Below are 65,276 nucleotides of genomic sequence, written 5' to 3'. Positions count from 1 at the left end.
GGATATCCATACCTGTGTGCAATATGTGATGATCAGATCAGGGCACAATGTAATCATTTTGTGTGACCCTTTACCAACTTCTAACCTCTCTCCGCCTTTCCCACCTCTAGTGGACTCAGTTCTGTTCTCTCCTTTTGAAAGTTCAATGATTATTGTGGTTATTATATCTTTCTTTCCTCCTTTTGTGTTTTATTTTTATTTTTATTTTTTAGTTCCCACTTATGAGTGAGAATGTGTCGTATTTCTCTTTCTGTGCCTGGCTTATTTCACTCAACATAATTTTCTCTATTTTCATACATTTTGCTGTGAATGGCAGAATTTCTTCTTTTCTTTTTAAATGGCAGAGTAGTATTCCATCGTGTATATATACCACATTTTCCTTACCCAGTCATCCATGGATAGATTTTAGGTTGGTTCCATATCTTGGCTGTTGTAAATAGAGCTGTGATAAACATGGGAGTGCAGGTAGCCCTTCCTCATGATGATTTCCATTCCTTTGAGTATATACCCACCAGTGGGATTGCTGGATCATATGGTAGTTCTCTCTGTAGATGTTTGAGGAACCTCCATACTGTTTTTCATAATTTACAGTCTCACCACCAGTATAACAGGGTTCACCTTTCTCTGCATCTTTGCCACCATTTGTTATTCTCTGTCTTTTTGATAATGGCCAGTCTAACTGGGGTGAGATGATATCTCAATGTGGTTTTTATTTGCATTTCTCTGATGCTTAGTGATATTGAGCAGTTTTTCATGTCTGTTGGTCATTTGTGTATCTTCTTTTGCCCATTTTTTAATCGGGTTACTTGTATTTTTTAATGTTAAGTTGTCTGAGTTCCTTATACTTTCTAGATATTAATCTTTGGTCAGATGCATAGCTTGTAAATATTTTCTCACATTTGGTACATTGTCTTTTTACTCTGCTAATTGTTTCTTTTGCTGTGCAGATTTTTTTAGTTTCATATAATCCCATTTGTTTATTTTGTTGTTGTTGCCTGGGCTTTTGGGATTTTATTCATAAAGTCTTTGCTCAGTCCTACTTTCTGAAGTGCTTCCATTTAGAAGGGACACAGTATTTTTACTCCCCTCTTTCTTCATATCCCCCGACCTTCTTAATTTGCTTGCTAAATATAAAAGTAAGACCACTGAAAAGGTAAGCAGTACCTTACAAAACTAACAGTTCTTCTTTGAGGCTTGTAGAATTCTGAGAACTGATCAAGGCCAAATGTCTGGATGCTGACCCTCGGTACAAGCAAAGCCAGCCAGAGCCCTGGAAAGCTACACAAACACTCTGCAAAGAAGCTGACTCTACCCCAAAGCAAATCAAAATCCTGCAGGACCCTAAGATAAAATTAAGGACGAGAACAGAAACCAGATGGAGCCTTGGCAATACTTTGCATCTGTCTCCTTGCAAGAACCCCCATAGCTCAAATCCCCTTCTCTCTTGCTTTTCACTTCCCCCATTCCTTTCCCTCAGTCCCCTCCTTAAAAACCTCTCAGTAAAACTGAGCTTTGAGGAAACTCCTTCAGGTCTCCTATCCTGAATAAAACTTACTACCCTTATCATCAACATTTGCATTTTGAGTCTTTTGTTTGTTTGGGTGGCAGGTAGCTTAGGTAATAGTATCAATAGTATCACAATAATAATAGATCAAGTAGAGAGAAAATCAGTAGGAAAGTAGAAGACTATCCAAGACTATTAACAAAATTGAACTAATGGGCCTTAATAGAATACTCCTCCCAGTAGATTTTTTTTCAGGAGAGAGGGGTGATATACAAGGCTTCTGGTTAAGTACATCACTGTAATATGAGTACTAGGAGAGCAGGAGTTTTTATTTTGTTCATTGTGAATTCCTACTGCTCAGAACAATGCCTGGTATATAGTAGGTATTCAATAAATACATGTTGAATGAATAAAACTTTCTTCTAAGGAATATTTCTTCTAGAAAAATTGTAAAGAAAACAGAGTAAGTTAAATAAAAATAATCTTCAAAAGCTATAGTACACAGAACTTGTTACTCTCAAATTTTAAGACCACTATTTTCAAAATTTCAAAGTACTGATAAAAAGTATTTAAACTGAGTATCAAAATATTTGAGATGATTGAAAAGCCAAAGATATTCCTAGGAAACTATTCTCTGTAGGTTCTCATGCTTGTTAGGTTGAATGAAGATTCCTTGAAGCTCAGAATAGTTCGAGGGAAATCAAGATGCAATTTTCTCAATTAAAAAAGCAAATTATTTTATTGTGTTGCGAGGTTGCTTGCACAGAGAAATCCAAGACCAATGTTGGTATTACAGCTCTTTATTAGTTAACAGCTCCTTTTGGTGTTACAGTGCTTTATTGCTTGCAAGCAAGGAAAGCATAAGCATCAGGCTCGTGTCTCCTGGAATGAAGGAAAGGGGAGCCTTATATAGCCAAAACTTCTCACTCAAGTTCTCATTTAGGTCCTCTTATGCAAATAAGGGATGCAAGTCTGTTAGTTCGGATTGGTTGGCTATAGATCAGTTCTGGAGCCAAATTGCATTCAGCCCTTAGGGCAGTGCAAAACTGCGAAGCAAGCTAGGTTACAGAAGCTAAAGTTCGCAATTAAGACAGCCAAGAATAAAATTTCTAAAACAGTTTCTCCAGCTGAAGGGGGCAGGTTTAACAATCAGAAAATTCTCAGAGTTTCCTGCTTCAATTGACTTTTGCTCCCATTCGCTCACTAATATTTCACAAGATTGAGCTGAGGGAAACTGCCTTGTTTTGCTTTTCAAGCTGGTGAATTTCTGAGGAGAAGCCCTCATTCCTTCCTCTCACATCAGATTCCAGAAAACTTTCACCAGGACACTGATTCCTTTCATTAAATGAAAAGATATATGTCTTTGGACCAATGATCTGCTCTTCCATCTAATGGATCTATAGCTGTCTGGTTAGAGCATGGTGTTGATAACACCAAGGTCCAAGGTCCAGGCACAACATAAATAAATAAATAATAACAAATAAATAAATGAATGAATGAATGAACAAATAAATAAATAAATAGGGTCTACAGCCCAATTCCACTAAGCAGCCCAAATCAACTTGGCTGCAAATGTACTGTATGACACTTAGGGTAATGAACCCATCAAACTGTTAATTTATTCACAGCTTTGCTCTTCCTGCCTTCATGGGGCATTTGCTGTGCACCTACTATGTAGCATACACTGTGGGAAGATACTAGTGGAGGAAAAAGACTAGGTCAAAATATTATATATGCTCAGAGCTGAAATAGCCAGTCCCATCGAGGCAGCCAAAAAGATAACCAACCACTGAACCAGGTATATTAGCGTTAAGAATGGTAAACTCCCCTTGGGGTCTCGTGAGCACTCACTCTTAGAGCACAGGGATCTGAGTCAGATTGGTAGCCTTTACAGAAACTATGCCTTGCTCGGCCCCAGGCTGAAACTTTCTGCACACTGGGGTAACCCAGCATGCAACTGTGCAGCAGAGGACACAACCCAAGTTTGTGCTCTGTGTGATGGCAGTACAGCTACATGTCCCAACACTTCAGAAGGGTGCTAGTGACACAGACCAGGTCTTTAGAGACCTGCTGGCGTACTGGCCCCAAAGATTCAAACTTCCTCCAAATTAATATTTTGGGGCTGCTAAGGAGGCCAATCACCAATCTGGAAGCCTCCTGCACTCCCAGCCTGTTTCCAGGGCCCTAGCTCCACTCATGACTTCTGCTAAGCTGAGGACCCTGGGGCTTTAGGGTTTGGAGCCTTCTGGACTTTCTTTCCTACTTCACTCCCTTCTTCCATGCACCCCCACACTCTGTCCCAGAGCCTTGTGGAGAATGTTACTGCCCAAAGCTGCTGGGGAAGAGGAGTGTAGATGGCAGAGTCCTCACCCAGGCAGGCAATGCCTCCCAACCTCACCTTCTACTGGGCAGCCCTCTCCCAGGTGGGAATCAAGGACAGGTGATGCAGGAGGTGCTCAATTTCCCTGGGCTCAGGTTTCAGGACATGCCTCTCGTTTCCAGCCACTCTCTGAGGTCTTGGCTTCCCTCCTCTGAGCTCTCCCCGGGAGGAAGGTTATTGTTGCCAGTTAGGTCTATTTTTAGCACCAACACCCACTGAGAAAATGAGACCATAGGGGGCTGGTTTACACAATCCAGTGGCTGGGCATGCTCAATAGAGAGCACAGAACATTCTAGTGCATCTAACTGGGAACCACCCCCTTAACTGAATATTTGTTAGCAAAACTGTAAAAGCCAAATCCCAGGCAAAGGAAGGGTTGTTGCTCTCTTTCTGGAGGTGACTAGGACTTTGAAGGTTGAAGTGTGTATATTTTACTTTGTATCTAACTTAATTTCAGCAAGCAGTTGCTCATTCTTTTGTCAGCCTCCACTTTGTACTGAACTTTAAGCATGTTTTTCTTGCTTTTGTGTTAAACTTGGTGTGGGCCCTGCTCAGTCTGTGGAGCTATGGCTCACTCTCTCTGTGGAACCTGTATTTCTTATCTATTTTATTAAACTTGTTCTGTCCACTGTGACTTTGCCCTTGAATTCTTTCCTGTGGTGGAGTCAAGAACCTGGTAAGAGGACTGGGCAGGAACCTGGTAAGAGGCTGACGATTGCTCCCCCCATCCTCCACCTCTGACATCAGAGGGGTGCAGAAGTCTCCTCTAGTTTTTGAATGGCTTTGGGCAGAAGGGCCCCCGTGTTAGTTTATTTCTGTTGCTTATAACAGAGTACCTGAAACCGGGTAATTTATAAAAAAAATAAAGTTTATTCACTATAGTTTTGGAGTCTGGGAAGTCCAAAGTCCAGAAAACACGTCTCGTGAGGGCCTTGTTGGTGGTGGCTCTACAGTGATGTAGGGTGTCACATGGTGAGATGGCTAAGCAAGAGAGAGACAGAGCTAAGCTTCTCACTCTGTCTCCTTATGAAGGCAGCATAACCTCACACATGACGACCATTAAATCATCAATGGATTAATCCAATCACTAGGGTGTGGTCCTCACAATCTAATCACCTTTTAGAGGACGCATCTTACATTCACCATGATAGGATTTCCCACCTTCTTAACACTGTCACAGGGGGGATTAAGTTTCAATGAGCTGTGGGGGGACTTTGTATCCACAGCAGCTAATAAAGTAAAGGCTGCCTTCGTGTCCCTCTTTGCATCCCAAAGTGAGCCCAACAATATCTGGGCAGAGAGACCTTCCTATTATACAGAACTCCTCCAAGAGCAGTGGTTCCTGCTGTAGGATTTCAAAGGTCCTTGGCTTCCCATCCACCACAGCCTGAAGCCCGAGTTCTAGGTATGGCGCTGTCTTCATGGGGGCCTAGGCCACGGTGGATCATCCTGCCTCTGTGCCCAGGGGTTGCAGGCCAGGCAGGAACTGCCCCAGTGGGACCTTCGGATTCTGTGGGGGTGTTGCCTGGAGTTTCAATTGTTCAAGAGCTGGAGGTCAATACACCCCCACTCCACCAGCTCGGTCCTACCATAAAAGTATGACCTAGAGGGCCTAGACAGATATTTCCTGAGCTCCCTTCTGACTCGCAGAAACAGTGAGCACGAGCCGTGGGGATTCTGCGAACCTCTGGTTTCGCCGCCTGCCTGGCACCCTCAGGCGAAGCTTCCCGAAAGCCCTCAGGGGCGCCATTTAGGGTACAGCCGCCAAGCAGCGCAGGGCGAGCCTGAGGGCCCAGGGGGTGTGTGGGGCGGGAGTGTGAGTTTCGCTCCTTCTCTTCCTCTTCACCGTCCTACCCCCAGCCCTCCCAGCCCCCACTCTGGAGTAATTGAGAGCGAGCAGCGCTGACTGAGGCTTTCCTTAGGAAAAGAGGGAGGGAGCGGCTGAGTTCGTGTGCGTGGACGTGCGTGTTTAGGGACAGTGTATAGCCCTGAGTGTACAGAACCTGCCTATTTCCAAAGCAGAAATATGCGGGGTAGCTCGGGTATCCGGGCGAGAGTGGCTTGGATTCGTGCGCGCCTTCCCTTTTGCTAGCTGCGGGCGCGGGCGCACGTGTCGGAGCGAGTGCTGGCTGTCTGCAGGAGCGTCTGTGTGAATGCGAAAGGACAGCGTGTGACCGGGATCCGAGCATCCGACTGCGCAGTGCATGCACCTGCCTGTCTGTAGAAGTGGGGCGGAGGGGACCGCTCGCAGGCCGCCTCCTGGACTGCGGCACAGGCTTCTGTCCGTCCGCGGGTGGGCGCTGGACTCCGGCGCGTTCAGCTCTCAGGTGCTTCAGGGAAGTGGGGCGGGGTTATGGGGCCAGAGGGATTGAGACTCTGGCCCAGACGTCCTGGCCGGGCAGCCCGGCAGACGGAGGCCAGAGGCGCAGAGCATCTGTGTAAACCAACTGTGGCAAAGCAGTAGAGGGTCTTGGTTACGGTGGGGGATGCAGAACCCATAGTGGAAGATTCCGAGGTACGGGGCGGGAGGAGGGGCAAGAGGATGCCACACCCTCTGTGCTGTTGGTGCCAATTTAGCCCCCTCCGCCATCCTCTCTTCCCTCCCTAACAGTGCCAGAGGAGTGAGGTGGAGGAGGCTAGGCTGCCAAACTGGAAGCAAGACAGCCTTCTTTGGGGGCCAGGGCGCTAGAGAATGGAGGGGTGGGGCGGTGTAGTGGCTATTCCGAGGGTACTCCAGATTATAAAAGAGATCACTCTTTCAAGGCCCCTCCATCTCTCCCGCCGCTGGCTAATTCATCTGAGGTCCCTTTAGAACCCAGAACTACTGCTCAACCCCCCCGCTCCCCGGGGGTCTAGGTGGCCAGGCTCCAGTATCCCACTGGTGTGGCAGGAAGCGGTGCAAGGCAGGAGTTTAGGGGCAAGGAGGTGAGAGAAGCTCTAGCCCCTCACTGTAGGTAACCCCAAACTTTCCTCCACTTGCCCTCACTTTCTGGATGTCCCCCAGGCTGTAGATCCCCAACCAAGCAAAGACCTCAATGCAAATGACCTGCACCCAACGGATTTTTGCAAAAATGGCCAAAGTTGGAGTACTAACAAAACTCACAACAGTGTGGTATTAAGGTAAATATAGATAATACAGATAACAAGATAAAAATTAGTATAAAGATAAACAAATAAAGACGGGAGCAGGTGCTGCAGTCCAAGAGACGGTTTACGAGCTTTCACACTACGCCCCACTGTTTTAAATGGTGCAGAATAAATAAATGGTACAGAAATAAATAGACCCATACTTATGGACAACTGATTTTTGACAAGGGTGCAGAGGCAATTCAATGGAAAAAGGGTTGATTTTCAACAAATGGTGCTGGATCAGCTGGATATCCATATGCAAAAAAAAAAAAAGAAGAGAGAGAGAGAGAGGACTTCAATATATATCAATGTATCATACACAAAATTAACTCAAAATGGATTATGGACCTCAATGTAAAACCTAAAACCATAAAACTTCTTGAAAAAAAAAATTGTAATATTGGGCTAAACAAAACCCTGTTTCTTTCCTGATAAAACTCAAAACTCATGATGAATAAAATGGCAAAGTGATAAAATGAACTTTATCACAATTAAAAACATCTTCCCGTCATGGATATGTAAATACAAGAAAAAAGAAAGAAAAAAATCTATCTTCCCTTCTAAACACACTGTCAAAAGAATGAAAAAGCCGAGGAATTTTGAAATCATCTATCATATAGAGGATTTGAATATGACGAATGCTCAAAACTCAATAAGAAAATGAACAATCCAAGAAAACACTGTTAAGAGATTTGAACAAACATTTCACCAGAAAAGATATATGGATAGCAAATAAGTACTGAAAAGATGCTCAAGAATATTAATTATTAATCACTAGGGAAATATAAATTAAAACAACAATGAACTATCACTTTAGACCTATTAAAATAGCTAAATTTAAAAATACTGCTTTATAAATGATAGTGAGAATGCAAAGAAACTGAAACATTCATATACTGCTGGTGAAAATATTAAATGGTATAGCCACTTTGTCAGTTTCTTAAAAAGTAAACCTATATCTACTACATGACCTAGTCATTCAACTAGTAGGTATTTACTCAAGAGAAATGAAAGCATATCTTTATAGAAACATTTGTACAGAAATGTTCATAGTTTTATTAAAAACAACCTGAATTGACTTGTGGATCTGGAGGCAGAAATTTGAGAAAACTATTTTAGCATCTATTATTCAGAAAAAAACATTAGATAATACTTACTGAGCATCTGTCACTCTATCTGTAGTGTGACATATAGGAGTGAAGGGGAGACTGATTAGATTAGTAATAATAGGATTTTATGATATTCAACCAATATTCAATCAAATAATCCACCATATTCCAAACAGCTACCTCATGCTCAGCCTCACACAGAAGGGTGGAGATGGACAGATGCCTAGAGAACTTTCATCTCTGCTCTGGGGCCACTCACCGTCTACTGAGGGCCATGGATACCACAGCATACACTTCAGTGGGTGATCACTGAATTAGAGGAATTCTTACCTGTAGAGGAGGAATCTTTCTCACTGAGGAAAGGAGTAGAGATTGGGGTGGTGGTAACACAGTCACTCTTCTATGGGAGGAGGAAAGGTCATAAAAACTTCTTTTGTAGGGTGGGGTTTTTCATACTCAAAAACATTGAACTGCCCTATCCCCACCTAAATGCCTAAGCAAGGCTTTTTAGAAATTCTTGGTTAACCTAAACTATTCCCTGTTGAAAGAAGTCACACTGGGATATCTTGGCTCATATGTTAAGACTAAGAGAGAAATTGATTGTCCAAAGTCACACAAGCAGAAGTTGCAGAAACTGACAAGTACTCAGGGTTCCTGACGATGGTGACAGTGAGGGGTGGTCAGAATAGAGATGAAAAGTCACCACCCCCTTCATCCATCCCTACGAATCCATTGTTGACACATCCAGAGGGTAATAAAATCAAATTAATTTTTATCCTTGGGATCTTCCCTTTTCTCTGCAGATTCTTTGCCATCCAGATGGGAACCAGTGCTCTGTAAAACTTCGCTGAGCCCAGCTCTGATAACAAGGCACCAGCTCTGCTCTAGGCTCTCCTACTCAGAGATTTCAGAACATGATCGGAGGGGTCCTGAAAGAGCCCCAGTGCCATGAAGTGACTGCACCTTCATACTACAAACATCTAGAAAAGGATGCAGGAAAAAAAAAAAAAAAAGAGGATGGTTTTAGCACCTGGGTCATCTGACTCACATATCTGATTTCCTCATTTCTAGGTATGGCTTATTAACAAGTAGACTGTGTTATCAGTTCCAGGGCCACCTACACAAAGAAATTCCCAATTGGGACATGACCAGCCTCCCCACTGCCCAGCCCCAAGAGAAATAAATAAACAGATTTTAGTCTCTGCCATAGCAAAGCTTTCTTCTTTATCCTTTCTAAGAATGTTCTATTTTTCAGAGATGATCAGAGTATAAATTTGTCCAGTGTTTTCTAAAAATGGTTTATTACAGAGAAGGGCCATTTTGTTGTTATTGCTGGTGTCATGTGCATGGATGTGTTTATTTGTGTGTTTTTAGCTAATTGAAGGTTTCAAGAGTGAAAGCTAATTCCTTTGACTCCTGACTTCAGAATCAGATTGTCCACTGCATGAGATCACACTTAATACTAGCCCAAAAGGACAATGAGGAAATGAAATCTTCCCTATGGGCAGAAATATGGGTACTATATCGGCTGATCGATCATCTTTGTACAGAAAGAAAGAGTGAAGTATGGAGTTGCACTGATTTATGGCAGCAGCTAACAAATTGGTTGCTTTTTCACAGGTTTACATAGAAAAAGATTGTATGTTTGAGGATAAGGCATTCTGGAGAAGAAGGATGTGGGTAGACATTTCTGATTTGGTACAAAATATATCTGAGTACTATGTATACGCCAACAAAAACGCATCTGTGGAAAAAGTAGGCTCTCAATATTCAGGAATACAAGATGACTTATACTATGGAAATCTGTCAGAATCTTCCACTTCCAACCCAGCCCCATACTCGATCAAATGGAACATCCCAAGGTAACAGAGACAGAGGTTAGACATAGGCTTAAGGATTTGAATTTTCCCTTATTAAGGCTGATCCTGCTTCTGTCAGTGCTGAATAACCACCTAACAACAGCAGGCTATTGAACTGAGTTCGCCAGATCACTACTTTGAACCCTACCATAGTGGACGAGCCAATGATGTATGTTCAGAGGAATAGGTTTGTATACTGGCTATACATTGGCCTTACCTGCCAGAATTGCTTCTGCCAAAACCACAATCCATGGACTTAGAAATCATTTCCTATTTCTAAACTTTCTTAATTAGTGCATTCAAGTTGCTATTACAAAATACCATAAACTGGTGGCTTTTAAACAGGAGAAATATATTTCTCAGAGCTCTCTAGTCAAAATCAAGGTGCCAGTGGGTTTAGGTGTCTGGTGAGGGCCCACTTCCTGATACATAGAAGGATGTCTTTCTGCTGCATCCTCAAATGGTAGAAAGGAAGAACTCTGGTCGCATCACCTCATAAGGGCACCATTCCCATTCATGAGGGCTCATGACTTAATCACCTCCCAAAGTCCCCACCTCCTAATATCATCCCATAGGGGATTAGGTTTCAACACACGAATTTGGGGGGGGGCACAATCATAGAGAAAATATCATTTATTAATTGCAACGATAGCCCACACAACATTGTTTCTAAATAAAAATATTACTTATGATGATAGATTGTGGAAGTATGCTTGCACTTATGTAATTTACTGGTTTTGTCAAATATAATATTGCTGCCTTGATAAAATGAAAGTGAACAACCTTGTAAAGCTAGAAACTCTACCTTAACAACTTCTGTACCTATTCCATATAATTTGCATACCAACACAACTAAAGGATCTACTGTTCCCTAGTTTTTCTGTAAAACTGAAGCATTAATTGCTTAGGATGTTGCAATTTTGTTCTTATAAACTGGTGTCATAATGTGAATTTGACTGGCCCTTCATTTGCCATCAGCTTTAGTTCCGATGTCCATGATTACCACTCACAGCATCCAAAATCTATTAGTGTTCTTTGAATTTTTACCCCAACTTCTACTAATAAGTAAATTAATTAATTTTGTTTCTACTTTTGTGTCTACTATGTGCAACACTGATTACAGTGCACAAGCAAAAGATGGATAACATAAAATTCCTGTGGTCTGAAATTACTGCATGATAAAATATACAAATATACAAAAAAGCAAATATAAAAAGATAAAGGCTCTGTCTTAATATAAAGACACACAGAATACTTCTGGAGTAGCTTATCTGCAGCATGTCACTGAAACCCATGTCATTTTCATCATCCTTACCATTTGGGGGGGAAATGCCACCTAAGATAATCATTGCTTAATATGAGATGCACTGTAAATAATGATTTTTTTTTAACCATCTAATGCACTGTTTCATTTTACATCTTCCGACCTACTAATAGATTTAAGTGTTTCTCCTTGTTTCATGGCTCCTTTTACTTCCTATTTTATAAGTAACCTCTTGATCCCTTGGGCTATATATTATGGGATAATTTGTACTTGTGTTGTTTAGTGGTAGGATTAATACATATATCTTTTTGTGTTTTATAAAATAACCCAAAAGGATGAAGTACATTTTGACAATTCCACAAAAATATTTTCTGGAAAAGAGGGAGTTTTGTGCAATAGAATTTTAGTTGTATTTTTTACTTACCTTGTAGATATATGCATTAGGCTTCATGCCACTACATTTTATAAGTATAATTTAAATCAGCTAGATTCCTTCTAACTAATTTATTATATAGATATAGCTAGAAAGAGAATGCACCTGATATTTATTTCACAATTAGTTGTATCAATCATCAACCATTCATCATTGCTAATTAAAAATGGCATTATGAACACATATTACCCACTGTGAGCCTGAGTGACTTATTTTACATATGTTTTTATGTTATCTCAAAGGCAGTTTCATTTTCACATGTTTGATTATCTTCCCACTATAAGAATATGAGAGAAAAAAGAAAAAAACTATTACTGCACAGAGGATATCAGGAAATTTGTTCTTTATCAGTATATTGTATACAGATCTCGTTCATGTTTATGGGGGATGTAACAGAATACACAGTATTTTGTTAAATTATTTCATTATTACTAATTATTTATTCCCTTGTGTTCTGTTGAAAATATTGCTGCAATAAACATCCTTTTACATAAATCCTTGTGCACTTTTATGGGAATTTGTATATGAATGATATTATAGGTTTAAAATATATGTATACTTAAATAACAATAGGTACCTCCAAATATTTATCTCAAATACAGTAGTTCATTTTATGAGAGTAAGTAACGTTCACTAGCCAGCCAACAAGTATCTCTAAAATTCTGAGGTGATTGCATTTATTAGAGTGGATATATGGATTAGGATTAGGGTGGACCTTAATGAGAGAATTCTGGGGCATTGGTTGTTTATTAGCACATAGATCTATTCGGGGAGTGCCTAATACGTTTGGAGGTCACACCCTTGATACAGTAAAAACCAGTCCCAGTAATTTCTTCAAATGCCAATGTAAATGTCGCTTTACTGTGACTTTTCTCTGCTATTTCTGCTCCATACCAAACACCTAAGCCATTTTGTCTTGGTATCTGTAGTTTTTATTTTGTTTGTTTATCTCTCTGGCGTGCCAGCTCTCATGCTCTCTCTCCCTTCATACCTCCCTCCCCCCACTCCAGCCTCTCTCTATTCCTTTCTGAATGACAGATTGTTCTTTGCAGTTTCAGCTTTTAGGTAGAGCCCTGTATTATTATATACACAATTTTCACCTGGGATGTAAGACTTGGTTCAATATTATCTTTCACAAATTCACAATAAGTACCACTGTTTTCTATGAAAAAGTTTCTGTTTCTCCAGCTACTTTCATCACTGGCCCTGCCATCCAAGCTTGCTCTGCACGAATATGGTAAAGCTAAATTCTCTGATCTATTTTTCGATCCAATGAAGACACCAGAACTTTTGGAAGACATGACCCCAGGAATCCAGTGACCACAAAACTGAGGGACCGCTGATGCACACACATCCTCTATAAGGCTTCACAGTCAAGGAGAAGCATAAAGTACATGCATGGTCTCTCTACGGTTTTACAGTTCCTGCACCTGTGCTCTTCTTGGACATCTGCCTCATTCCCTGCGCAACAACTCTGTTTGACTATATAGCCTTTGTTACCACCTGCCATATGATACCCTGCTTCTCTGTAGAGTCATCACCACCCAGAAGGCCAGCATCAGATGTGCTCACTGGACTTAGGACTTCCTAGCCTCCAAAACTATAAGAAATAAATTTTATTTCATTATAAATTACCCAGGTTCAGGTCATCTGTTATAAGCAACAGAAATGGACTAATACACCAGTTTAGGATCCTAGTTCCTGGACTGACCCTACATAGAAGGCTCTATCTTTCTTCCCCACAACATTCATAAATGTCTCTTCTTCTGCTTGCATATGGCATCACTCTCTGATGGGTCTCCTTCCTGCCACCCACTCCTTTTTTAACAGGACATCTTTGACTAGTATGCAATAAAGACAGTTTTATATGATAAACAAAATAGACATTCTCTTATGACAATGAACTAGAGGGAAGAGGACAGGTTCCAATGCCTCAGGGTTTTTCAGAGGTTTCCTGAGGTCTTGGAGTGGGGAGAGAGAAGTACTGTGAAGTGTAGGAGCCCCAGGTCTCCAGAGCTGCAGAGTCAGTCAGAGGACTCTGCTATGCCTTGAAATGAGGGGTGATGTCCAGTCTCATTCTTTCATCCACTCTCCGTACTTCTAGAGAGGTCAGAAGTTGGAAAGTGTTATGGGACAAAATGCATAAGAGACCTCATACAACAGAGACAGGATTGAGGGTGTTCTTTTCACTGGCGAAACTGTACCCAATCAGGCAGGGCTGTAGGATTCTAAGTGCGTCAGAGAAGACAGAAGTTCAGGCAGAGGGTTAGGATAATGCTTGGGGCCCCTGGGAGAGGGGTCAGGAAACAGAACTCCATGGTTTCTACTCAAAAGCCTAATAAGTACATCTCCTCCTGGCCCAGGGTTCTAGTTCACAGCCCCTTGTTTTATGAACCCAAGGATCTGGGAGGGAGCACTGGAGTGCTATGGCCAAAGCTGTCCAGAGGTAGTTGGGGTAGAATCTTTTCCCAAATTTGTTCTTAGGCAAAAAGGAAAGGAGATGCCTTAAATGTGGCATTTAAGGACACCCACATTTGGGAAACCTGAAGCTCTGCAGTCACCCAGGGCAATGTGGTCTTGGAGGGCAACTGTTAATTGCACTTCCCAACTCTCCCTGAGACACTCCACTGCCAGAGACACCAGAATCTTATTGAGAATTGTGCAGAAATTACACTACCCCATCTTACAATTATTTATATATCTTTTTAAAATGTTTCTTCTTTGTACCTTCTGAAGTCACCCCTAGGAAATGTACAAAGTCATCCTTTGTGATCATCTTTGACATAGGTTGTATTCTCAGAAAGGAAAGCCTCCTAAGAAAGCTTTGGTGGGGCAGAAAAGGGACACCTCAGTTTTCTTGGCCTCCTGCTCTTGGGCCTGGGTGAAGGGAACCAAGAGGTCTGATTGTCTGCTACTGTTTGGTAGGGATTAAAATGGGACTTACTTTTACAAAGCTCAGAACTTGTGGTCAAGCAACACTAAGAGATGAAAAGACTAGACTTGAGTCAGATGGCTGGTTTGTGGACACTGTCGGTTTGTCTTTCCCTTTGCTTTCTCTGAATCCTTTTCAAGAGGAGCCCAGCATCTTCCTGCTGTAATCCTGTGTTTACTGGGAAGGCCACTGCACTAGGGTCTGATAAGACCCTAAGACTCTAGCAGATCTTGCCAGAGCCAGTCCTTCTTAGACAGCTGTGGATCTGTGATTAATACTTAATATTTTTTAATGTTTATGTAAAGGCAGTAACTTTTTATTTCATATTTTTCACTTCTCTGATTACCAATGAATGTAAGCATTTTTTACATATATGTTAGCACTTTCTTTTTTTGGCAGCTGGCTGTTACAAGGAACCGAACCCTTGATCTTGATGTTGTAACACCATGTTCTAACCAACTGAGCTAACCTAATTTCGGTACTTTTTTGCGTAAACTAATTGCTCTGGCTTTTGTACTTTTGGTAAATTGGTGAAGGGGTGTGTATATATGTGCCTTATGGAATTTCTGTCATTTCTTATATATTTGGGACACTTTTTTTTTTCAGGTTTAGGTATCACAGTATTTTTCCCAGAATTTGTATTCAATTATGGTGTCTTTTAATAAAAGAAATCATTATTTTTTGTAGCCAAACTGACCATTATTTTCCTTATTTACCTTTTGCTTATTTTTTTTAATTAAGAAATCACTTTCTAATACAGAGCCAAAAGGATATTTTCCTAATATTAATTTTTTAAATGATGAATTTGCCTTTCACACATCTTAATGCATCTAAAATTGTTTTTGTGGATGATATTAAATAAATACCAGAACATATTGAGAAATTTGTTCTTTTGACATACATTTGCAATGCCTGCCTCCTCAGTCATAAATTAGCATTTATGCATCATGTGGGTCTGGGCCTTGCTATTTGGTTTCTGGGGACTTTCTTCTGCATGGCTACACCAATGGCACATGGCTTAATTGCTATAGTGTCCTCACACCATATCATCAGCCATAGATATCTCAGAATACATATTTTAAATAATACAAAAATAACAAAACTGCATATTTGATTGCAATGTTTTTTCTCACTAACATACAAGAAGGTAAGTTGAACTCATTAATTTTTGACCTACTTATATCTGGATTATTTTTTTGCCTATTGTCTAGTTCCTGAATTTTCTAAATGGAAGAAAGGAGATGTTTTCTCAATTGTAGCACAGAAATGACTCAAAAAATAAAAGACTGTGGGTATGTTCCATGAAAACAAAATGTTATTCAAAATGATCGTCTTATTTTCTGAACCCCCAACATTCTGTTTAAAATGTTAATCTCTCACATTATTTTTCTTCACTAAGAAATACATACTTAATTCTATGGAATCAAAACGAGTTTAATCATACTTTTGTTCTCAGGTAAAGAAATGTACTCAGCCTTTGCATCTGTAAATCAGCTTAATTAGTATTTCTCAAACTTTAGCATTCATCAGAATCACCTGTAAGACTTGGTTGAACCAGATTGCAGGCACGTGGACACGGATTTTCATTCAGTAGGTTTTGAGTGTGACCCCAAAATTTGCATTTTTAACAAGTTCCAGAAGATACTGATTCTGCTGAAGCTGGAACAGAACTTTAAACACTGCTAGGCTTCAATCATTTATTTATTCTATATTGTCCTTAACATTTCTTATCCAGTTGATTTACTTATATTTTAGAAGTCTTTTTAATGTTTAATAGCATTTCATTTTATTACTGTTCACTAATATTAGTTGGAAACCTTTTGAACCATATCGTTTCAGAAATAACTCTCTTCCTTTCAGAAATACAATTCAGTGAAGATTATGGAGCAATACCCTGTAAATTAACATTAAAAATAAAGGTAGTAATCTCCCACATTTATTTATTCATCAAATATTTGTGTAGGGAAAATATGGGAAAATTGTCAGGGCCCCTCAGATGTTCAGAATTTTGCCAAGCATTTGATGTAAATAGCCACGTATGCCCAGGTGTTTCTTGGTTATTATCTAATGTAATTGTTATGGGCACCCAGTTGTCCTGGGTTATGGACTTAAGCAGAAAGGACTAACGGTTCTGATACGTGATGCCGCCGCCCCCTTGGAACGCTCCTGGAGGCCCCTAGGGCGTCTGCTTGTACCTCTAAATAAAGCCTATTAATTTTTTACCCAGGCTATAGGTTTTTTCCTATTACCTAGCTCGTGGACCTGTGTGTGAGGGGTTTGTGACCCAGTCTGTACAACGGGCTTGAAGGGTTTGTGAACCCTAAGCCCTAGCTTGACATTTGTTAAGTGCCCATTACGTCCTAGATGTTGTGTTACCTGCTGGGAATATAACCTGACTATGAGATACTTCCAATATTTTTTGTAATTTATACTGTTATGAAAGAACCAGCTATTTGGAATTTATATAAAGAAAGGCCTCTTCTGATCTTGAAGATAAGTGAAGATTAAATACATATTTTTCTTCTCCCTAAGGGTGAATACAATTTACTATATCAGCAGGATAGAGATCTCAGACTGGCATCGGCATTATAGGAAACCAGGTGTGTCCGTGATGTGCAAGCTGTGTTCCTGCATCAGACCATTAAATTGGAATCACACAGCCTTATATTTTCAGAACTCCAGCAAGCTCACAAAGCAGGTGAGCAAGCACAGTATATATTTTAGGTATGGAACACAGGAGATGTTTTTAATTCAAAGAAAATTGAGCAATACAATTTTGCATTTCACACTATCTTTATACGAGTATTTAATAACAATAAAGTGTGGCTACATTAAAATAGAAAAAACTTAAAAGACAGTCAAGTATTGATTTGCTTCAACTGAGAAAGAATCTCTCATATGTAGAATTCCCAGGCATAAAGCCAGGTTTGCGACTATCTCTAATCATGTGTGGCCTGTATGAAAGAAAGGCCTCACAGGGAAATTGAAAGAGCCAGTGGGATATTTCCATATGAGGGAACTTCTGGCAACATTCAAAAAACTCACACTTCCACTCTCAAAATCAAGGAACACACCGACCCTGCCCACAGGTTTCTCCATATAGTGAGAAAGCATGGGAGAGGTGGTCAAGAGAGTGTAATGATTACCCTCATTCACACATAAAAGAAGAAATATGTCATCAGATTCAATCAGTGTGCCATTCTTCCTTATCCAGGAATCCTTACAGACTCCTAGAGCCCAGTCCCAGGAATCGTCCACATCCAGCTCCCAGTAATGTTTCCCAGAGGCGAAGCTCTGGGCTCCCCATGCAGCAAGATAGTTTGATCTATCAGAATTCAAAGAGGCATCCTGATAGTCACATCTAGAACTCAAACTTTTCACATCGTCAAACAGCCTGATGTTGTGATTGGTCATTTCATTATTGAAGAAAATTTTCACTGTGGGAAGAAGAGAATATTCTAGTCAAAATCAGTTTTTATCCCTGTGAGATGAGAGGATGTACATAGAGTCTTACTGGAAACAAAAATAGACCAAGATTAGAAACACAGTTCTCGCTAGAAAAATATTAAATTCAAGAGGTATGTAAAACTATAGAAGAAACAAATACCTAAACACAATGAAAAAATGTTCTAAAAATTTATAGATTATAAAGGTTACTTCTGGAGGGTTACTTTTCATGACACCTGAAAATCTGGAGACCTGTGCATTGTGGCAAGTCCATAGCAATATAACTAACCCCCACCAGCCCTTCTCACAGAAAAAAAAAAAAAAAGAAAAAAAATACATCTTAGACCTAAATAAATGGTCATTACTTTATCAGGGATTATCATAATATTCCAGTAAAGCAAGCAAATTTACATTTAAGAAGAAAATCTAAATATACCTTCTTAGAAATGCTTTACCGCTAAGAATTTTCTGCCTTTTATATCTGGTTCCATCTGATCCCTTAGTCTTCCTTCCTCTTTCTGCTAAACTAACCCTCAAGGTCATGTCTACCATAGAGTTCTCTATACTGCCTGAACTGACAATTTGCTTTATCTGTGTTGTTCATAAATTGTTTTCTGCATTTAGTTATTTTATGTTTAGTCAAGTATTTTTTTTCTTATTATATCAATTGTAATGCACATTACAAGTTCAATTACTAAGAAACATTACAGAAAAATATTTTTAAAATATAAAATCAATAGCCCAATTGCCATAATTAACTTCACTTAAAATTGCAATATCTTGATTTAATACTCATTAGTATGATTCAGTGAACAATTGACATTGTACGTAATAACACTTCCGGGGCTCAGAGAGCCCTTTTTTGGGTTTTCCTATTCCTTATTATGTAAGTATTATAAGACAGTTGAATCACATTTACCATTACACCAGCTATCATGTATTTTTCTAAATATTATCATAGGGGCTATGTAACTAAATATGACTATAAATGCCTGTATACAAGCTGTCCTTCTCTACTAGATAAGATATCAATAAAAAGAGAAAGATTTCCTATAGAAAATCATTATTAAATGGCACTGTGTGGTCCCTCCAATAGACCAACACTCACCTCGGAAGTGGTTGAGTCTGTTTATTAGTCCAGGGATAGGTTGAGGAGTGAGCTCTAAGTTCACAGGCTGGGGCATATGCAGCTGCACAGACTCACTCCTATAAGGAGGAAAATGCAATTAATCTTTCTGATACCAAAGACTTAATCACGGAATTTAAGAAAAGATGTAATAATTCAATAGAAAATTCTTCATCAAAACCCTTTACTGGTATTGTAGGATACCTCCACAATCATAGATAGGATTGTGCCACTTTTACGGAATCTTCCTTACTTTTTTTCTTTGCCTAATTCTCTCACCTACAACCTAAGAAAAACTAATCCATGCACCTCAGTGTTAATGACCTGCAATCTAACATCATAGATAGCTGTCTTCTAGAAACTTCTGTATTGATCCCAGACACAAATACATCCATCAGCCATGGGTCGGGGCGGAGAGGAGAAGGCTAACTCTTGATAAATAACAACAGAAATTCATATTTAATAAAATGTACACAAACACATGCATATGCAAACAATTGACAGTAACCTATATAATAGTTTGTCTTCACTTTTGAAACAAACAGCTTGATCTTCTTCATTCCTCTGATGATACCCCAGTTTGCAATGAAGACAGACTTACCTTGTTAATATATCTCCCAAATCCTGTAAAAAAAAAAAAAAGAAAGAAAAAAAGAAAGAAATGATTACACTTCTTCAAAAACAAACTATTCTGCCCACCCAGCATTTGGGTTTGGGAAAGTACCACCTTTAAACCTTTTGGTCAATTTTCCTTGTCCTCTCTAAAGGTAATTCCAGTGTAACGTATTGACAGAATCTAAGTTCTTGGTGAATTCAGAACTCTTGAAAGTGAATAAAGAAAGCAGAGAATGGGTACTGACTGCACATTGCTGAAACCATCAAGTGTCTGCAAAGTGTCTTCCTCAGGGCTTGTCCCCAAAGTGCAATATGCTACAAATTAAGGGCAATTAGAACTTAGAACATTCAAAAAGGAAATAAGTGTTCACTTTCCCCAAATTTCTCTACATTGCACGATTGGAGACAAAAATTAAATGGCCATGAATAAGTTTTTCTTTTCTGGTTTTTTTGATAAGCAAGCTACAAGAAGAATTTTAGAAATGAATATTTCCTGAGGAATCTACTGTCATAATTCCACAAAGCTTGCTTATTCATTGTCAGGATAGGAGTTGTAATTTGACTGTATTATTTCTAATTGGGAAAGATCCCTGCCATAGATGCATGAGATTAGTAAGTATATCTTTAGTACTAAATAAATAGTGTGGCCAAAGGTGTGGACTTCAAATAATATAAAAGATTTTCAGGCATGTCCTCAGTTCTTACCTGGAGCAGATCCACATCGGGTTTATGGCACATTTTCATCAGCTCCTTAAACATTTCTCTTAGGTCTTTCTTCTTTTGAACCATTTTGGCTTTATTTTTCTTGAGTTGCTGTAAAATCCATTTGCCTTCCATTATGAGTCTGTTTAAATGCTGTTTTTCTTCCTGGTGAAGAACAAGATGCATCTTCTTATACTCAGCGGCAGTCATCTCTGCCAGTACATACACATAGCTCTGCAAGAAGATGGATTTCCTACATTACATACCCAGGCTGACTTTGTTCTCCTCCTGAACCTCACCTATTTCTGACTCATGTCTTCTACCAATATGCTACATAAATTCATGTCCTCCTACTTCTCAGAAACCATAAATCCATTCTTCTCTTTCCTTCATTTATTAACTATATGGAGAGCCAAACCGTTCTTCTCTCAAACCAATTTCATCCACTTCATGAATTTTTGAAACATTAGGCCGTTTATGTTGCTTATAACAAAATACCTGAAACTGGGTGATTTAAAAAGAAAAATGAAATTTATTGCTTACAGTCCAAAGTCCATCTGGTGGTGGCGACAGTGACCGAGGGGTCTCATATTACAAGATGGTGGGAGGAGAGAAAGGGAGAGAGAGAGAGAAAGAGAGAGAGGAGAGTGAGTGAGAGTGAGAGAGAGAGAGAGAGAGAGAGAGAGACTCTCCTCTTCTTTTAAAGCCCTCAGAACTGTGCCCCTGACCACCATTTTTAATCTATTCACTACTGCAGGGTCCTACAATCCAATCACCTCTTCAAGGCTCCACCTTTCAATTACCATAATAGGATTTCCCACCTTCTTAACAGTCACAGTGGGGGCTAAGTTTCTAATACATAAAACTTGAGATCGACAATTCAAGCCTCAGTGAGTTTTGGGGGGAAATAATTCAATCCACTACACTTTCCATTGATAATTTCTTTATAATTTCTCAAATCTGAAAGACTACATGCAAGCCACTGGAATTTATGGTTGATTCACAAATATTTCTATGATATATTCTGATCTCTGTGTTAGTAAATAAGTCTTGAGTATAAAATCTCCCTGTCCCATATCCTGATCAGTTTTTTATTTTTATTTTTTTTTAGTAGTAATGTTGCGTTGTACTCAGGATTAGAAGCCATCAGAAGAGATCTTCCTAAAATTCTGACCATAATGGTTTCAGCTCAAATGATGAATGGATGAGTCTCCAGCATATCTGTCTCAGGCTGATTCTGAAGAAAATACAGTGTTATACTTACAATCCACTGATCTGTTGCACTGCTCTCTTCACCCAGCTTTCTCTGGTTTTCTTGGATCTTTTCCCATAAAGATCTTATTTGCTTTAAGAGCTTCTCCTGTAAAATAAATACATTTTACAAATAAATGAATTTGTGCACCAGAGAGAAAAATAGATTTAGGTTTCAGACCCCTGATGATGAATCAAGGGATGTTGCTAGATATAATTACTTTAGAGAAAGTGAAAGGATCATAATGTTTCCTTGTTGACCCCAAATAATTATAAATTTTAAAATATTTCAGGCTGTACAACCACAAAATAAAATTTAACCATTTGCTTAGGGAAAATGGCAAATAAGCATGGCTAATTTTCAGATAGTGTTGGCATCCTGCATCAGAATTTGGATCTACTGATGCTGCCCCCTGCTAATTTTAACGTACTTTACCCTACTAATTATCAGTGTTAGTAAATACGTACCCTATATACAAGCCTTTTGAAGTTTAGTTTTGGTGATCAGCAACCCTTTCTGATAATGAGTGCTTTACAGTACCTTGAGAATTATAGCATATAAACAAATTATTACTTCCCCTGTGAAATGCAAGCTCCATGAAGGCAGTTCTACCCGTGTATTTTATTTACAACTTTATCATTGCTACCTAGAACAGTATGTGCTCAGTAAAGAATGAAGTCATCATCATCATCATGATCCTGTTTGTCCTTATAATCTCTTAGCTATACAAGCTCCCGGCTTCCATAGTACCCTCAGAGGCACCACTTACCCGGTGTTCCTCAGCAGCCTCTTCAATGGAACAGTGTCTGTGAGCCTCGTGCCCCTGAGAGTGAGAGCACAGCACACACAGCAGGTTCTTGTCCTCTTCACAGAAGATCTTCTTTGTCTCCTTGTGGGTCCCACACATGTGTTCCTCAGAACTCAGGAATTGCCAGAGAGTGGCTTTTCTGGCAACAGACACCAGATTCTTCAGAAGAATATTGGTTTTGAAGTCTTTCTGCTGTGATGGTTCCCTGCACTCTGGGCAGTAAGCAGGAGTTTGGGCTTCTTCCCAGGAAAGGAAGAGACAGGGTCTGCAAAAGCTGTGCCCACAGCCTATGGTGACTGGGTCTATAAGGTAGTTCAAGCAGGTGAGGCAGGTGAGCTCTTTCTGGAAGGCTTGTAGGATGTCTGAATTCATTATTCTGAGAAAAGAAAATTACAAGTATTTATTCTCTTGTCCTGGAAAGACAATGGCCTAAATCTGACTTAAATTGTGACTCAATAATAATTCTACTTTCATATAGAAAATTAAGGCACAAAGAGAGCTCTCAGCATGTGTAGAAGACATTTTTGGTTGCCTGTCTAACAGGTGTCCATATTCTAATCCTCCTTCTACATAAAAAAATTTTCAGTTTTACTGAGGTGTGACTTTTCTCCAAATAGCCTGAGCTTCAAGAGCTTGACCAAATTTATATCTTTAGACAGTGGGTCCTGAATGCTCTGAAAATCAATCACAGTGCTCATTGCCAGTGATTAGGTTAGCCAAGGGCAGGCAACTGAGCTTTTACGATCATTATTTTATTTGTCATAAATTTCTCCTTTGATGTCCTCTATATCAGTCAGAATCCACCACCCCCAAACCCCAAATTCCAAATACATAACGATTAGTGATTAACCTAAACATTATAAAAGTAGACCAGATTTCAGCCAGAATCTGACATGAATATACTAATCCATTGAATTTGCCAGCCCTTCTTTATACCCATGTAATCAAACAAACCACAAAAGAGAATAGCTACATCTACCAAGTCTTTAAAACTGTTATCAAGCATCCCTTTACGTTGGAAAATGATGTAATTATCATGTAAGTAATTATAATCAGCACCAGAAAACAAACCATGCTTTTTAAATGCACTTTGCTTAAAAACAGTCCTCATTTGTACACTAGATAAAGAAAGATGTCCCTCTAATTCCTGATATTTCTGCATGGTCACCAGTATCACCCCATGGTTGGTTCATGCCCAACCACTTCCTGGCTTCTTTAAAATTCATGTCAGAAAAATGATGTTTCTGAAGAAACAATATTTGCTACTCTAAAATAATATTTTTCTTAAACCATTCGTGCATTATCTACTTACATATTATAGAATATTCTCTCGTGTGTATGTGTATGTACCACTTTTAGAGCAGAAGGTAATACATTTAAGCACTACACATAGCATAAAATAATGTCAATAAAAGTTAGGATCTATAGAAAGTACAAACTTACAAGGCATCTTACAACTACTTTCTGAATCCTTACAATACATAGGAACAACTACGAAATACATAAATGATAGAACTAAATTTAATCATCACTTTAATATCAAAGTATATACCAAGAGAAATGGCAAAATAGGAATGGGATGATTTTTTGAAGTAAGCAAATGACATAATTTTATAGAAAGAACCTCAGTTTGTTGATAAATTCAAATTAGGAAATTTTGTCAGTTTTGGTTTGAGAAAGTAGCAGGAACCACTCTTCTGTAACTTGGGTACTCACCTAAGTGATTATCTGTGGCCCCACTGATGCTTGCTGTAGAAGTAATGATATAAAGTGAGCTCAGTGATCAAGGCTCTCAGTGTGGTAGTGGTAGCCTTCAGAAGTCTCCGAGGCCACTTCCAAAGGCACTCTGCTCTGAAGAAGAATGAGCTTAGCTCCTTGTGTATCTTTATATCGACTCTGAAAACCACACCCATTTCTTCAAAGTGATTGCATTTCTTGGGACTTCTGCTAGGTTTTAATATGGAAGATTAGGTTTATTTAAAATGGAGAAAAAGATTGGATTAAAACCTTACCTAATCTCTATACACAAACCTCTTATGAACATCATCTCATCAAGACCCACTGATCTTACAACAAATGAACCCCCAAATGTGAACTTTATATCTAATTTTTTGGAGTATTTTAATTTTCTTGTAAAATAGTAGAAAAGGCTCCATTAATCTAAATTTTAGTAAACATCTTAGAAAATTTGGAGATGTTTTACCTGAGATTGGCTTTAATTCTAATCTGTCATGTAGAGAGTAGTTTAGTTATTAATTTCTTTTTGTATTTTAATGCAATGTAAAAACACCTTTGGCCCCCAGTCCAGAATGAAGATTTCTCCTGCCTCTCACATTCCAGATCAAGCCTCCCAAGGCCTCCCAGCAAGGGCAGAAAATAGGATTCTGTGCCTGGCATTGCCACAGCTCAGGGGTACAGGGGAGAAAAGCCAAGTAGCTCCAGCTCAGGGACCACGCTAGGGTCAACTTAGTTTATAACTTGCATTATCACAAAATGGAAACAACAATGAAAAAATGAGAAATAATACTTTAAAAAGAAATAACTCATATTTACACTCTGCCAAAACTTGATCATTAAATCTTAGTGCTTCCTTTTCCTGATGCTTTTTCACTTCAAGAAATTCCACTCTGGGAATGCAGCTTTTGGAAGGAGTGAGAAATATGTGTATATACACATTCCAACTGGATAATCTGGTAAGTTTTTACAATTGTGCTTTTTAAAAATGATCTTGAATTCCAAAATTACCTCTGCTCTTTCATGGGTACTCACCATTGTTAAAAACAACTTCCTAAGGGCTTTATTTTCAATTCTTAACCCATTTTCTAGCACTATCTTTTCCTCAGTGAAGTATAGAAATCCATATTTATTAATAAAATATCTTTTTCCAAAATATTTATAAAGTTTCTCTAGGGATGATGAGATTAAAGTGATTTCATTAGTTTTTCTTTTTTTCTGTATTTAACAAAATGTTGAAATTACAATACTTGTGGAATCAGAAAGTAAAATTTATATATGTTTGTGTCCCATTTGTTTGGGAGAAAAGGGGATGGTTTATTCTCAGTTTTCAAAGCTATTTGTGCTAAATTCTAGTCCTGCATAGACGAATAAGGATCACCACCTTCCCTGAGAAAAATCTACACAAAAACCTTCAAAGTTGCCTCTAGAAAGCAATACCAAGGTGAGCAGAAATGTTCAGTTTTGAGTTTCACCTTCTTTTGAACTTTTCGCTGGTTGCTACTGCCATCATCCAGCTGAAAACAGGGTGGGGCTGTTTGAAAGCAATGCTCTTATCAAACTCTGCTTTGTTATCTTTTCCAATAAAGCTGAGAACTTGAGAGCCTGAAACCAAGATTTGGTCAAAGTTCTAGGTGGTTGGCTTGTGGAAGCTAGAAATAAACAATACCCCAATAATCTAGTTGAAAAATTTTATTTTTCTCACCTCTACTTATGTATTTCCACAGGAGACCCAGGGTCCAAAGTGGGTCTGCATCCTAAGTAATACACCATCTTCAGCACCAACTGTGCAAGAACAGACCAGGCAGAACCCCCCATCCCCATCCTGTGAGGCAGAGAAAAAAATGTGTTGCCACAGGCTCAATCTCAGTTGGGTAGTGAAAGGACGAGTTGACACCAGTTGACGATCCACTGGTTTATTAGGCAGCACACACACATATATATAGGGCTTTAAGGGAAGGCTGATTGGCTTAAAATACAATCCCTACTTAGCATACCGCATGAGGCTTGGGGTGGGTGTGGCTGAGAAGGATCAGGGTGTGATCCCTTGGGGCATTTGGGTTCTTACAGGTAGCCTCTCTGAGAACCTCCCCCTTTGAAGAGATCAATATGAAAGAGATTTTGCAGAATAGTTTCACGAGATGATTATAGTATGTATAAATATAAATAACTTTTTAAAAAATGTATACCTATTTGGGTGGTGCAGTGTGGAAACATGAGTCTCTGATCTCTACTACACATATACTGCGCTGGTGGCAGGTTGGTGAAAGTCTGGGAAAAGCAGCTGCCCTGATCCCTCCTTGTCTACATAAACCTTAAGAAAGACCTCTAGGCCTTGTGGTTTCCTCAGTTTGGCAGAGGGAGAGATGAGGGATACAACTGGTCTTCAGGGACTACAAAAATGACGCTATTCTCAGGCCTACTTGTACCAAAGACAAAAGATGGGGGCTCCATCCCTGCAGGGCCAGACTGAAGCAGCAAGAAGGTCCCTCTGGCAGATGCAGTGTGGCCACAGTATTTTCAACCTAGGGTGAAGCAGGCGGGATGGGAACAAACTCATGCAGGAGTTGTGAGGCAGCACTATTGCTGCTAGAAATTTAGCCATTGTCTTTGAAACTTCATCCAGTGACCAGTCAAACATCCATCACTTCCTCTTTGGGACGAGGAAGGGGACCCCTCTGAGTTAGAGGCAAGAACCTGCCAAAGAGCAAACTCCATACCCTGAGGCTCTGTGAAAACAAATGGTCTCAACCCCTGAGCACCAGTTTTTAGCTGGCAAAAGAAAGGGAACTGAGTATCCACAGCCTTCTGCACAGAGGGGCCAGGGTAAGCCCTCTGCCTGCCATGCAACTCTGTGAACCTCCAGGAGAGAGGTTATCTTCACCCTCAGAATTTTTTTATTTTTAAAGGAAAATTACATCACTAGCTTAAGTTTCTTAATGTGTCTTCAAAAAATAGAATGGAATAATAAATGAAAAACTTCATAAAGTTTGAAATAGTTAAACATATGAGATGTAGAAAAAAGATAAATCTGATCAATATACAAAAACACATTCCAGAAAATAAGTTCCTCAGTGGTGACAATGGAGTGTATATTCTAAGTTAAAAAAAAAAGAAAAGAAAAGAAAAAAAATCATATTATTTTTCTCTATATGTTCTTGAAAATGCATAACTATACATTTTTTGGTGAAAAAAAAATCATCCAGGTATATGCCATTGTTAACCAAAATATTCTCCATCCCACACAGGTGAATATTAATTTAATACTTCCTTAAAAATGTCCAAATCAAGAAATGTAAGATATTTTAATTCTCGTGAAAATTTTTCACTTAATGTCATTATTATCATGTCTACCTTTATTCTCTGAACTAGACTGAAAATACTTGTTATGGTTGCTTATAAAACTTGATTTGAGTTTTTATGCACATATTGTTTGTTTGTACATTTTTCTTTTTTTTATACAAGTTTATTCAAGTTTTATTCAATAAATAATTATACTTATTTTAAATTGAGAAATATGAAGTCATATTCTTAAGGAAAATGAATAACAAAAACCCTTTGGTTATTATAAGCCCCTGTGAAAACCACCGTTAGCAACACAAAACTGGAATATGCTGAAGGCTTTTGTATCCTGTAGAATTTTTTTGTAGCTTTTTATAATAATGCTAAAAGGATGAGTGACATTTTGGGCATGCACACACAAATACTACCTGGGAACAAAGGGAGTCCCGTACAATAGAACTTTAGATTTACTATTTCCGTACAGTGAAAATGAAAGTTAGGCTACATGCCATTATATTTTATAAGAATAAAATAAGTCAACTTGACTCGTTATAATTGATATTTAGTTCTGCCTAGAGAGAGAATACATATGATATGCATTACAGGATTCAATTTATTGCTCGATTTAACAATATCTATCATTGTAAATTAACACCTTGGTAGCAAAGACACACAGTTTACATACCATGAGACTGACTAGATATTTTTGTTTAATTTTGTGCTCTTATGTAGAGAGAATTATTTTTGTTTTTATGTGTTTCACTATCTGTCAATAATAAATATGCTAGAGGAAAAATAGGAACTGTTATTGCATCGGATATAAAGAAAAACTGTGCAGAATCAGTACATATAGATGTATAGTCATGTGTCCCTTAACGACAGGGATAAGTTAAGAGAAATGCATTCTTAGGCCATTTTGTCATTGTGGGAACATCGTAAAGTGTACTTACACAAACCTAGACAGTATAGCCTACTATACACCGCTAGGCTGTACGGCATCCTGTACTTGTTCCCTCATCAACCAAAGCATTATGCTGTGCATGACTGCAGTTTGTATTTATCACGTTTTGTAAAATGAACTCTAGTTTTTAAAACTATTCCCCTACTCCAAAATATGTATTTTTTTCTCTTTTTCAGTTGGAAATAGTGCAGCAATATGTATCCTTATGCATAAATACTTGTGTACATCTATGAGAACTTGTGTAGTAATAATATTACAGGGTATATATATTTCAGAATTATAAATAACCACCAAATTGCCCTCTCAAATAACTTTTCTTGTTGAGAACAATGAATATTCACTAACTGTGATCAGTTAGTGAAATTTTAAATACTTTTAAAATTCCTAGGTGATTTCATTTATTTGAGTGGCTACCTGCAATAGGATTAGATTGGGTTTTAACGATAAAAGAATTTGTATCCACTTGTCTTTCTTCCTGAATAAACCAAGAGATTATTTTCCCAAATGTCAGTTTTTAGGTAGACATTAGCAAAATAATTTCCTCGTAGCTGAGATTTAATACTTGTTTCTTTTCACAAGTTCACAACACATAGGTGTATTACTCTTCCCCCCAAAAAGGTTTCCTGTTTGCATGGCTAATCTCATCACTGACTTGGCCATCCGACTTTCTTCTGTGCCAGTCTGATAAAGTTCTCTGTTCTGATAGATTCCCTTTTACCATCCAAATGAAAATGAAAGCCTCACGCATAGCCGGAACTTTTCGGAGACCAGGCTGCTGGGATCTAGGGACCCCCTAGACTGAGGGGCTGCAGCAGATGAGCACGCGTCACCTCTCGGACACCGCACTCAAGTGCCAGCGCCTTGCCGGTCCCGATGTCATGTGCCTGAGCCTTTTCGTGCCTTCAGAGTCTTGCACTGCTGCTGCCGCGTTGCAATCTTCGCGGCCACCTCCGACTCTGGTTGGTCGTTTTTCAGGCATCTAGGGAAGTTTCTTCTGAAATTATTTTGAGTGAATAGTTTTTGAAAGATGGTTTTCACGGGGCCTTTTAATAAAAGAAAAATTCGTTGAGAGTATTGAAGATTTCACCAACCTGCAGATTCCTAAGAGCAAATTCCAGTATTATTGCGGATTCATGTGAGCTAGCTTCACAGCAAAAGGGAAACGTAACAGAAGCTACGGTGTCTTTCTGTAATTTAAACATAGTAACTCCTGCCTACTTTTCTGAGGAATCTGTAAATTTTATTTATGTCACATCTGAGTGGTTAGCTTTTTTCACTGTGCAAAGAATATCCACACAGGAAAGATTGGAGAAGCCTTTATTGTGACTTATAATCCAGATTTATTGACGTCTGAGGTCAAGAGTCCCTGATTTGGAGTTAAAGTTGAACAGAACAGTGTAGATGGGAATTTTTAAAAAGTTTGATGTCGAAAGTTTTGTGCAACCTCAATGTTTCTGAGAATATTGAGGTCAAAAATTTATAAATTTAAAGCAAAACGTTAAAGCAACAGAGCTAAAAGTAGTAATACCGAAATGGACTATTCCTCAAAGCATTTCAATTTACTTTTACATTTTATAATATTTCTTTATGAAAATGAGAACTATCATTTGGTATATATATGCCAGAAAAAAAAAAAATCAGTGTGCCTTTTTAAAGAATATCTTACTACATTGTACATTTATAAAAAAAAAAAAAAAAAAAAAAAACTGCAGTCAATTTTTAATAACAGAGTATTTTGATTTACTGGGTGGTGCAGGGGACCCAGGAGTGGGAAGAGGTGTGGGGAAGAAAGGATCACAGCAGGTTGCAGGCATTGACCTTTACAAATAGCTTTTGTAAGGCTACATACAAACTGCCTACAAATAGCTTTTGTAAAGGCTGCATACAAACTGCCTACTGAGGCAGCCAGTGCAGGTGGTGGGGCTGGATCCAGACAGGCAGCGCTAAGTGGCTGCAGGACAGAGGCACAAGGGGCAAAGAGGACCACAAAGAGCCAAGTTTTCCTGAGGCTGGGGCTACAGGAGGCAAGCTTATTGTTTCCCTGCAGCTGGGGTCCTTATAGTAGCTTCTCTCTAGAGGTCATTTTGTGAACTCTCATGCTAATGTTCAGTATTTTTGAAAATGTATTTTCTTCCCTCTAAACTTTCCTTAAATACAAGGCAGAAAACATGTTCAATGTTACATGAAATTTATTTTCCTGAAGTTTCATCAGGAAAGAATGGGTCAAGATTGCTTTCCTAGCTTCCTGACTCTAGAGCTCTCCTCGTTTTCATAGTGTTCAATATTATGGCCTTTTACATTTTGCCAACTCCTGGTTCTACTCCCTCTCCTCTTATTTTATAGGGATCTTCTCTTTGTCTTTTCCCTATTGTCCCAGTCCTGCTGAATATGTATTTTATTCACTATAGTTTCTTCTCAGTATAGAAGTTGTAGGGAATTCGGTATAGATGAGTTTTTGCTGAAAAAAATTATCTATGGACTAAGATAGTAATATGCAAATCTCCATGAAAAAAATTAAAAATAAAAATAAAAACAACAAAGGAGAGGAAGAAGGCCAAGTCAGGAAACAGAATTTTATAATACTTGAAGGAAATGAAAGATTAATGATCAGCACAATGCCTCAGACATGACATACATTAAGTAAACGCGTTAAGTGATAAACCAAGTACCTCAGGCATCCTCTCTTTGACTTACTAGCTCCCTAAACACTCAACTGAAACGTAACTGGAAAAAGGCTATCTACTCTTTCTCTGGTCTTTCATGATACCCTGTTGCTTTGCCTCCCATGGATTTATCACCCTTTTTCCCCTGGGTGACAGAGCTGCCAAAGACTACTCAAAGCCCATCTCCTCTGAGCAGTGAGAAGCCCTGAAAAGGGGTTAATCTCCCAGAACCCTCAAGAGAGAGACATTCCTCTCATTTGGGAAATTAACCACAAATTGGGGTTCTCTAGTAGGTGCGAAAGAAGTTGGTGTCCTATGACCACTGGGGCTCCCCCTGGTTCCAGTAGAACAACTGTCCATGCCACCGTTCAACAGTGTGGCCAACGGTGTCATCATGACGTGCCCCAGGGACTTCAGCTGGAAGGCCCGGGAACTGCTTTCCATCACATAGATTATTCTATTTCCTCCACAGGAGTGCTACCATTCAGGACAATTTTCTCACTCTCTGCCATTCTCTGTACCCTGCCTGGCACCTCAGCTCACTCTCTGAAGAAGACACAGAGAGAAGTTAGGAGGTAGGAAGGACTTCCCCCTACCAGGAAAGAAGCACCAGGGATGACAAGGGACCTCTGTTGCGCTAAACATTGCTTTCTCAGTGAGCCTGGAAGTCACGGGAGCCAGGGACACTGGAGGCTGCAATGAGCTGGTTAGAGAGGACTGTAAGTCTTTCTGGGACCTTAGGCCAGCAGTTCTGCCCCAGGATTCATTGTTATCAACTGTCAGGCACAGGCTAGAGCCGGTTGGACACTATCAAGTGTTCGTTAACAGCAATGGAACTTTTGGCCCAACTGAAATAACTGTAAAACCAGAGCTGCTCAGTTGAGATGGGGTGGGGCCCAGGTGACCAGCGTGAGAGCTCCTCTCCCCAGTCCCACACAGACCTTTGGACTCAGAGAAACCCAGCTGGAAACTCTTATCCAGACAATGGGAATTCTTTGGATTTTCAAACTAAAGGGATTTGAACTCACACAACTCCACATTACTCACTTTTTCCTCTTTCCCCTCTCCACAAAAAAAAAAAAAAAAAAGCTTCCCAAAATTTCAAAAGCCGTGTGCCAAAGACAACTAACTCACTGAGCAGAAACGTGCTCATCTAATAAAGAGGAGGTGAGGGGATAGGGGAGTGACTGGGGGAAGCAGCAGGGTGAGAGAGGAAGGGGCGCCTGCCTGGTGGTGATTTTAACTTTCCCCCTGAATGTTTCTGTGAAAAGTGTCTGGCCTATCCAGATTGATGGGAATAGAGATGTGTTTGTGCACAGGCACTGGGGGCTCTGAGGGCAGAAAGCCCTGGTAATGGGTGCAGTGATGCAGCTGGGCTGCGCCGGGGTAGAAGAAAAGGCTGTGGAGAGAAGAAAGGGCACCTGCACTGGAAAAGAAGGGATGAGAAGTGATGACAGCAGACATGGTCAAGTAGTCACCTGAAATGTGTTTTCATCTGAAGTTTCAACCAGGGAAGAAGAGGCTTCTGTCCTCACTCAGGGTGTTGGCAGCATTTATTTCTGGTGGTGTGTGACGGGGAGCACCAGCTTCTGACTGGCAAATGTGGGCTGCCCTCAGCCTCAGGGCCCCTGCAGTTCCCCACCTCGTGAAACTTTCCACAGTTCAGCTAGAGGGTGTCTCTCCAGGCTGCTCAATGGTTTCTTATACAACAGACAAGATTCGTGGTAGTAGCAGCCCTTTACTTGAACAGCTTTACTCTGTTCAACTGGATTGAAAAAAATCACAGATTCTTCCCACACTTAAGAGGATGACACAGAGAATAAAAGTTGCAGATATCACTAGGCCATTTTAAAATTCTTCCTCCCATTCCCACCTTTCTGTGGAATCTGGTTCATGATTTTAAAAAAGTATCCCTTCACATTATTGGAAAAATTGTGTTCTATTAAAAAAAAATGACATAAAAATAACAGTCCCCAAATGTGGGAGAAAAGTAGATTTCTCTAGATCAGGACTTCTCAGCCTTGGCAATCTTGATATTTTGGGCTGGATAATTCTTTGCCAGGCATGAGACAGTGCGATGTAGGGGATGATGGTAGCTACCAACTAGACGCCAGTGGAAACCCTTATGTGAAAACTAGAAATGTCTCCAGGTGTTAAAAAAAGGCTCATGGGAGGCAAAATCACCCCAGCTGAGAACACTGCTCTACCCCATATACAAACATACACACATAGAGGCAGTCTTGCTTTGCATGGTAGTGCAGAACTATAAAAATGATCATACAAGCTTCCAGTATTTTACTGTTTGAACTTTCAAGGCTGTGAAATACCTCTGGGATTTCCTTTAATGTGCAGTGTTACTGGTATCACTATTTCTGTGATATCTATTCTTTTTACAAGGTCTCTTATTTGTGTGTGTAAGGTCACCTTCACTGTGGCTGAGTAGTGGGAGTCTTTTCAATGGCAGAAGTGTCAAGATTCTCACAGTTGCCCACTTTTTCCATATTTACATTTGATTCCAGTTTCCTTTCCAGCATCATCACTTCTTCTTTGTTGCACTTCCATCTTTGTTGGCAAATTCCCTTTCCTGAGTGAGTGTTGGTCTCTGTTAACTGTCACATGGCTTATCACTGGGAGGCAACACAGCTACACAAGCTGCTGTCTGTGCACATACTAAGTAACAGATGCACAGCCATCACTTGCCAAAAGGCTTTGTTGAAAGGAGAGACATGATTAGACACTGATGATGGTGCACATCTGCTGTTTGTGTAGTGACTGTGGGCTGATGAGAGAGCCCTGAGTTTGTACAGTAGCACTTCACGTGTTTGCTCACAGTTCATGGCCTGTAGTACTGATATTTGAACAGCGTTGTTGAGGGACTGGCATATTTAACTAAACTGTGGTGACAAAGAATCGTGTGTATGGACACACTTCAAAGAAGGAAACACATCTGTGTCCACAGAATGCTGAAAAATCTAAATTTTATATCCCCTCCAAGAAAATGTAGGAAGATGTAGAGTAAGACAATATTTTAAAACCAAGGACCAAATGATCTACCAATTCTCCCTTAGGAGATTAGATTGAGAATCCAAAGACAAAAGAGAATGAAGCTCCATTTAACTGCTTTCAGTGAAGAAAGATTTGCAATAGCTTTAAACTAGAAAGAGCTTTTCTGCCAGTTAAGCAGGAAAGACAAATTGTGGCATGTATGAGCTGCTGAAGATCATTCGCACATTGAAATGCAATCAGTTATTCTATATGTGTTCATAGGGCACCATCTCCAAATATCTGATATAGTAAAAACAAATATTGAAAGATGCACAACATGTAACATGTCTATATTGATTTTAATGAAAACACTGACAAAGATAATACTCCTGTAATTACAGATAAAGATAGGTGTATTAGTCCATTTAGTGTTGCTATAAGACAATACCTGAAATTGGGTGATTTATAAAGAAAAACGACATTTATTTCTTACAGTTTCTGAGGCTGGGAAGTCTAAAGCCCATCTGGTGGTGGTGACAGCAACCCAGGGGTCTCACATTGTAAGGTGGTGGAAGCAGAGAGAGGAGAGAGCAAGACAGACGATCCACTTCTTTTAAAGCCCTCAGAACCACACCCCTGACAACCGTCTTTAATCCATTCACTACTGCAGGGTCCCACTATCCAATCACCTCCAAGGCTCCACCTTTCAATTACTGTAATAGGATTTCTCACCCTCTTAACAGTCCCAGTGGAGACTAAGTTTCTAATACATAAAACTTGGGAGACACAATTCAAGCTTAAATGAGTTTTGGGGGGGACATAATTCAATCCACTACAATAGATAAAAATGTGAAAGGGATTGAAAGGGCACATTAAATTTATAAGAATGTAGCCTTGAGTCCCAGAGCTATGATCAGCTTGCCCCAGTCACAGAGCTGGTCAGAGGTGGAGATGGAAACGCAGTTCCAGCTGCCTGGCTTCCTTGGGCCTGCTCTTCTTTGCCTTGAGGGTGTTGCTGGCCTAGTGGGATGGGGGCTCCAGTTGGCAGGAGAGCTTTGTAGCTGCAGGACAGAGAGGCAGCTTCGAGTCTACTGGGAGCCACACCTCAGCTCTTCCTCCCAGTGTCTGCCCCGCAACTGGAGTCATGGTGCCCCAGTGGTCACCATGCAACAGGGTCTGTGGCTGACCAGACAGCCATGGTCCCAGGCTCTCTGTAGCTGCCACCGGAAAGAGTCCCCTACCCCCTGACTATCATCAAATTCCTGCAAGGCTCTCACCTCTCATTGTCATTGAGCCACTTGGTAGAGCTAAACCAGTTGCCAAATTCTCCCTCCTTCTTGATGAGGTAATCGTTGGCTGTCACCTGGAGAAGCTGTATTTCTCTCAGGACTTTAATTTCCTGGGACCACAGAAAAAACAGGATGCTGACAGGGCCTGGGTGGGAGATGCTAAAGGGACCTTGTGGGGGAGGATGGAGCGGGGAGCTGGTTTGCACTTTTAAGTGATACCCTCCTCTCCTTCAATCCCATCCATGCCCCAACCTGTTCTCAGTGTTGGGTTCAAACAGCCTGTCCCCCAGAAATGTGTCTTTGATTCCTCTCCCCTTCCCACACCCTCCAGTGGGATGGGTTCCCCCCTCCATCTATCAAATCTTCCTAATAAATCAGAGTTGCAGGGGATGCAGGCAGGAAGTGTCCTGCCCAAGTGAGAGGGGCCGTCTCTGACTTCCACATCCCCACGCTCCCTCGAGTGAGGGCCACAGCTGCTCACCTTCCTCCTTTTCTGGGTGTTGAATATGTTTCCCTGAAAGAAAGATGATCCAAGCCTATCAGAAAGGCTCCCTAGCCCATTTCTAGCCCTATCCTCACCTGTTCCCATATTGCACTAAGGCCAGGGCCACCTGGGTTAAGGGGTTTGCACAAAACAGGACTTTCACCTAGGTCAGGCTCTGAGCTCTGTAGAAGGATGACATTGGAGCTGAGGATCAAGGACCTTCTATCCAACCTCCCTGATGACAGGTGAGGATACTGAAGCCTCTGATAAAAAGAGACTGCTGGCCACTTACAAGCTGCCTTCCGTCAGAGGAGCCCAATTTCACTCTCTTCCCATGGCAACCAACTAAGGGAGAAGCTGAGTCCAGTTGAGCTCTGCAACTTCCCCACTTGGAGAACAGGGACTGGTAGCTTACGTGGAGGCTCCATCACTCACGAGTGATGTGGGCATGACACCGCCAGCACATGGGCAGCTGTGAGGTCTCATGAGAGGAGGTTTGCCGAGTGCTGAGATCTAAGGGCTCTCCCCTCCCCAGCCTCAGGATCCTGGTCCCCGACGTGCCCATCCCAGGCTCACTCACAGCCACATAGTCATCCATCGCAGTATCTAACATCACCAGGTCACTGAGATATGTTCCCAGGAAGGGAACAATACCCTGTGACATTGGGGTCATAGTGGTGACAAGCACCAGCTCTTGGGTGCCCACACTTGGCTTATTCTATAAAAATCTCATCAACCTTGTCTTTCTGGACCCCCCTAGCCAGGGTTTCCACTTGGAGCCACAGAGAAAGCTCAGGCACCTCCCCTCCATGCCTTCAGTGCCCTCTCCCCAGCTGGCCTCCAATGATACCATGTACCCCAGTGAGAATTTCATGTCACAGTGATTACGTGGTTCCTGCCACACCTCACTCTGTAATCCACTTCAGGCCAGCTCTTCCAGGTGCTTGGCCTGGTCTCTGTATTTAAGGCATCTCATTCTGTGGCCACAGGAAGGCAGGCCCCTTAGGGCGGAAGCTCTCTCCTCTTTTGATTTGGAGGCCTCTAGCTGGAAGGGAGAGGCCCCTGTCATCTACTCCCTAGAGCCCCTCCCAGTCACAGACACACTCACCTTTTTCTGCTGCTGCTGCTGCTGCCTCATCTGGGCTCTCTGGTGGTTCATCTCCAAGGTGGCCAATTTGATGGTCCCCACCTGACAGGGTCAGGGACAAGATTAGTGCTATGTCCAAATGAACATCCCCTCCAAAGTTCATGTTGAAACATGATACCCACTGTTACTGTATTAAGAGGGTGGAAGATTCCACAACACGGTTTGAAAGGTAGGGCCCTGTAAGAGGTGACTGGACTAGGATTACTCTGCCCTCATGAACGAATGAATTCATTCATGGCTTATCATGGAACTGAACTGGCGGCTTCATAAAGAGAGCATGTAAATATGCTCTTGCCCTCTTGCCATCTGATATGCTGTGCCACCTCCTGACTCTGCAGAGAGTCCCTCCCTGGAATAAGACCCTCACTAGATGTACCCCCTCTGCTTGGACTTCCCAGCCTCCTAAATTGTAAGAAAAAAGTTCTGTTTCTTTATAAATGACCCAACTTTAGATATTCTGTTGTAAGCAACAGAAAACAGTAAGATAGTTAATAAGACTGTCTTCCCCTCACCCAGTTACACCCCTGCCCCTGACCTTGAACTCTGGATATCTGACTCATGATCTGGTGTAGTGCTACTACCTCCTCTAGTGGCTCTGGTTCTAGAGTTGATGCCAGTTGTGACACTCCAGTGTGTGGTCTTGGGCGTGCACCCTGGCCACCCTTCCCTGTTTCCTCATCTGGAGAGGATCCCCCGAGAACTCATATTACTATCCTCATCATTGTCCCTAGCACCCCTGGAGGAAGAGGTACAGGCACACTCCATGAACCTCATTAACCTCATTGCCACTCTGTGAGGACTGCACAACAGGCTTGTCATCTCTGCAGTTTCCAGATGAGAAAACAGAAGCCCAAAGCAGGGGTGTGACTTGCCGAGGGCTTCACAGGAGAGACTGGCTCCTCCCCAGCAAGTGGAGGCCTTGACCCAGCTGCCTTCACCCCACCCACCAGCACCACCACTGGTGAGGGGCTCGGCCTCTGGGCTCTCTGTTAGCATCCAGGTCCCCAGTCAGGCCCAGCTTTGGTGAAGGAGGGACAGGGTGTTCTGAGAAGCGTCGTTTAGGGGCTCCTGTCCAACCCAGCACTACTGATATCTATGCACCCAATGCTGGGTTTGATGCCAAGTCAAAGGCTTTACCTTCCCAGTAATGCACCAAGAGAGTTCCCTGCACAGAACTCTCTCTTCCCCCACTCAGGACATGGTCTCCCGAGATGTCACCTCTGACCAGCAGGGCAGAGGATTCCAGAAGTACTGGCTAGCAACAGTTTCTTCCTCTTTTATGTGGAAGGTTCTATGATCTTGTCAGGAAGCATCTTCAGAGATGTGTGAGTCCCTTAGATACTTCTCATGAGTCATCTGGAGCACATGTCACTGCTAACTGGGCACAGGGGTGAGAATCCTAGGGCTGTAATTGATTAGTACTGTCTGCACAGGGCACAGTGGGGACCAGCAGCAATCACATGCATCTAGCCCAAGTACACATTGGGCCCCAAAACTGTGCAGCCCATTTGATGATCTGGCCCGGGGGGTTTCTCTGCTGTACACATCCCTATTGCAGGCAGGTGCCCCCACCCCATGGAGGTGCCATACACTCAGCAGCAGCAGAGGCCTAGCTTCCTAAAAACTGCTGGGCTAGTTTGCAGAAGGAAGCCCTGCCTACCGCATCCACCAACAGCCTGGAGAAAGCCATGTGCTGACAGGATGCAGCAGCATGCAAGGCGGACACCGGCTGCTTCTGCAGCTCCTCTGCCCTCCTGCACAGCTCGGCTGCCATCACTACATCCTATCACCAGGGCTCCTGACACATTCTCCACCTGCCCATAGCAGACACATCCTTCTCCTGCTAGTCCACGCAAGATGGGACTGAAATTTTCCAGTCAACTTTCAGTGAGAAAGTAAAACACACAACAACTCACCTCTGCCTATGTCCCCAAACACCTACCCCTATCTCTCAGGCTCTACTTTACCTTTTTGCTTAGTACCTTTTCTTTTCTACATAATTTTTCAAAATTATGGGAGCTTTTTCTGTGAAGGGGAAAGAAAGAAAGATTAATTTTGGAATAATGGGGTGACATGTAAGTTCAAGTTTTTGTTTTTGTTTTGTTTTTTGAGACTGCAAAGAATACAAACTACATTGAGGAGAGTTGTCGGCTGGCTTTCTCTGAGTCCTATGGGCTCCAGGGGACTGGGAGAGGAGCTCTCATGTTGATCACCTGGGCCCTGTCCCCGTTTCAACTGAGAAGCTCTGTTTTACAGTTTAGATGTGAGTACGACAAAGTCTTATTGTGTCTAGCAAACACTTGAAATTGCCAGTTTGGTAAACCTGTGCCTGACAGTTAATAAAAGAAAAAAATAAAGCAAAACAAAACCTTAGCTTGGAATAAGAAATCCTGGGAAGTTCCCAGGGAATCTTAGAGACCCTACTCGTAAGCCCATTCTTGCCTCAGTGCCTCTGACCTCCCAGTCCCTCCCAGGGTCATTAAGGGAGCAATGCCGAAACCTATGGGAAGTCCCTGGTCCACCCTTGTGCTCCTACAGAAAGAGGCCCACCCACCTGGAAACTTCTCTCCATGTCCTTTTCATTCAATGGATTGGGGTGCTCTGCAGAGCAGAGAGAATGGCATGGACTGAGGAGAAGTTCCTGAGGACCAAACATTCCTGGGGAGGAAAGAGAATGAACCATGAGGTGGAAGGTTGGAGCCCACCTGCTCCAGCTTCAGCCCCTCAGCTGACATCTTCCCTCCTGGATGAGGCAGAGGCCCAGGGAGCCACAGGAGGGCACAGCTGGACCCCAATGAGCAGAACACACAGAGGGAGGATTTTAGCTCAACCCAAGAGCCCAGATAGGAAGTGAGCCTCTGCTACTGGGACATGGAGGTCAAGGCCAGTGTGCCCTGACAGAAAAGGCCCAGGGATTGTGCAGGGATTTAACCACAGATGACTACCATAATGGTGGTTATAAAAAAAAAGGCAGTTCCCAAGTCTGCAGAGGGGGAATCCCCTGGATCCTCCCACAGCTTATCCTGGCCACCTTGATCCAGTGCTCCAGCACCCTGGCTCTATCTTGGGCCTTCATGCTCTGGTCACCAAGGCAGGTGGTGATGACACAATTGGCCACATTGTGAAATTGGGCTATGGTGGCATGAACAGTGGGTGCCAGGTGCTCCTTTCCCTTCTTGTTGCATTGGGACGAGATGGAGCCCAGGCAGTCATAGGGCACCACTTCCCTAAACAGCACCTGAAGAGGAAGAATGTGTCACACAGGCACGACCCTCCCCAGCTCTTTATCCACAGTGACTCATACTCTCAGGAAGGTGACAGTGGACTAGCTGGAGGACAGAAAGCTTTATACTTGTGAAAGAGTTTGGATCTGGCTATCTGCCCACTACAGGCACCCAAGAGCTAATACTGGCAGGCAAAGAATGAGGGGCATTGTCAACCAGGCCATTCTCACTAACTCCAAGCACCAGAAAATGGCTCAGGTGTGCTCACCTTGAGACTGTATCCTGTGTGCATTCTGATCAGCCCTTTGTTCTAATTCCTCACTCAGATGCACATTTCCTGTGGCAGCTACAGCTATGGGTTCTCTTTGGATGTGTGCTAGAGTCAAGTACATATTAGGTTCCTAATAAGTGCTGAAGTTGGTGAGGTCACATGGGAGGATGGGTGGGTAACTCCTGAACCCACCTGCCCCTCAGTGAGCACCCTCCATCACCATATAAACCAGGTCAACATGCTGCTTTATCTATGTCCCATCTCATTTTAGCTTCAGTCAGTTTGCAACTGGTGCTGTTAATGTCTCGACTGTCCACATGTGGACAGGGAAGGCTTGGGAATTAAGAAACTCATCCAGGTCACATCATTGGTAAGATGTGGAGCTGGTATTGGACCCAGATCACTGGACTCTGGTCAGCAATGGCTTGTCTGGGACACCAGATGCAAGAAGGACAGCCTGTTTAGGCCACCCCTGCAGAACCGAGCTCCTCACCACATCCATCAGAGTCAGCTGCTCTGCCAGCAGCTTAGGAGGGAATGCCTTGATGTCCCACATGTCTACATGGGGCCGGTTCATTGTAGCCAAAGGACAGAGGCAGGAGGGCTTTAAAGGTTCATCTAACTTCAGTCCTGTCACATGTGGTGGCTCTTCTCCTGGGGTTGGTGCTGGCACTGAAGATGGTGGTGGACCCAGTTGTACAGGTGACTGAGTGCAGAGCAGGTCCCAGCTCTACCGGGGGTGCTGGGGCTGGCTCTAGAGCTTGCCTGGGAAGTGCCTGTGGCTCTGGACATGAAGCAGGAACAGGAAAAAAAAAGCCTCACCAGCATCAGTCATTTTCCACTGGTCTTTCCAAACACAGAAAGGATCTTACTGCATTAAAGGGAGTTCTAGCCCCAAAGCACCACCCCTGGTAATTTTTCCAGACTGCAGTCCCCTCACAATCTGTTTCTACCTCAAAGAGCTCTGGATGCTTCAGGTTGGTAAGCAGAACGTGCACATGGAGACCCATGTCCAGTCCTGGCCAGCTGACCTGCATGTGGTCGATCTTAACTTTCAACAATGGAAAGTGCAGGGGCTGATGAAAATCTGTGCAGAAATGCTCTGGCGTAGTGACCAAAGTGTGACAGATGGTGCTCGAAGTGGGAGAGTGGGCAGCAGAGTCGGAGGCTGGCCTTTCCTTCCACGCTGCCCTCCCAGGGCACCCTTGTGTGGTTCTGGGCCCCTGGGCCTGCCACTGCCTGTCTAGAGGGCGCCCCCCCCCACACACACCCAAACCCTGTGTGGCTGTCCTGACAGTGGCAGACCTGGCCATTAGACATGACAAGTACAGACCCTTGTGAGCCTCACCCTTACACTCACACAGGTTTTCTGAAGGGACAGGACACCCACCTATGTGCACCGGTGAACTAAGGGCCAAAGTGCCAAGCAGATTTGTGGGCAGGTTGCCCATAATAACTTCAGGCCTGAGCCCCTGGTGTCTGGGTCAGGAGGGGCAGAGGTGGGATTGAGGACAGGCAGAGCTAGGATACCACTGTCCTGGGGACGGGTCTCTCGGGAGCTGGCTGTGAGCCTGAGACTCCCCCTGTTTTGCAGGGAGACTCTGACCCACCCACAGCTCTGTTTGACTCATTTTCACTTGCAAGGAAAGCCCCCAGACCTCAGCACACTCATGGGAATTACAAGTTGTCTGAGATTCACAGTTTTGTCAGTCCCTCCCCAGCCACAGTTCATATGCGACTCCACACTCTGGGGTACAGTGAGCTCTCTTTCTGGATCGAAAGTCCACATACTTTTTAGTTTGGTGCTGGGCCTGTCATTCTGGGTAGAATGTGGCAGAATGCACCTCCACCTTGAGGAGGCCATGAGGGCATCACAACTGACATGCTGTGGACATGACTTGCTTACAGTGTCTACCATGAGTATCTCACTCTGTGACTAGAATTGAGACCCAATGTTTGTTGTCTGCTTTGGTCACTGAATTATGCCAAGTGTCTAGAAAAGGTGACATTACAAAACAAGGGCTTATAAATGTGTTGAATAAGTAAGCCCCAACCAGAACATTCCCAGATATCTGAGTGGACCTGGGGTCCCCTCCTCTGGTGCCCATGGAGCCTGTTCTTTCTGTATCAAGGACAAAGACAAATTAGAAGAAATCCCAAAAGTGCAAAATCAGATATGCCTTCTATGGGCCTTTGCAAACTTAGAGAGAAACTGGCCATGGGGGCATGAGGCAGAGAGCTTTTTCAGCCAAACAGGAAAGAAAATTAATAAATATGAACAAGTACAGTGCATCCAGCAGAGCCAGGCACTAGGCATCTCCTTGTCATGTCTTATGCCATTTAGTCCCTATAAAGACACTTTTAGGAGGAGCAAACTGAGGCTCAGAATGCTGTAGCAACATTCCCAAGTCACAGCTTGTAGGTGGCAGTCACCACTGTGCGTTGGAGAGGACAGATGCTCACCTACTGAAGAACTGGTCCAGGAACTTTGGGATGGTGGTGAAGTCCCAGTATAAGCAAAGGAAAGTGGAGAAGTCGGGGATGGTTCCACCCTGGAGAGCTCGCAGCAGAGACTCCACCAGCTTCGCCCTTGTGCCCGGATCTCTTCTCTCTCCCAGATCTCATGCGGATCTCTTCTAGGTTCAGGGTACAACCATTTTTATTCTGAAAGGAACAAGGAGGGACATACTTTTGGTGTCATCACCATGAATCACCAGAGAACTGGGGCCTGCAGCTCAGACCAGGAATCCCAACCCTTTAGGAATCTGCTCATGTGGAAGACATGGGTGTCCATTCTGAAAAAGATTCTAGGCTTTCAAAGTAAAATTCGACATGGAGGACAGAACTAATAAATTAGTACTTTTGCAGTATCTTCAAGGTAGTTTGTTAACTGTGGAGCAACTAACTGCCTGTATTAGTAGGCTGTATAGTGACCATCGTCCCAGTGAGTTCTCAAAAATTACTCCCACTGTAGCCATAGGAAACACAGGTATTTGGACTTCAGTGGCTGCTCAACAGCACACAGGTCAGCACTGAGAACTGTCCATAGCTGTGGCTGCAGGTTCCCACTGAGCTCCCTGGGGCTTGGTCTGCTGCTGGCATGGAAAGGAAGGGGTGGTGGGAACCTCATTTCCTCCCCACTTTGGAGACAGTGTACAGAGAAAGACACCTGAAGAGAACCGTTGCAACTTAAACAACACAATTGTTTTCCTTTCATTTACATCAGAGAGAGCCACAGTGATCCCAGATGCAGCACAGAGTAAATGCTGGCAGCTTCTAGGGCAGGAGGAAGCCCATTGCAGTGCCAAGATTCTGAGCAGATGGTTCAGGGAAAAGAAAATTCAAGTGGCTGGTAAATGGCTAACTGTGACTGAGACGTAGCAGTCGGGAGGTTGAAAAGGAAAAAAAAATAGTCATTTTATTTGCCACATGGTCTACAGATGGGCAAAATATTGAAAAGAATGTTAACACCCAGGAAAGGCTGAGGCAGGGAAGCAGCTCCGTTCTGAGACTGCTGCTGACCATGTACCTGCTACATCACTTTGGAAAGTCATCTGGCTTTAGCTATCAACGTTTTACATGTGCATAGCTTTTCACTCAGGAATCCCTTTCCCTGTGGCCTGTTTTACGAGGGGATTAGTATATGTTCTGGGCTGAATTGTATTCCCTTCTTAAAATTCACAATTGATATTGTAATACCCAGTGCATTGTTGACTGTTGAAGATGTTGACTGTGGTAGGACGCAGGTCTTTAGAAAGGCAATTAACTTTGTGTGAATTCATTAGTGTTAGCTTTAATTTGACATGACATGGGCCCTCATAAGAAGACATGGTAAGGACACAGAGAAGCAGGAGAGAAGAGCACGTGAACACAGATATAGAACGTGGCCTTCTACAAGCCAAGGAGAGAGACCTCAGGAGAAACCACCCCAGCCAACCGCTTGATATCAAATTTCTAGCCTCCAGAATTGTGGGAACATATATTTTTGTTGTCAAAGGCCTCTAGTCAGTGGTGCCATGTTATGACAGCCTTAGCCAGCTCACACAGTCTGTCAGGCACACAGATGTTCCCTGCAGTGTGGCTGAAATGAAATTACAACTGAATCATCTCACTTTCCACCAGCACCGAAAGACTGAACTGCCAGGGAAAATGGCCTCTGTTATGGGAAAACATGAAGACATGGGAGGGCACAGCTCCTGACCTGGTGGGGCTCCAGTGATATGTGCTGTGAGATGACCCATTGCAAACAAATGTGTAGAACAGCCGGACCCCCTTTTTTAGTGGGACTTCTCTTTTTTGTGTGCGTAAACACCCCCCCCCAAGAGAGATGATTTGTAAGTCTTGGAGGAGACCTGGGAGGCAGTGGGGCTGACTGCTGCACAGGACACCTGGGGTGGGGAGCTAAAACAGAAGAGTAGCAACAAGCAAAGATACTCATGGCCTAGTGTAGAGTGAAACTGCACAAAAGTGCTTTCTCTTATAGCCCTACAAGTGAGAGAACAGGGACTTTCACCTAACCAAGTTGCCAGTGGGTAGTACTAGAGGCCAGATTCCTGTGGGAGTGGGACTGTGGGTCACTCAAGTGGGAACACTTAAACATAGTTTCCAGGGGAGTCTCCATATTTGGGTCTGGGTCCTGGGCCCACTCTGATCACTTTGGGTTCCTGTCTGTGGAGACCTCTCTGTGCCTTCTCTCACCCTAGACCAGCGCTGGCCTTCGTTGGTGATGTCACGCACCGGCCCCTTGTCCAAGGTGATGGAGTATTTGGACCCATCAAACACTTCCTCAGTGATCTCCTGCGTGGAGCTCTGTAATGAGAGTGCCCGGAATTTGGGCCAATAAGACTCAGCAGCCTCCTGCCTGTGTCCATGGGAGATACCCCCACTAGAAATTCTGCCCCCCTGATCAGGCACAGAGGAGCATCTGCATAGACCTCTAGCCAGGGAGAAAACCAGACAATAGCTAGAGGTTCAAGATTTACTTCTGAGGATACAGACTTGGTCCCTAACAGTTACTTTCCCATCCTGCCAGCCACAACCTGAGCCATGGACAGAACTTCCAGTGTTTCATCCCCTAACAACCTGCTCCTGTTCAGGAGGGGACCCTTTTATCCTCTTCATTCTCTCTCGCTCTCTCTCTCTCTCACACACACACACTCACATACACACACACACACACACACACACGGTGATTGGAAGGTGGTGAAAACTGCCCAGATGGGATCACAGGTGTGGACTGTCCTGGATTGGGCTACCCTGTGCTACCTGGGGTGCCCCCTGGCAAATGGCCACAGGCATTGGAGGGGAAGGCTGAGCCAATGTCTCCATCATCTCAACAGGCTTTCTTTCCAGGAATTTCTGAGGCGAGATCGTCGAAAAGTAAGGATACAACATGAATACATCTTTCTCTCTTGACAGTTGCTTGCCAAGAGAGCTGTATGGTTACCAGAGTTCTAAGTTCTGTGGAGGTCCATCACTAAGGAAGTGAGGTCATTTCTTTAAGATTCCATGATATGCAGCCCTTCCTTCAATATGATCTACCCAAAGGTCTCACTGGGCTGACTACTGCTCACCCTCTTCCCCCATGTCAACTTCTTAACTGCACACAAGTGTGCACAAACAGCACTCCCTCAGCCCCCTGGGCACGTAGCAAGGGCCCCAAATTTCAAGACAGAAGTTGGTCAGAATCTCCTTTTTCTCACCATTTCTGTGATCCAAGACAAGATATTGTGTCTTTCAAGACCTCCCCCATTTCCCAATATGCACAATGGGGATTATGCTAGCATTTACTTTCTACAAAATTCATGAGGTGTATATGAGATAAAACTTTATGAAACTCAAGGGGTGGTGTCTGTAGTGGATTGAATTATGCCCCCCCAAAAGTCAGTGAAGCTTGTATCTCCCACATTTTATGTATTAGAAACTTAGCCCCCAGTGTGATTGTTAAGAGGGTGGGAAATCCTATTATGGTAATTGAAAGGTGGAGCCTTGGAGGTGATTGGATTGTGGGACCCTGCAGAAGTGGATGGAATAAAGATGGTGGTCAGGGGTGTGGTTCTGAGGGCTTTAAAAGAAGAGGATAGTCTGTCTTGCTCTCTCCTCTCTCTGCTTCCACCACCTTACAATGTGAGACCCCTGGGTTGCTGTCACCACCACCAGATGGGCTTTAGACTTCCCAGCCTCAGAAACTCTAAGCAAATAAAATCATTTTCTTTATAAATTACCCAGATCCAGGTACTCTGTTATAGCAGCACAAAATGGACTAATATAGTGTCAAATGTACATACTGCACAAACATGGAGATATTTGAATTACAAAAATGAGCGAAATATAGCATGAGATACAATTCAAAGAGGCCTGAGTTCCAGCAGTGTAATGTTGGGAAAGTCACTTTTCGTGACCTTTTTTTTTTTACTTTCCCCTGCAGTGATAACACACTGAAACTAAATTAAATTCAGGTATTGTCATCTCCTGACAGTAAAATTTTCATTGCCTTCCTATTAGAATCAGTCCCATGGCTTTACCTCACAGGCTTTACCTTGGCCTGTGTGGTGGCAGGCTCCACAATGAATGGCTCCCAGCACAAAGTGGTTAGTCACTTCCTTCTGACCAACAGAAAGCAACACAAATGATGGGATGTCACTTCTGTCTGAGTCAGTTCAGGTTGCTATAACAAAGTACCATAGTCTGGGTAGCTTATATACAACATAAATGTATTTCTCACAGTTCTGAAGCATGGAAGGTAGAGATCAAGGTCCCAGTACAGTTGGGTTCAGGTGAGGAATCTCTTTGGGTTTGAAAACAGCAGACTTGAGGTTGTATCCTTACCCGTGAGGGGTAGAGAGCTCTGTGGAATCCATTGTATGAGTCCAGTCATCTCATTCGTGAGGGATCCATGCTCAGGAACTGATTACTTCCAAAAGCCCCCAGCTCCTAAAATCATCACATTGAGGGATAAGATTTCAGGAAATGATTTGGGGGGTGGCAAAAATATTTAGTCAATTTAAACTTCCAAAATTGTATTACAAAAAAAAAAAGCTGTCATTTGCCTCTTTCAAATGTTTTCTCTTTCACTGTTATGGTCTGTTTCTGTCTCTCTGTCTCTCTCTGTATCTTTCTCTCTTTCCATTATATTTTTCAAAGTGCAGATGCAAACTCCAGCTATCAGCTGCCTTATGTAGAGACCCACATGACAGAGAACTGAGGTCATTTCCAGACCAACAGGCAAAAAGGAACTCAGGCTCCCAGTCCAAACTGAATCCTGCCAGTACCCACATGAACGAGCTTGAGAGCTGATCCTCCCACAGTCAATCTTCAGTCAAGACCACATCTCCTGCCTCATGAGAGGCCTTGAGAGAGAGGCACCCAGCTAATCTGTGCTTTTATTCTGGTCCACAGAAATTGTGACATATTAAATATTTCATGTTTAAAGTTCCTAAGTTTTGACAAGATGTTGGGCTGAGTTCAGATGCACTTGGATTCATGGTCCTCCTGACATGGCCAACACCAGTGGCCATGGAGCATGGGTCAGCCACAGTTCCTGTTCAGGACAAGGCATGCAGGCATAGTGCACCAAGGGCTCTGCTTCTGAGGCAAGTTCCACATGATCTTCCCTCCTTTAGTCTCTATCTGCTCTGTTAATAATATACACTCAATAAGAAAAAAAAAAAAAAAAAAACAATCCACTAAAAAATATGGGCAAACACTTTGACTAGGTATTTCACAAAAAGATAACCAAATGCCCAACAAGCATATGAAAAGTTGCTGCACATTCTTACTCATCAGAAAAGTGCAAAGCACAACTACAATGTGACACTGCTATGCAATTGCTAAAGTAAAAACCACTGACAGTATCAAGTGTTGGTGAAGATGTAGAGCAACTGGAACTCTCATACAGTGCTGTGTGTAAACTGTCATGTACCCTTTGGGAGCCCATTGGTTATATCTCATAAAGATATACATCTACACATTGGTGACCCAACAATTTCACTCCTAGGTATGTACCCAGTAAAAATACCTGCATATATTCATCATGCAGAAGAACGTTAGAAGTACTGTTTTGCTATAGGTGTTGGTTTCTTGAAGTATGATCATTGGAAAAACTGGAAACAACCCAAATGTGCATCAATAATAGAAAGAATCAATAAAATGAGTTTTATTTTTGTAATGGGATACTATACAGAGAAAGAACCAAGTACAGCCACATTCAAAAATATGAATAATCTTAAAACAATAAACAATATAAAAGTACACTCCTAATAATTCTATCTATATAAAGTTTAGTGACAAGCCAAGCTAAGTCAAAAGTTATAAAATGTGTTGCCTTTTGGAAAGACAGGACAGTATCTTGAGATAGGCACATAAGGGGGTGTCCTGGGGAGTTGGTGCTATATTATTTCTTGTGAGTACAGATTACTGGTTGTGTTCCATTTGAATAACTTATTGAGATATGCACTTATTATTTTTATACTTTTGGGTTTGTATACTATGCTTCAACACACAAATCCACTCAGTTGCATTCAGAACTTTTTTCTGGCTAATCCCAAATCCAGTAGACTTAAGTGTTGGTTCGGGGCTCCGGAATTACAGGGTCTAGATTTGTATCCTAAATTTCACCACTTTCTATCTCAGAGATCTTGGCCAAGTTACTGATTTTCCGAGCCTCGGTTTCTTTATATTTAAAATGAATTAACTATGGTCTCCATCTGATATTTATTGATGGAAAATTTAATCCTCCTGTAAATATTATCTCTATGGTGGTTTCTCTTGTTCTTTACTCTATGGGCTATGGAGAAGTCAGATAATGGCATGATGTAGATAAAGGAGAAGAATAAAATTCCTATCACAAAATATTTTCAAAGAGTGATGGGGAAAATCAGACATCATGCTGAGGTGCAAAATAAAGGATCCAAAGACTTGCATTTTCTGTCTCTGCCATTTGCCTATGTCTAATATAGGCTATGGACTACCCAGGTGATCTCTACCTGGTTATTTTTTTCAGCCATGGCAATGTCTAGTAGGGAAGGCAACAGAAATGTCATATACATATATATGTATGTATGTCTCCATACCTATTCACATATATATGTGTGTATCTCCATACCTATTCTAAAATGTCTGAAATGAATGAGTGTTCCCTAACAGTGAAGCTGTAGGTGTTGAGTTCTTGCAGTATGATTGCTGGACATTACATCACTTTCTTTATCAGGAGAGTATGATAATATTCATACCTGGAAGTTGGGTAGGTGAGATCAGTAAGTGGGGAGGTGTCAGCTGGAATTGGGAGTCTCCAGGCAGGTGTCATGCCACTAAGCCTATGAAGGGGGACTGGAATCTGGCATTTATCTTTCCATAGAATTTTTATGTCAGCTCTTCTTTTAAAGCATCAGTCCTTGATTTTGTTTTTTGTTTTTGATTTTGTTTTTGTTTTTATAATACAAAGAATACATGCTTTTGTAGAAAATTTGGAAAATGCATATATGAGAATTTTCTGCTTTTTGTGATATGACCTCTTTATTCCTGATCATAGTCTTACTCCTGCTCTTGAACTTTATGTTGTCACATCATAAGCTCAAATGCCACAGGGCCCAGACATTTATCTGTTTCTCAATTAAGGAGACCAAGGCTCAGAGGGTTTCTTATTTGCCTAAATTTATACTTCTGAGTCTAAGTCCTGTGGTCATTTGGCAGTGCAATTCCAGTCTGTGAATGTTCCTTACAAAATTAATTGTACAAAGGCACAAAGACAGAAGGAAATTCACAGAGAACTGTTTGTACTATTGAAAAACTGGAACCAATTATATAAAGCTAATCAATTAGGAATGCTCAGATGGTGATAAAGAATCCATATTAATGGATTCTGCATGTGTCTATGTTCATCAGAGATATTGGACTATAGTTTTCTACTTTTGTATTTTTGTCTTGTATTGTATCAGGGTGATGCTGGCCTCATAGAATGAGTTTGAGAGAATGGCCTCAGTTTCAATTTTTTGGAACAGCTTGAAGAGAATTGGTATTAATTCCTCTTTGATGGTCTAGTAGAATTCAGCAGTAAAGCCACCCAGTCCTGGGCTTTTCTTTGTTGGGAGACTGCTGATTACTGCTTCAGTCTCATTGCGTGTTAGTAGTTTGTTCAGGTTTTCTGTTTCTCCTTGGTTCAGTCTTGGTAGCCTATACATGTCCAAACATTTATCCATTTCCTCCAGGTTTTCAAATTTGTTGGTGTAGAGTTGTTTATAATATTCTCTAATGATTCTTTGTACTTCTGTGGTATAGGCTGTAATGTCTGCCTTTTCACTTCTGATTTTGGTTATTTGGGTCTTCTCTCTTCTTTTTCTAGTTAGCCTAGCTAATGATTTGTCTATTTTTTTTTAAATGGCATAGAACTTTACCAGAGGATTTTGTGAAGAAATACATAGATGAGACTAGAAGAGAATTTAGAAGTCTGTTTAAGATAATGAGCTGGATGTCAGAAAATTTGAGACCATCTAGTTAAACAGGTAGATTTTAGTTTAGTTTTTGTTTCTCAAATGAGTTACTGAGATTAAGGGCTGAGCTATTGAAAGCTATTTGACTGTTGAAGTTTTCTAATTTGCCCCGGGTCAATTTGGAACTTGTCATTATTTTCATTACTGGTGTTCTGATGTGTACCATCCCTGGTGAGATGGACTGAGGTGTGATGGCGAGGTGTTGAGATTTGGGGATCAGATTCAATTCCCTGTCCGGTTTGGGGTTCCACATTAGGCTTAACAGCTTTAGCAGGAATCCATAGCGGCCCTGTGGGTGAGAGAACAGACACATACCCTCTCCTCCATGTTAACAATTTGACAGGTCTCAACCATTGTGGTCCTGTCAGCAGGTGGTGGAATAAAACCAAGGGTCCAAGTCTCTTTTTAGGAGGTATAAAGTGTCATTCTGTGGCTGTTAATTTTGGGGAATTACAGTTTAAAAAATTTAGTGTAAACAGAGCTTTAAAGACTTGTTTATGAGAGGCCAGTCCTATATCTATAATACCCCTCCTTTGTTTACTTACTTGAGATTTAGGAAGGTCAAAGGCCACTGTTCCACCCAAACTGAAGGACCAGGGGTCCACTGTAACTTGAATGATGGGAGTGTGGCTGTGGCCATCATGATAAATTTTGAAGATGTCCCAATATAAACATCCCATTGAGCAGGGAGTTCTCGGCCCCCTAGAGTTCAAGGGAGATCTGGAACATAAGGCATAATGGAGGCAGTTTGTCCCTTGGGGCCAGTACACAACAAAATATATTTACTTTGATGAGGAATTTTGAACCCACCTAATCCAGTAAGTGTAACTGGCGAAGAAGTTACTTTTACAATATGGAGTCCAATCCTTTTTACCAATTATGGTAACATCAGCCCCCCGAATCTGTAATTAATTTTTGTTCAACAGATAATGTCAACAGTGGCTGAGTCTTATCTAATCTTTGTATCCAAAACACATTAGGGGAAGCAAGAGGTTGAAGTTTAGATTTTGTTTCAGGAATTTTGTCCCAAGCCTTTATGGCTGCTCTAGCTGTTTGGTCAAGTAACATGTCCATGCTAATTTGAACCTCATTTCATAAATTTTCAAGTGAAATAGCATGTAAGGTTTCCCGATATTCTTGTAGCCATACAGTATATTGAACAGGAGTTAAAACAGTTTTTCCAAGTGTTTTCCAATCCCAAGGGGTCATATTATACCCACTAGCAATTGATTCTAAGTATTCCTTAGTAAAAGTACTATGTAAGCCATTTTCTGTTATGCTCTTTTAAATCTTTCAAACAAGGAGAATCAAAGGTTTTCATGTCTCGACTGAGTCCCAGTTCTTACAACAGGAAAGACATGGTGAGCATCAACTCCCATGTTATGTCCTTCTTTAAGACAGGACTCCATCAAGGGAATAAATGAGTTATTTCACTCCAAAGGTGGAGATGGGGGGGAGAGAAGGAGGAGGCAAGGATTGCTTTTCATCCTTTTTAATGGCATAAACATGTTTTTTCCTTTTGTTAAGGTTCTGAATAAGTTTTAAAGCAATTCCACAAGATTTCCAAACCACTATAATCAATAATAGTTTAGTTAGATGATGGTTAGTTACTCTATAACCTACTGCCTTAAGGAGACATAGAAGGACTGAACTATGTTGAACTTCCCTCTTAGACAGTAAACTACCCATCATCACAAGAATAGATAGAAAGTTGAGAAAGTAAGAAAGCAAAACTTCTGGGCAGAGCCCTAGCTAAACACTGCAGCAGGCATGCAATCGCTTAATCGAAAGACACCTCTGTGATCCCCTTTACCAGGGTGAGTCCCCCTTACTGGAATTTCCCTCTTGACAGGATGAGTAGACGTCCTGTTTCTTTTCTCAGGCATCCTGTTTCTTTTCCTTTCCAAGGCTTGGCAGGTCAGTCTCTGATCCATGGACCCAGAATTCATCATGTTGGGGTCACAATTTGTTGCTTTGCCTCTCATGGATTTGCCACCCCTTTTCCCCTGGGTGACAGAGCCGCCAAAGATTACTCAAAGCCCATCTCTTCTGAGCAGTGAGAAGCCCCAAAAAGGGGCTAATCTCCCAGAACCCTCAAGAGAGAGCCATTCCTTCCATTTGGGAAATTAACCCCGAATTGGGGTTCTCTTCCTGCATTTATTCTCCAGACCAGGAAGTTACAGGAAGAGAACATAGGTGGGTTTTTTGCTCAGTATAGTTTAACAAGTTTAACAATAGAGACTGATAACATTTAGTAACACCAGCAAGGTGACATTCTATAAAGCGATTAAGTCGACCCACTAACAAAAACTTGATTTTAGCAAACATTCTCTTCTTGGAATAATTTCCCAGTATCTTTACATATCAATCAGGAACCTGTCTGTCTTTGAGCCAGCAACCTTGCTGTGTTACAATTCTTTATCTTACAACAGTGACTATAGCCTGGGGAAAATTTCCTGTCCTTTGCAAGGTCAATATTTGAAATTGCAAGGATTTGCAACCAGGCCCTGTGAAGTGCATTTGCTTTATGGATACTCCAAAATACCCTGCACATGATACCACTAAGATGAACTTTGGTATATCTACCATTCACCTTTTCTTCAATTTTTGGCTAATCAAAAAGTTTGTGTTAAACCATCCAGTCTGTGTGTCTGAAACACTATAATAGGAGTTTTTCTCCCTGATTCTTCTCCCCTAAGTACATATAAAAAAAAATTATCTAGAAAGAAAATGAAGAAAGTACTTGAGCTTTAATTTAATGTTAAATAATTTTCATGTTTCTCCTTAGGTTTGATTACTCTGGGGAAAGAAAAAAGCAATTAAAATCTAGGTTGTCAAAAGCTAAAATAGGGAGGAATAAATTTTATATTTCCAGAAGTCTTGCATAAGTGTGATTTTCTTGACACAGAAAATGCTGAGAAAATTTGTTTAAACACTTGTAATGTTATCAATAAAACATAAGCAAGTGGATTTATTTCTGGAAAGTGATCAGGTTTTTTTTTATCATTAGGTAATCTATTAAAACAATTGATAGAGCAAAGAAAAAATCTGATGGGATGATAAAGGAAATTTTATTAAAAAATCAATATCCCTCATGGGTGAACAACCTGTAGTAATACTAACAAGAAGACATTTACTTAATATATTAAAAATAATTTTACTTGTTCACAAATTAGTCTTATTTTGTTAGTGGCAAATTCAGATTTAATGCTTCAAAGCATTAGTTTTTCTGCACAGCAAAAGAAACAATTAACAGAGTTAAAAGACAACCAACAGAGCGAGAGAAAATATTTGCAAAATATACACCTGACAAAGGATTAATATCCAGAATATATAAGGAACTCAAACAACTTTACAACAAAAAAAACAAGTAACCCAATTAAAAAATGGGCAAAGGAGCTAAATAGGCATTTCTCAAAGGAAGAGATACAAATGGCCAACAGACACATGAAAAAAATGCTCAACATCACTCAGCATTTGGGAAATGCAAATCAAAACCACACTGAGATACCATCTCACCCCAGTTAGGTTGGCTAATATCCAAAAGACTGTGAATGATAAATGCTGGCGAGGTTGCAGAGAAAAAGGAACTCATACACTGTTGGTGGGACTGCAAAATGGTGTAGCCTCTATGGAAAATGGTATGGAGGTTCCTCAAACAATTGCAGATAGATCTACCAGACGACCCAGCTACCCCACTGTTGAGAATATACCCAGAGGAATGGAAATCATCAAGTCGAAGGTATACCTGTTCCCCAATGTTCATCGCAGCACTCTTTACAATTGCCAAGAGTTGGAACCAGCCCAAATGTCCATCATCAGATGAGTGGATATGGAAAACGTGGTACATCTACACAATGGAATACTACTCAGTTATAAAAACGAATGAAATACTGCCATTTGCAACAACATGGATGGACCTTGAGAGAATTATATTAAGTGAAACAAGTCAGGCACAGAAAGAGAAATACCACATGTTCTCACTTATTGGTGGGAGTTAAAATTAATATATAAATTCACACACACACACACACACACACACAAAACCGGGGGGGGGGGAAGAAGATATAACAACCACAATTACTTGAAGTTGATACGATAAGCAAACAGAGGGGACATCGGTGGGGGTAGGGGGGGAGGGAGGAGGGAGGGAGGTTTTGGTGAGGGGCCACAATAATCAGCCACAATGTATATCGACAAAATAAAATTTAAAAATAAGTAAATAAGTAAATAAATAAATAAATAATAAAAATAAAAAAATAAATAAGAAAAATAAAATTACAATTAGGAAAAGAATTTATCATCACTGTTAGTAAACATTGTTCTAGATATACAAAAGAACAATATAAATTTCAGTAAGAAAAGTGTAACTATTTCTGAGCTTATGATTGTTTACTTATAAGAAACATACTTATAAAAAATAATATAAATCACTAAGATTTTTAGAAACGAAATTAACAACCCAATTATTTTCTTGTGTAAAAGGTGCATTACATAATAGATGATAATATTCATGAGAAAAAAAAATGAAAATAGCCCAGAAGTTTCAGGAAACACACACACACATACACACACACACACACACACACACACACACACACAGAAAGAATAGTGAGAGGGCACTTATAGAGATTTTCAAACATATCAGCCAAAATAATTAAATGAGTGTAGTACTGGTGCATAAATTCTTATTTCAGTGGAAATAAATATTGATATATATGAAGTTAGTGTATGTTTATTACCCAAAGCAATCTACATATTCAATGCAATCCCAATCAAAATACCAATGACATTCATCACGGAAATATAAAAAACAATCTTAACATTCATATGGAACAACAAAAGACCCCAAATGGCCAAAGCAATCCTGAACAAAAAATAAATTAATAAAGCTGAAGGTATTACACATCCCGACTTCAAACGATTCCACAAAGCTATAGTAACCAAAACAGCATGATACTGGCATAGAAAAAGACACATGGACCAATGCAACAGAATAGAGAATGCAGAAATCAGTCCACATACTTACAGTCGGCTGACCCTCAACACCAGGAACATACACTGGGGAAAGGACAGCCTCTTCAATAAATAGTGCTGGGAAAACTGCATATCCATGTGTAGAAGAGTGAAACTAGACCTGTACCCCTTGCCATATGCCAAAATCAACTCAAAGTGGATTAAAAACTTACATAGAAGACATGAAACTATAAAACTCGTAAAAGAAAACACAGGGTAAATACTGCAGGATGTAGGACTGAGAAAAGAACTCATAAATAAGACCTCAAAAGCACAGGCAACAAAAGGAAAAATAAACAAATGGGATTATATAAAGCTAAAAAGCTTCTGCATGGCAAAGGAAACAATCAAGAGAGTGAAAGACAACCTTCAGAATGGGAGGAAATATTTGCAAACTATATACCTGACAAGGGATTAATATCCAGAATATACAAGGCACTCAACTTCACAGTAAAAATAATAATAATAATAATCCAATTAAAAAATGGGCAAAGGAGGTGTATAAACATTAATCAAAGGAAGACTTACAAATGGCCAATAGATACATGAAAAAATGCCCAACATCACTCAGTATCAGGGACATGCAAGTCAAAACCACATTGATATAATCATCTCATCCCAGTAAGACTGGCTATTATCAAAAAAACAGAGAATAACAAATGCTGAGAAGGAAGTGGAGAAAGGGGAACTCTTACACACTGTTGGTGGGACTAGCTAGTCCCATTATTAGGCTGTCTTCTTGGCAGCCCTTTCAGGCTTAACATCATCATATTCAAGGGCTAAAAACTCCTGGCCCTAGCTCAGTGTCACCCTCCCGAGTTCAGTGTCTTAGGAGCCTTCAAACTGGGCTCAAAAGTGCCCAGCACTTTTGGATAAAATGTTCTCTGATTCTTTGAACACTGCCCATCCCTGGCAACTCCTGGGATCTTTCCAAGGTGAAAAGGGGCCTTGAAAGCATTTTCCCAGATGTCACTGTCCTTTCTTGGGTAGGGAGCATGCCTCACTGTACCCTAAGTGCCAAAGTGCATTTCCCTAGGAGTCATCATTCTGGAAATAAATATGACCTGCAGTCTTCAAAACTCTCACATTGCCAGCCACCTTACAACTCTGCTGCTGCCACCTCTAGGTGTCTGTGTTGGGCAGAGGGACAGAAGGCTATGGCCCAGAGACCAGTACAGCACTGGGCTTCTGCATGTGCCTGGGGCACTGGGAAGGTCCAATCTATGGTCCTGTGTGTGTCCTGGAGAAGTTGCTGTATGTAGTCAGATTCACTGAAGGCAGAAGAGGGGGGAAAAAGTAAATAAATAAAAACAGTCATTGAAAGCTGGGGAACTGGAAGCTAATTTCTCCAGTGTCCCACTGTAGACTACAGAGTGGTTGATGAGGGAAAGTAGAGCTGCCAAGAACAGATGCCCATGCCCTGCTCAACCACCATGCCTTTGATGTCCTATGAGACTGCATGTGACTCCCCACAGGTATACATTGGCAGGGACAAGTGACAGCCACCATCTCCAGGCTCTGGTGCAGACATCCTCTGGCCTTCCACACACCTTTCTGCCTCTAGACAAATTTGGTGGAAGATTCTGCCCCGCATATCCCAACCTAGCCTTATCCCCAAATACCCCCACCACCCCAGGCCTTTCTGCCCAGACAGAATACCAAGATCCTGGTCCTCTGGTGTGCAGAGCCCAGGAGCGTTGCCTGGGATGTGGCGTCAGTTTGCTTGGTTAATAATAGTCTTGTTCACTTATAGTGTTACAGATTTTTATTCAGTAGTTAATGGATACAAAAACACGAATAGAATACGTATAAGTTAGAAAGAAAAAGAAATTAACAAACACCTGTATTTTTGCCACTCATGAAGAAATGAAATATCACCCTTAACTCTAAAGCCCAGTGTCTGTCCCTTCTCATGTTTCATGTTCTCGGGGCTCTCAGAGGACCAACTGGCTGCAAGTTTTTATTTCATACCCATGCTTATCTTCATAGTTTACCATCTGTGTTTGTAACCTTCAATAATATATTGCACAGTTTTGAAATTCATAAAAACATTTTATTCTTTTCATTGAAATATTTTATCACATGTACTTTTCTGCCATCTTTTTTAGTTTATCATTGAATTTCTGAAAATTGTTTGGTTTGTTACAAGTAGCTCTAGTCTTTACACTTTCACTGTATTATTTGTTCTTTCATAGGAATATGCTTCAATTTCTTTATCTATTCCACCACTGATGGAATTGAGATTGATCCCAGGGATTAAAAATATATATATTTTTGTGATTTTCAATAGTGTTATGGCCACTTTGGTGGTAAACACACCAGACTTGCTCTAGTCTAGACTGTTCATCCAGGAGTGGTACTGTGCACAACTTCAGCTTTACTGGGGATTGCTCCTGGAGTTCCAGTCAAGATGGCAGAACAGACGGTCCCCAGCGTCACTCTCTCCCACAGGTCAACTAATTTACAACTATAAAAATGTAACAACAGCCAAGGTGGGACTGCCGGAGCTCAGAGGAAGAGGAGGAGATACCTATGGAGTTCTTGAAGGTGGGAGAAACCATGAAGAGAGAAAGAAAAAACTGCTTGGAGCGTAGAACTGCTGAGCACATGGAGCAGGAGCCAGCAGAAGCTGCAGCTGTGACCTTTGGATGCAGTTGCTTGAAGGTAGCAGGGGAGAAGAGGGCCTTGGTGTCCCCCAGGACAGCAAGACCACTAATAGGGTTCCTGTGGACCCACACAGGAGCAAGGAGCCAGAACGGCTGAAAAGGGGAGCCATTCAGAGGTCCATGAGTCATTGCAAGAGACCAGCACAGGACGCATCCCAAGGGAAGTGTTTGGAGCATGGGTGGTGGGGGAGATGGGTCCACTGGGAGAACACTGGGACATAGCAAGGACAGCCGACCCACCCCCCAATCAGCACAGGACCACTCAGAAAAGACTGGTCGGGAATGCAGACTTGCATGGGGTACAGTTTGATGAAAAGACTCAGGCCCAGATCAGAGTTTCTACACAACCCAGATCCACTGGGTCTCTGGAGAGCCAGAAGTACCTATAAGGTCAACCATTAAACCCTGAGCTGCACAAAAAGCCTTCCCAAGGGAAACAGCAGCAAAGCAGCAATTTAGCTCAACCACACAGCTCAAGTACTGGCTCCCACAGGAAGTTCTCCTGTTTTAGAAGTAAACAAGTACAAAAAATTAGTTCCAGCCCAGGCACACCACCAGCGCCTTGGGCCGCCCGGGGACCTGAGGTATGGAGCCAGGGACTGGACTCCCTGCCCACAACCAGGCACACCACCAGCACCAAGGAGCATGCTAAAAACATCACATCCATGTGGGTGCCCACCACAGCCACCACAGTAACCACGGCTGCCACAAAAGTGACTAAACATCACAACCACCATGCAGATGGTCCACCAGCCACTGGAGTGCATTGACACAAGGAGAGTCACCAGCAGAGACCAAAGAAAAGAAGAGGGTGTCTCTCTCCACAAAGCCCATTCCAGAGTGACAGAAGAAGTATCTGCTCTATGGTAATATTGGGGGACCTGAACACACCTCTCAGCATCGGACAGATCATCTAGGCAACAAATTAACAGAGTAACCGTTACTCTTTCAGAGGGAAAAAAGAAATCTAGGGTTATCACTGGTGGGAGGGGGAGGGAGAGGGGGATAGGGAGAGATTGGACAAGGGGCATAAAGAACAAGTACATTTGTAACAATATACATACTAGTAATATTGTTTTGATCAACATATGTCAACATTGAATCCCAAAAATATGTATAATCAATTATGATTCAATAAAAAAATTAAAAATTTAAAATTTAAAAAAAAAAAAGATTGCTCCCCACACAGTTGTGCTGATTTTAACTTCCAGAGCTAGGAATATTTTGGGTTGCTCCACATCATTATCAAAGCCTAATCTGTATTTTAAATGTTCTTCTTATCATAGTCATTGTGATTTTAATTTTATTTATCTGATAACAAATGAGATTGAGAATATTTTCACATTTATTTCTTTCTTCCTTTCCTGTGAAGTAATTGTTTCAGACTTTTTTCTAAGGTACGAACTGCATATTTTTTTCTTATAGATTGTATGCATGCTTTATGTATTTGAGCTATGTAGCCTTTGCTAGTTTTATGTGCTATGGTAGTTCTCCAAGTATTTCACTTTCTTTTGATAACAGAAATCCTTAAATTTGGGGCAGTTAAATTAGCCTGCAGTTCCTGTACTTAAATTTTGCTTTGTTTCTTCATTAGGAAATTCATTTCTAATGTAGAGTAAAAATGATATCCCCCCGTTGCTTCTCACATTGAATGCTCCTGAAATTGATTTTTGTGAAAATATATCAGCATATTTATTGAGAATTCCATCCTTTCATACCCATTTGCAGTGTCTTCCTGTTTAGTAAAAAATTCAAGCATCCTTACATCAGGTGAGTCTTAGGCTTTCTCTTTGGTCATGGTCTTTTTGTCCTGTGTCTTAATTGTTAGTGTCATGAGATGATAACATAGTACCATGGACATCTCTGAAAATTATTTTGATATTTTGACCCATAAAAGAACACTGTTTTAAAACTAGTATTACTGACATCCATATATAGTACAAAATGTATAGTTATGCAAAATTTATATGAGGGTACTTCAAAATGTTCATAGAATAATGGAATTGAAAGATAATGAATCTTTCCATAAACTTTTTGAAGACTCCTGCTGTGTAGATATATCTAGCACATATTTATATGTAACACAGAGGAATCTTCTAATTAAATGATAATATTTCGAGAATTTTAAGTACCTCTGAAAATAAGATATTTAAAAATCAGATTCTAGGGCCGGCCCGTGGCTCACTCAGGAGAGTGCGGTGCTGATGACACCAAGGCCACAGGTTCGGATCCCTATATGGGGATGGCCGGTTCGCTCACTGGCTGAGCGTGGTACTGACAACACCAAGCCAAGGGTTAACAGATCCCCTTACTGGCTATCTTTAAAAAGAAAAAAAAAAAGAAAAAAAAATCATATTCTAATGTCTTTTCTGACTGATCTTCAAGAAAGCAAATTAAATTCATTACTGTACACTTACCTACTTTGGGGGTATTATTTTTGACTATAGTCTGTTTCCTGTATTTACCAAAATGAAGAAAGGATTTTTATTTTCTACTTTAGTCATTGACCATTCAAGAAAGATAACTGTGTATTTTCCGTGAAAATAAGCTATTATCCATTTTTCTTATTTCCAGATTCCTCAGTACTCTTTTTAAGATCTTAATCTCCACCATTATACTTTATTAATAAATATTTAATCAGCCTTATTGATTCACATTGTCTCTAGCCACAATTTGTTTCTCAGGTGTAAGAAATTTACTACACCTTTGTATCTGTAAATCAGCCGAATTCACCATTTCTGAAACCTTAGCATTTATCAGAATCTCCTGGAATGACTGATAAACCACAGAATGGTGTGACCCAAGAATTTTAGTTTCTAACAAGTGATGCTGATGTTCACGGAACAGGAACCAAACACTGAGAACCATTAGCCTAAAGTATTTCTTTATTTCATATTATCCTCAATATTCTCTATCACACTGGTTCATTTTAAAAGTCCTTTTCAGTGGTTTATAGCATTTCTTTTACTAACTATTCTCAATTATTAATCAGAAATGGTTGGAAATGTGTTCCAAAACTATCTGTCTTCCATTCAGAAGTGTAAGTCTATAGGTAATGTAATGTAAATATACAGATACTGTATACTATATAAACTATAGCAGAGATTACAGACTAGCACACTGCAATCAAACCCTATTCCCAACATGATAATCATCTCTTTCATTTATTAATTTATCCACTCAAGTATTTGCTTAGTGCCATTATGTCCTATACATTGTGTTACCTGCTAGGAATATAGCAGTGAAAGCAAGAGACACTTCCTTTATCTCTTGCAATTTATACTATTATAAAATAAAAGACCAACTATTTTGGGTTCATATAAACAAAGGCCTAACCTAGCCCTGAGGATCAGGGGAAATTTTTCTATAAAATAGGTTTTTTACCCCTGAGGGTGAATTGATGATTATTTGATCAAGATGAGGGAGAAAAATATTTCAGACTGACATAAGCATTGTAGGTAATCAGATCTGTCTGTAATATTTCTGCATTAATTATTAAGACTAAATTACTGAAAGAAAGAAAGGAAAAGATGGAATTACCAACCCCTACATTGTGGTGACTTCAGGTCACAAAGCAGGTAAAAAAAACAAAAAAAAAGAACATATTATAGGTAATGGGCACAAATGTTCTTTTTTTCTTTTTCTTTTTTTTTTTCAGATATTATTATTATTTTATTTGTTAGATATTATTTTGGCCGAAAATCAATTGTTCATTTTAATTAAAAGAAAACCGAGCCAAAAAAATTTTGCATTTTACACTATCTTCATATTTAATAAGAAAATAAGGTTACATTAAAGTACATACAAAAAACTTAAAAAATAGTAAAGTATTATTGATTTGTTTCAGCTGAGAAGGGCTCCCTCAGATATGGAGTTCCCAGGCACACATCAGGTTTTTGACTTATCCCCGATCATGTGTGTCCAGGGCAAAAGAAAGGCCTGACAGGGAAACTGAGGGAGGCAGTGGGGTAATGCCATATGAGGGAACTCTTGGCAACATTCACAAAACTCACACTTCCACTCTCAAAACCAAGGAACACACCAGCCCTACCTCAAGGTTTCTCTACGCAGTGAGGAAACATCAGGGTGGTGGTAAAGAGTCTGCAATGATTCTTCTTTACACATAAAAGAAAAATAGTTCCCAGTTTTTGGCATTGTGCTATTTCTTATCTTAGAATCCTTACAGATTCCTAGAGCCCACTGCCTAGAATCATCCACGTCTGACTCCCAATAATGTTTCCCAGAGTTAAGGCTCTGGGCTCCCCATGGAGCAAAATAGTTAGATCCGTCAGAAGTCAAAGATTCATCTTAATGGTCACGTCTCAACATCAAACGTCTCACATGGAACAGCCTGATATTGTAATTGGTTATTTCATTACTGAAGGAAATCTCCACTGTGGAAAAAGATAATATTACTGTCAAAATTGCTTTTTAAATTCTTATGAGATTAGAAAGTCTACCTAGAGTCTTACTGGAAAAAACATGCAAAGATCCGAAAGGTATTTCTGGCTGGAAAATATCAGATTCAAGGGCTGCCAGGATATTTGTGGAAGAAAATGCCTACCCACAATGAAAAAAAGTATTAAAAATTCAGAGATTATAAAGGGAAAGAAGGTCTTGGCTTCTTTTCATGGCATATGAAAAACTGGAAGCATGTCCATAGAGATATAACCAACTTATTTCCACCACCCCTTGTCTTCTGGGATGGCGAGAGGGGAGGGAGATTCTCAGAACTGAATATAATGATTACCACTTTCCTAGGGATATTACAGTATGCCTGTTAAACAAGCAAATTACTACAAAATATGAAGAGAAAAATCTAAACATGCCTTCTTAGAAGTGGTTTCCTACTAAGAATTTAATGGCTTTTATGCCTGGTTTCTCGTCAGGCCTGTTATTTTCCCTGCTAGACTAATTGTGGTCTATAATGTAGTTCTATATAAAGGCTTCATCGACCACCAAATTGTTTTATTGTTGTTTGTAAATTCTTGGTTTCTGCATTTACATATATAAAATTATCTGTGTATTTTTCTAATTACATAAATTAAAATGTACATTGTTACAAATGCAATTACAATGAAACTTGAGCTGAAAATATTTAACAATAAAACACTAGTAGCCCCGCCACAATTAACTGCACTGACTTGAAACTGGAATGTGCTGAATTAATACTAACTTCTCTATGACTCATTGAACAATTGACATTGTGTCAGAGAATAGCTCTATGACTCAAGGAGCCCTTTTTCAATGTGTTTCCTTTTCCTAAGTAATTTATTACAGGACTGAAACACATCTCTCATTTAGTTTTGTCCATATTTTGATAGTACAACAATGACTGTAAATGCCTATTCATAGTCTGCTCTCTTCTCCTAAATAAAAGATTATTAAAGAGGGAAAGATTGCCCATAGAAACCATTACTGAAGACACTGTGCAGTGATCCCACCGATGGGCTGCACCTCACCTTGTAAACAGTCAAGCCTGCTCATCAGTCCAGTGATGGACCACATACTGAGCTCTGGATTCACAAGCTGGTGCACGTGCAGCTGCACACACTTACTCCTGCAGAAAGGGAGGTTCAGTTAGTTAATCTTTCTGGAGCCAATGTTTAAGAAATAACAGATTTCAATTGAAAGTGATTCATCAGAACCTGTGAGGGCTAGCTGGTTAGTTCAGTTGGTTAGAGCATCAAGGGTTCAGATCCCCTTACCAGCCAGCCACCAAAAAAATAAAAATAAAAATAAATAAATAAATAAAACCTTCCATGATATTTTTGTGTATGTACCTCCATAATCTTGGGATGGAGTTGTTTCATTCGTAGAGATTTTTTTTATCTTTACAATGCTTCTTTGCCTACTTCCACCCCCTACCTCTCAGAGGTACTTGCCTCTCTCACCTACCATCTGGAACAAAGTCGTCTATACACCTTAATATGTTTATGATTTTGAATCCTGAAAACATAGGTAGCTATCTTCTAGAAACTTCTGCATTGAGCCCTCAAAACATGGCTCCCTGAGCCACACAGGGGAAAAAGAAAAAAAAGAGCAACTTCTGATAAAGGAGAATAGGAAGACATATTCAAGAATACACACATGAACACAGGCACACACACTCCTAATTTAATTTCTTAATAAATTATGTCTTCACTTTGTTAGAAACAGCTTGATCTTTTTCATAGCACTCATGGTGCTCCAGTTTGCACTGAGGAGCAAACTCACCATGTCAGTGTGTCTCCAAAATCCTGTAAAGAGAAAAAGAAAATCTTAGACTTCTGTAGAAATTGTCTATTCTGCTTACCCAGACTTTGGGTTTAGGAAAGTTCAGAAAACTAACATCTACCATGACCACAACCTTCCTCACAAATTTGTTTTCATATCTAAGGATAATCTCAGAAAATCATACTGACAAAAATCTAGATTCTTGATGAATTCACAATCTTGAGGGTGAATGAAGAGACCAAAGGACATTAATGACTGTGCATTGCTATAAACCACCAGCAAAGCGGTCTA

At 41.0% G+C, this 65,276-nt stretch overlaps 1 protein-coding gene and 1 pseudogene across 1 annotated transcript; both read right to left on the bottom strand.

Annotated features, from left to right (window-relative positions):
* Window positions 1-17,553: 17,553 nt before the first annotated feature.
* On the bottom strand, window positions 17,554-22,932 carry LOC134376222 (tripartite motif-containing protein 43-like). Its single transcript, XM_063094847.1, has 6 exons — window positions 22,522-22,932; window positions 21,765-21,860; window positions 20,504-20,734; window positions 19,785-19,807; window positions 19,166-19,263; window positions 17,554-18,047 (listed from the first exon to the last, which is right to left on the bottom strand). Exons 1-6 carry the CDS (start codon window positions 22,930-22,932, stop codon window positions 17,554-17,556), a joined length of 1,353 nt encoding a protein of 450 aa, XP_062950917.1.
* A 39,748-nt stretch (window positions 22,933-62,680) lies between these two features.
* The window catches only part of LOC134376221 (tripartite motif-containing protein 43B-like), a 9,964-nt pseudogene continuing 7,368 nt past the window's right edge, over window positions 62,681-65,276 (bottom strand).

Source organism: Cynocephalus volans, chromosome 4, assembly GCF_027409185.1.
Source record: "Cynocephalus volans isolate mCynVol1 chromosome 4, mCynVol1.pri, whole genome shotgun sequence".
NCBI classification, from domain to species: Eukaryota; Metazoa; Chordata; class Mammalia; order Dermoptera; family Cynocephalidae; genus Cynocephalus; species Cynocephalus volans.
This window is presented reverse-complemented; position numbering and strand designations above follow the sequence as displayed.

Excerpts from the sequence above, each read along its gene's own strand:
- LOC134376222 (XM_063094847.1), bottom strand. The coding sequence starts at position 22,932 with ATGAATTCAGACATCCTACAAGCCTTCCAGAAAGAGCTCACCTGCCTC. Across the intron at positions 21,861-22,521 it reads AGGCTGCTGAGGAACACCGG|GAGAAGCTCTTAAAGCAAAT; the intron begins GTAAGTGGTGCC and ends TTTATTTTACAG. Across the intron at positions 19,808-20,503 it reads CCGATGTGGATCTGCTCCAG|GATTTGGGAGATATATTAAC; the intron begins GTAAGAACTGAG and ends TTTTTTTTACAG.